Consider the following 72,089-nt stretch of genomic DNA (forward strand, 5'->3'; position numbering starts at 1 on the left):
AGTTAATTCAAAGGTATTCTTCACTTCCAGTCTCAAAGCTCTTGATCATGCTCCAGTTGAAATCAATGGGAGCAAAAGAGCTAAACAGCTACATTTCAATGTTGGATGAAGTAACCGCCTGTTCACACTTGAATGTTTGTCAGTCACTTTTGGGGAACTGCTTTTTAATCTTATAGTATAGTGGACCTTTCTCCCTTTGGAATTATAGATGATTTCGTAACATCTATGTTTGTACATCCTGTTAAAGACAAGAGTATGTGGGATAAGATGACTTGTTATTTAATAAAATAACCATTTATTTAATGTTATTTAATATTTCATATTTAATTATATTTAATAAAATAATGTTATTAAATAAAAAGGTCAACATTGTGGTTGTCCTAGTACAAAACAGAACATCCCTGCCCCAAAGAACTTAATTTAAGCAAGGTAAATACAAGTAGATGAGGCAGAGAAATCCAGACGGAGGCACACCATAGTGTTTGTTTGTAAGATATATTGTTGACTTTACCCTTTCTCCCTTTAAATCCTTGTTAGTGGCTTTGTAAAGCAGCTCAGGAATGACTGTCCATGCAAAGGGGATGCATTAGAAGAAAGAACAGAGATGGCTGTGGGATTCTCCATCTCCTGCTGTCTTCAGATCAAGATTGGATGCCTTTCTGGAAGTTATGCTTTAATCAAGACACAAGTTATTGGGCTCATTACAGGGGTAAGTAGGTGAAATGTAATGGCCTGTAATACATAGATGATCTGTGCATCTATGAAAAGCAGATGAATGGGGAATTAAGGATGGCATCATTAACAGAGTGGAAAATGGCATGATAAGAGATAAGGGAAGAAATTCCAGCCCCACTGACTTCCAATGGGAGTTTTGCCATTGACTGCTAATGGGCCAAGACGTCATCCAATATCTGTGAGTTTGGAAGGATTAGATTTTTATCAGTAAATGTCAATTTCACTGGATGTTGGATTTTTTTCCAAGACCTTTTCCACTTGTTTCCCAAGAAATTAGCTCGAATCTGAACTTGTTATTGGCATACAGCAACACTACGCTGAGGTGATTAAATTTAAACACAGTGGGGTAGGTATTGGGGTTTATCAGAACTTCAGAAAGAGATAGTCATTCAGATTTGACTAAGGCATGTGCATTACACAAATTCTGAACTGTCTACAAGCTACAAAATATGCTAATAAACAAAGCTGCAGCTGCACACTTATCACGCATTACTCTTCTTACTATTTCTTTATTTACTAAGTACATATTATTTTACAAGGCCACTTGTGAATTCATGCTTTGTCCACTGTTAATCTCTGTTTCCTTACTTCTATTTTCTTTCATTATTCATGCAAGACCTGCACCGGACACAAACTGACCAAAAAAATTCCATTGGTAATCATCGAAGTTTACAGAGAGCATTTTTCTGACTTTGCCTGCTTGAGAACTTGTTAGAGTTTGATTTAAAGATATTTACTTTGTATATTTTGACACGTGATGTTGACAATATGTGTTTAAATGGTTATAAAGCTTTAACTTTTTGAATCTCAACATCTCTGGTAATTAAATAGCTATTGTCTCACCATCACTCCCACAATTTCCCACAACTGTGAAAATGTAAATAGATAGAAACAGGGGGAAATGCTTAATAAACAATTTATATATCCATCAAAATTATAAAAAAGCAAAAAGCATATTCTGCCAAGCCTAAATATCTGTGATGACTGTATGCATGTAATCTCCCTCCAATACTCTTGTGCCATACAGTTTAGCTGTAAAGCCTGTATTCCTCTATAAGTGTAATCAATACATTTTCTGGTCACTGTCTTAGGGCTTGATCTAAAGGCTACTGAAGTCAATAAGGGGCAAAAAGGGAAGATGTCTTTCTATGGACTTTAATGCACTTTGGATTAGACCCTTGATGCTTTTAGTTTTTGACGTGAGAGTTGTATGTAATGGACTGAAATTGTAGATGAGTTGTTAAATCTACACAAATAAAAATCTCCTAATTTATGTTCTCTGCAATTGAATGCCTTCCAGAATGTCATTTTACTTAGCAGCTGCCTGGTTGTACAGTCAGAAAGGTGACTGGTTACTCATTTGTCTTCATACTTATTTAACTGCTTAATGACTATAATTTAAATTCCATTTTATGCAGATTCCATATGATTTTGAAAGTATCTTTGAAAGTATGCACATAGGGTTTTTTTAAAACACACTTGAAAAACCACAAGTACAGCACTGTCTAGAATTATCTTGTCACTTAAATAAGACAACCATTTTGAAATAAGTGTCAAAAATGCACAGTGGATGAAAGACACCTTCAAGTGACAAGCCATTATTAAAAGGGAAACTGAGAACTTTATGCAAACTGCTACTTATATGGTCATGCTTAGACAAGCACACGACCTCGCACTCAGACAATTAAACTTGCACTGAAGACAAATCATTGCCAGAAAAGCACGGAGACTGACTGTGCTGCCTTTTACATTGGTGTAATTCCATTCATTTTATAGGGTTACTTCTGCTTCACACCAGTATGAGTGAGAGCAGAAGACTTCATGATCTTTATCATGAATCGTTAATATTATATGAATCATTAATATTATAAACTTCCAAAAAGACGATCAACTCAGCACTATTCCCTGCAACACATTCCAAGGATTTTTCAAATGGTACATAGAACATGGGTAGTGAGGTATTTACGTTGTCAATTTGAAGAAGGAAAGGAAGCAATATGTTTATATTATCTGTAGATGCAAAATAGCTTTCTGATATAGCAGCTATATTGAAATCAGTGGAGTTGAGCCCACACCCACTTACACCTGAGCTGAAACAGGTACAAAGAGCATATAAAATCCTCAAACAAACAAAAACATTAAATCACACACAATAACTATACTCAGTATGCCACATGTTAAGACCAGCCTGAACAATTTGAAACCTTTCCTGATCCCTTCATCTTTCTTAGTACACAATAAGCAAGCAGAACCTGAGTAAGCTATTTGCTCTGCCTACAGGCTTACTCAATAAAAACAGGAGGACCAGCCTTACAAATCGTGGGACTTCCAGGAGAGAGAGAGAGTTTTTGAGGGGTGAGGGGAGAGAGAAGGGAGAGGAAGGCACGAGAGAAAATCTGACCACAAATTGCTTCCTCTTCCAGTCCTGTTGTGGGGATGATATAAGTAGACAGGTACTGGATTTTTTCCTCCTCTTCCAGTGGCATTACTGGAAAAGGAAATGGGGCTCAGCCATGAGCTACAGAGCTTTCATGGCCTCCAAAAGCTTCAGCCCCAACTGGTCACTAAAGTCTTGTCTATATTAGGAAAGTGGGATGTGTTTAAAAACACGCTTGGCAGGATTCACCTCAACCAGTAACATCTTTTTAGAGGTGCTAAGTCCTTTTTACACTAGTAGTTAAAGATATGTGGTTAAAATGTGTGCAGAGGGGATGCTCTGAGTCATACACCTTGCTATATTGCAGATATGGGATCTCCCGGCAATATATTGGACAAACCTTATTGAATTAAATTTAAGTATCTTAAGAGCTCATGGTATTAAAAGGCAAATGTTTCTATGTTATTGTTGGATTGTATGTAACGTCTTTAGGGGGGAGACATAACAAATGTCAATCCTGGAAAGTGCTAGGATCTTCAAAGGACTATTGCAAACAGTGTGCCAGACAAGAATGCACTCTAAAATCGAATGGATTTAACAGGAAAACTTGGGCGGGGGGGAGGAAGGGGTATGTAAATGTACCTCCATCATTTATGGAACAACTCAGCCTTTGGAAGCTTCGCCCTGAGGTGGAGATCTTTGTCTGCTGATCGCCTGGTACATGAAGCAAGATTATAGGCCCAATGAACAATTCAGAGTGTGCTGAGTCTGAGCCAAGGCAGTTATGAACTTGTAACCACACAGACAACACTTGGTGAGGTTTGAAGGACTGACTCCTAGCCAAGCCCTTGTTGGAGTTGGGGTGATCACTGATAAGCTTATTAGTATGCATGTAGGTTCTTTTATTGTTTTCTTTGTGTTCACCTTAAGAATAGGTGTGCTTGCTCAGGAAAAGCTGTGTTGTACCTCATGTGACCCGTCCGTGCCTAGGGTAGCCACCTGAAAATGCCAAGGTCAGGGCAGGCTGTAAAAGGAGAGCAGATTCTCCCAGCACTGGTGGGTGACACTGAAGTCAGACTTCCCAACCAGCCACAAACAGTGCTTTTGATTCCCCACACTGGTTATCAAGAAGCCAAAATAAAAATATACGCAGCCCCCTTACTGCATTTCAGTCTCTGGCTCCCAATCAGCCTCTAGGTCCAGTAAAGAGAAAGTTATTTAAAACTCTATGCTCTTTACCAAAAAGGTTTCTCCTGACCCCAAAGGGTCAGCCACAGTACCAGATCAATATAAGTTTGGATCTTACCCAAAATACCACACTGCCAGCCAATCCTTTAGTAACTAAAACTAAAGGTTTATTATAAAAAGAAAGAAACAAACTATAAGAGAAGTGTTAAAGGATTAAAGCAATCAGACACATACAATTGATTTGAAAGTCCATATATATCAGGTTTCTAATAGAATTGTGGAGTTTGCAGGCTTGTATAGTCCCTCTGGTGTACATCCAGTATCTGGATGGGTCTCAGTCCTTTGTTTCACAGCTTCAGTTCAGTTGTAAATGCGTTGATCCAGAGGTAGGCTGAAGACTGAAGACAAAATGAATGTGGTGCAGCTGCCTTTTATGTCCTTTGGCCTTTGCCATGCTGCTTGTGGAAATTTACAGAAATAAGATGGAGTCCTGGGTCACATAAGTAAATCCTGGTGACTCATCAGGTATATCTCTGGCTTCTCCCCCGGGCCCATTGTACCTGTGAGTTTCCTTAATGGGCCATTAAGCATGCGCTTGTGCTGCAGCCATCCTTTCTGGGGTGTTGCCCAGACACAGCACAATTTGAAATACAGATATATCAACCATATCCATAACTTCCATTACACATAACACATGAACATAAACATTATCATCTTACTTAGCACATTATAGCCTTTCTAACAGTACCTGACACAACATATCTCATATGAATTATTATGATTTTGACATACTGATGTTAAATAATATAATAAAGGCCCCTCCCCCCAATCCAGCCAACGTGACACCCCCAGCGTGAGATTGGTGTACAAGGGAGTAATCAGAGCTCCTGAATACATCTCAAGGGCCCCCCAATCCAGCCAGCATCACACCTCATAAGTGTGAGCACTTACGCTGTCTGTAGCCTCTGAAGAGAAAGCAAAGCTGGCTTCTTTAGGCAGTCAGACTTGCTGGGGAATTCACAGTGTAGGCAGGAAACAGTGCAACCTGGAAAGAGCCCTCTTAGCGCAGAAAGAGACATAGATCTGCAGCCAAGAGAGGTGATTAGGCTGCTGGCTCCTCAGCAGAGTGGACATACTTCCTGGACCATTTGCCCTGAACTATGACAGTTTACACTTACACTTGTGGGAAATCTCCCACTGGTGGGCATGCTAGATAAGCCACCGGTGTTTTTCCCAGCATGTTGTCTGAGTCACAAAATAATAACTATGGGGCTAATCATCAAATCTTTACTTCAGGCAAAATCTCCTTGTATCAATGGAAACTCCCATTAAAGACAATGGGATGGACTTCTGCCTGAGTCAATACTTTGGGACTAGGTTCTTGGCCCTTGCAACTTGGCTTTTAGCTGTGGTCTTCACTGGCTTCCCATGTGCTGTGCTAGCCACAGTGCAGGCAGCAAGTAGTTCTAACCTTTGCACAGAGAATCCCAAGCCGGTGTAGGCTTAAAGAACTCTCTTCTTCCAGCTACCTCTCCTTAGAAGGCAAAGGTTAGTTCACCTGTCCTGGAACAGTCTGTGTGAATTTCCAAAAAAACAGTCTTGTATCACAAGGATTTGTGTTAAAGCCAGCTTGATTAGGAAAAAGGGAAAATTGTATTAAAACATCATAATATGAAAGCAGATTTAGCCTTAATTCAAATATTAATCTAGATAGCTACGGACTTACTGATATGAAAATAGAAGTTAGAAATAGCATGTTGCATCAGCATTTCCTGATCTACCAAAATCTGGCCACTGCTTTCCTTGCTGATAAGCTGCAGTTCAGCATATTGGTCTCACAGCTTGTCTATCATGAAAAGCTTTGCTGCTTTAACTATGCTGGTATAGTTCAAGTGTCAAATCCATCTCTAATGTGGACACAATTATACAAATATAAAAGTGTTATACTGGTATAAGCTATTGTGGTCTGGGAAGCAAAATAAGCTATACAATATAAGGCACATAATACTGGGAGGGAGTGCCTTTGTTTGTTAGCACCCCCTTGAAGCAGGATGGGGACCTACACCATCCCCTTTATGTTATCACACCCAATTCTGCATTGGTCAAGGCCTTGTTATGACCCAGCCCTCTAGCTGGGTCATAGTAGTCTCTGCCTCCTTCAAGGCACTGGAGAATCGGAAGTTCCATGGCTCTAATGGGGGCTAGACAGCCCTAAGTCTCCTGGGTTTAGAGCCTTCTTCTCCGGATTCCTCGGCTGGAGTAGGTAGGGCACCCAGGCCCACCCTCTCTGCTGGGTTCCAGCTCAGGGCCCTTATTCGGACCTCTCAGAACTAATCCTTCTTGGTCCCTTGAGCCCTTCTAATCCTTGAGCCCTTAATCCTTCTTGGACGCTTGAGCCCTTCTAGAGAGCCAGCTACCTTCTGACAGGCACCATTATACCAGTATAAGTGACTGCATCCACACTAGGGCTTGTATCGGTATTACGGAAACAATTAAAAAGAAAACACACAAACCTTACTAACATAGCTATACCAGTATAACTTTTCTAGTGCCAACCAGGTCTGAGTCCCACTATTGTAGAAAGCACCAATAGCTTCCCTTTGGCAGAGAGACTCCCTTGATATATCAGCAAGTATTTTAAAATATTAGTTTTATTACAGTAGCACTTAGAGGCTCACATCCCTTGTGCTAGGCACTGTACAAACATAACAAAAAAGACTCACGGTCTATGTGCTTGCTTGCTTTTCTATACTGATTATGTCATTATTAGGTTGTGCATATATGATCCAAACACAATTTACTTCCCCAAGGTGAGTATATCTTGGTTTCCTTCTCCTGTACCTTCCCAGGTTATTTTCAAAAGCTACTTTGAACTCATACTGGAATTACTGAGTCACACATGCCTGGTCATTGGTTAAACCTGGCTCAGAGGAAAGGCCACCTCTAGATCTATTCTTGTCCAGCCAAAACTAAACATCTTTTCCTCTACCACCCCAGATATACCTGTTCTTCCTGGAAGAGATCCTTTAGAATGCCAATTAGGCTTTCATGGACTTGTCACAGGGTATTATTTGAAGCAATTTATCATGCACCCTCTGTCAATCCTGAATTTACAGACAGGGCACATACTTTTCAGTAACACCCTGTCTTCATAACAATCATTTCTACTCTGTGTTGTATTGAATTCTTGATAGACCAACCTTGTTCTGTCCCAGTTATATGAGATGGTCATAAACCTGAATAATCTAATTTATTTGTGAATTCTGAACTTGACTCACCTACACTAGCACAAGGGAGTACATTACAGACCTCTGTGATAAATGGGATAGCTGCACCAGCAGGGACATTTACCCCAAGGAAAAGACATGGGTGCACTTCCATCCTCCTTTGCAAGTTTTGCCAAGGAAAGAAGCTTTACATGCCAGCAGGGATCTGAATCAGTGCATCATCTGGGTGCCCTGGCCATGACCTCTCCCCATAAAAGAGCCTAACATAAAAGAACTGACATCATGCAAAGATTCCCATTAGCTTCAACGGGTTTGGGTCAAGTCCTTTGCTGGCAGAACTGCCTGGTTCCAGCCCTCTCCTTGCTTTTTACAAGTTGCAAACACGGCAGTAGAGTTCTCCAATAAAAACATTGTATATGTAAATTTGTTTAATGAAAACATTTTTATTCACATCTTATTTTTAACAAATTGAAATGTGCAGCCTAACCTACATAGGCATCTTTTTAAATGACGCCTGCTAGAAACACTTTTCAAATGAGGTCTGTTTACTGATTATAAAAAGAGGAAGAGGAGGTTTTCTGCAAATTACACAAACACAGGAAATGAACATTCATTCAGGGGCTCTTATCAGACAATAGACAGACTCTCTTTATCTTTGATACTTTATCCTCATTTTCAGCTCAACTTGAATTATATTTGGAAAAAATGCTGATTAACAGGTGAGCTGTTCTCTGCTAGATCATCACAGAAATAAAAGATGTCATCAAACTAATACTAACTGGTATTAGTTTCCTAAATGCCAAAGGGAAGTAGTGTGGTCTCATGGACAGAGAAAAGAACTCAGGATTTGTGAGTTCTAGGCCCACTTCTGCAAGTCACGCTGACTGTACCTCCATTTACTAAAATAAGTAAGCCACCCGGTATCCTTGTGAAGGGTTAATTAATGTTCATAAAGTGTCTTGAGATCCTTGGATAAGAGTTACATATGTATAGAGATTCCATACTGGACTACTTCTGCTATTATGCAAGAACCTTGTTTGGTGATCAAAGGGCAATACTGATGTAACTAAATTGGTAACCAGCAATGTGACACTCTGCCAATACCTTTCAAAGTACACAACCCACAGAGCAATAAAATATGGCAAAGCACAGAATTAAGGAACATCTAGCTGTGCTTGCTGGCTGTTGTAATAGGATAATGCTGAGAAACAATGTATAGTCACAATATGCCAAATAAATACTGTACTGCTTTGTTTACACCAAAAACATGAGGGAGCCTGGTAGAACTTGTTATAGATAATGTTGATAAACTGTTTCCATATTCATCATAACTTTCCACAACATTTACCTTTGAGACTGAAATTTTCCATGCTTGTTTTCTGCACAGAAGTGATTCCCCCCCTCATTGTTTACAAATTATGGGAGAATGGTAAAATAGATCAATACTTAAAAAGTGGCTATAATAATAAAAGCAATTGGAGTTTGAAGCTTGGCAAGAAGTAGTATTGTCTACCTGGAGTTGGTTTGTTATCTCACATAGTGCAAGTAGTCCTTGAAAGCCCAAGACACCGTCTATTTCTTCCACACAGTGCGCATAGTCCATAAACCCCCCAAAAGACATAGTCCAACAACACACCTCATACCCCAGCTTGTGTTGGCCCAATCCTGTTTTCATGAAATACATGAAAGAACAGAACTACAAACACCCCCACACCTTCCTACCAAGAGGCACTTCAGCCTGACACACTGTATCTTTAATTGAAAGCTAAAACCTCAACTGACTCTTATTGTTCTACCCTTTTAAATGTTCACTTCAGCCTTTCTAAAATATCTATTTACTTCGTAACATTCAAGTCTGTCTTTACTTTCTATTTGTTTTAAGATTGTTTGTAAAACCACTCCACTGATCATTTTATCTGTTAATTTTACCCACTTTCAATATATTTGTAAAAACCCTATTTTAAGTATAAAAAGCCACATTATAAAATATAATATACCTATCTAATTGTGAAAGACACTGGCAAAAATGAAATAATGGTTGCTTTAAAAATAATATGTGAATTCTTCAGCTAGGAGTTGGCACTGAGTGATTGGAGTGTGAATGGCTGAGCAATTAAGATGGGTGTAGACAGGTAGAGTGATAGAACAATTGGTCTGAATAAGGAATATCAAAACAGACAAAGAAAACACCAGCCTCACCTAAAACGTTTGAGGGAAGAAGAAAGGAGCAAAGATAATAACTTTTACCATTCAAATGGTCGAAGAGGAGTCCACCCTGATAACTTTGGAGCCAGTCCACTTCAAAAAAAAATCTGATCAGGTTTGCAACAATGTGGGTGATTAAGGATCACACCAAATGCAGATGCAGCATGACAGAGCAAAAACCCATATACTTACATGGGGTCTTTTCCCTATAAAATGGGACAGAAAGATGAAGGCTGGAGGTTCGGGTCTACATCATCACACCAGCCAGGAGTACCGATGCGCATCGGCAGAACCTTGCTCCTTACCCTCGTACTACAGTCACCTAGCCAGTGACTACCACAAGCACCAAGAGGCTGGTAACTATAACATCTGTGAGACCCCCTATGTATGTTCGTCTGTCTCCCTGTCTGTGTATGCCTGTCAGTGTGCATGAGTGTGAATGACAGTACCAATTAAAACATGTGTCAATGAAGTATATTTTATTAACAAGAATCTCTGTAATTGTAGTATTGATACAATGTTGATACTGTTTTCCTAGTATTTACATTATTAATACTATTTCACTAAGTAAAGAACAATATTGATGTTGTTACAGTGTTGATACATTTTTTATTGATAATGTTTACCAAATTTCTGTATTCACAATAAACATGGCTTGCTGCCTTATCCCCTGAAAAAGATTCTGTGATATTTGTTATTTGAATAACACTCGGACATCTTCTTCATGCCCAGGCTTTCCTTCAGCCCCCACCTGTCCTTTTATCTAAACAGCACCCATCAGCCAGAAACTTTCCCAGCCTTCTTCCTGGCTCTCCAACTCAGGAAGGTTCATAGGCTCACACCTCCTAACCTCAGTCATCTTCAGCCTCCTAGACCTGGCTCTCTAATTCAGCAAATTAGCCTCTTTGCAAATCTCTCAGCCCTTCCCAGGAAACTTCCTCTAGAAACCCACTCCTCAATAATACTGTTTTCCTCTCATTTATTAGCCCCAGATCCTTTTAATCAGGTCAACCTGGGACACACCTGTGCTGTCTCAGGTGCACTAGACCCACTTTACTTAAAGCAGCCAGCCACCCTGTGATAGAGCCATTCTGACTATATTGAGAGATATATAAACGAAACATACTTGGTATGTAATGTAGTCTAATTAACATAGGTGTTGCAAACTTAACTTTTGCCTTTGCTGACATTTTGTGGTTTGGCTGTGTAATCTTAAAGTTGCATTATAAAAGCATGCCAAAAAAGAAGCAAAAAAAAAAAAAATAAAAAAAAAAATTTTAGTCATATTCTGCCAATCACTTTCACTAGTCAGCATGGTCAAAATATGAGATCAAGATGATAGTTGGCTAAGTGAAATTAGATTTCTGTGATGTATGTAAAGACATACCTTAAATATCTTAATGGATCTGGGCCCTAGTCAATACACTGTTGTTAGATACTCATATTCTCATGAGCAAGTTGTATCAGGCTGTGTTAGATTTCATGGCAGTAATAGGATTAATGCAGCTAAAACAAAACAAGTACAAATAATTTTAATAAGAGTAATCTGGTACACTTTGACACTACTACATTTCAACCTTAATCAGGATTATAAATTGAATTTAAAAAATTAAATTACATAACTATATACAGCTATGTGTGTCATAGGAAACACATTGGCCCTCCTTTAGAAGCTGCACACAAATCTTCATTTTTATTACTAAGACTGAAGATTTTCTAGGACCCGTAATAAGATTTTTAGTAGATTTATAATCCAACTTCCAAGCCCCACATTGCATCCAGACAAGCCTTCTGGCTGAGAAGTGGAGGGGTCTCCCTCTGAAGCTTATCAACGTTGTTTCTATGTTGTGATTGCTGTGCTGGATGTCTCTAAGAAACGGTTTTAACTTTGTTTTCACTGTACTGCACCTTTAAATCTCCAAGGAATATCCATCTCCAGGAGCAGCTGCTGTTCTGTGAGGCACAGCAGGTTACAGAGGAGATAAACTATGGTTTCCTACAGGTTCCATACTACTTTTTTTGTTGCATCCCTTTATCCAGAATAAGTCACTCAGACTAAAAGTGCAATAGTTGCTCTTTGAAAACAACTAATAGTTGTTACTGAACTTTGTTATTGTATGAGTGCACTGTCAGCTCCAGTCATCCTGGGGAGCTAACCAAGATTGTGAGTTTTCCCCCCTTACAATTTCAAACCTGAAGGTGGGTCATTTATACTGAGGAGCAGTTGCTCTTGCAATCTTGCTCAGCCATTTGCAGGGTTTTAGCCAATTAGGGAGGAGCAAAGATGATACAGTGTGTGAGCCTCTTCTCCCTCAGGGATGAGGAGTCTTTTTCATGCAATGCCGCATAGGAGAAGCACAAGTGATCCATGCTCTTCTAACAGGTTTTCTTCTTCAAATTATTTAGTTAGTTACATACATATGAATGGTATTTTTTGGAGTTTTTAACTAAGTTTAAATCATTGGGTGAAATAGCAAAAGCAATTTCTGTGTTCAAGTGGAAAGTCAAACCCGTATTTTTTAAAATGAAATGTTTGTGTTTAATCATTCTTTAAAAAGATTAAACTGATTTCTGCAATTACTTAGGTTTACAACTGGAAGAAGTTAATATGCATGGTCTGTTATGTTGTTTCATTCAGGGGCCTGAAAGAGTGTTTACATCTGTATTGTATGTTGACATTGCAAGATGCACTTTACCAAAGACAGAGCATGATGCCTTTAAGAATTTGAATAGAAATTGGAATCAAGAGCCTTACTCTGCAAACGTTTACTAGTGTAGGCAAGGTTTGGTACTGTAAGTGGTCCATATGAAGTCAATGTAACTAACAATAAGCACTGCCCTTAGAAGAGGCTGATCATTAGAAGTGGGATCGCTTTAGATTTTTAGAGGTTGAAATTGGGTTTAATCCTTAAAATACTGGCCCTAGTTACAATATAGTCAGTTGTCATTCCACATATCCCACCTTGCAGGACTGCTGTGAGGATAAACCCATGAGTGCTCAATTACCACAGTAAAATGAGGACTATAAAGTACCTAGACAAACACATTTGCAGAGCAATATGGGGAAGTTTGCAGTGCAGCTTTCTTGTGGAGCAGAGGGCTTTGTTTTCTCAGCCTGGCAAACTTCATAAACGCGACCATAGGTGTAATAATTGGTTAAGATCATTTTCTTTCTGTTTGCTAATATTTTCTCATTGTCATCCCTCTGCCACCTCGTCCCTGAAGTGTAATACAAGAACGTTATAAGCTGAAATGTTGGGCCAGGCCTGTAAATACCATGATATGGAAAGGTGCATAAATGCAACCGCAAGTGATGCCAACTCTCATGATATTAGGTTTGTCTTAAAGCCCCAGCTCCTAAATTTATGTGACTACGAGAATTTCCACTTTCATTAAAAAAAAATAAGTTTCCAGCCCTTGCAGTTGCACAGAAAATCTTGAAAACACAAACCCTAAGGCTCCAACACTCAAATACAAATAAGTTATTTTTAAACCAGTCTCATCATGATTTTTTTAACACTGGGGTTGGTGTTACTGAACCATGTCCAAAACACAGGTGGATGAGGCATACGTGCCCTGCAGCCACATTGAGAAGGCGAGATGTTTCGGTGGAGAGCAGGTTAGGTTCCCCAAGCATTGTGGGTTAATGGTGCTGCCCTGTAACATTATTTGGGGGGAAATGTGGGTGCTGTATCTGACTTTACCTTAACAGGTGTGCATGTAGGAGTGGGTGACAGTGACTCCTGTGACACTCAGGCCTTGTCTACACTACAAATGTTTTACCACTATAGCTATTCCATCAGATCCTCCCAGTGCAGAGGAAGTTTATGCCAACATAAGTTTTTCCTGTTCGTACAGTAACACCATCTCCCCCAACCAGGTTAGCTATGTGACGAGGGCACCCTCCTGCTGGCATAGCAGTGCCCACAATGGGGGCGTTGTTGGCATAGCTCTGCATACACCATGGGGCAGTGGTGGCAGGCCATGGCTGCACCGGGGCCGGGGGAGAGGGGGATGGCACTGGGGCATGTGTGGCAGCAGAGCTGTGCTGTGTAGGGTAGCCTGGTCTCTGTGGTTTGGGGCATGGCTGTGGTGCAAGGCTGGGAGCTGCCCTCTGGCCACTGATGGCTCCATGTCCCTCAGCTGCACCAGTAGGAACCTGCCCAATTGGGCCCGATCCTGCCAAGGAGGGAGCGGGGGTCACTCCGCACCTGTCAGGGTCAGGCCCCAGCAGTTCAGTGGAAGCAGGCCCCTGGACAGGATCAGGCCCATTGAAGCCAATGGCACGACAGCCAGTGCCCCCGCGGGAAGCAGAATCGGGCCCCGCAGTGACAGGGGACCGATGCCAGCGGGCACATCATTTCCTCCCCCCCAGGAGCCGAATTTAGTTTTCTCCAAAGCGCAGCGCATCCCCGGCCCCCAGCCGCGCGCAGCCGTAGCTAAGGCCTGGAGTTGGAGGTGTGTCCGGGTATGTCCCGGGTAGCCAATCATAGAGAGATGTCGTCACCGACGACCAATCCCAGAGTAGGAACAACAACAGCAACAGCAGCAGCGGCATCGGGAAGGGAGGGCAGGCTCTGTCCAATCAGCGATCAGTATTTATGGACCAATCAGCGCGCAGAACAGTTTGGGCGGACTTTTCAAAACAGAAAAAATCTCGGTTCCCTTTAAAGGAGTGATTTTCCCTAGTTTCCGTCTCCTTCCGCGTCCCCACCTTGGTAAATACGCGGAGAAAGCTCCCTGCCAGGGTGGGGGTGGCTTGCACCCGGGCGCTGGCTAGGGACAGCTGGTAACCTAAACCAGCACAGTGGCTGCCCTTCTCGGCGTCTTTGTCTACGACTCCCCAGCGGGACTCTTTAACCACCCCCTCCCTTCTCCGACATCTCGCCAGCCGGAACTGCCTTAGATCCCTCCGCCCGGGGCCGTCTGCTGCTCCGGAGAAACAAAAACAAAGGGGTGGGACCACGGCGGGTCACGTGACGGGGCTGAGCGGTGGGGTGAGAGAGGGAGGGGGGGAGTCGCTGGCGACAGCCGAGCCTCCTCCATTTTGCTGTGGGCTTAGCTGCCCCTCGCTCGGCGCCCGGGGGGGGAAGGCGGCGGCGGGGATGGTGCTGCTGCTGCTGCTGCCCGTGCAGTGAGGGAGGGAGGGAGGGAGGGTGGGGGGGCCGGGGGTGCGCAGGCCGCTCGCTGGTGACGGTGCCGCCTGGATGCGGGGCTGGGATCGGGGCCGCTGCGCGACTCCGCGGTGACAAGAGGCTGGAATCGCCCCCGCCCCGATCTCCGCTTCAGCCCGGCCCCGGCCCCGCTTCTCCGGCAGGAGGGGACCGCGCTGCTGAGCGGTAGGGACCCGCCTCGGACAGCGGACTCAGGAGGGTGGGGGGGCAGCGGGGTGGGCGGGGAGTGACGGCGGGGAGCCGCTGGCCCCGGAGGGGAGGGGGGAGCCGCTGGCCCCGGTGGGGGGAGGTGTTGGTCTTTGGGGGAGGGCTGGGAGCGGGGGACTTGCTGTGTTCGGGAAGCGGGGGGCAGTTCTCTTCTCCTCTCTCTCAGCTGGGTCCCGGCTCTTTGTGCTGCGCCCCCTCCCCGTCCCTGGTTATATTGCGTGTGAGAGAGCGGGGGGCATCCTTGTGTGATCCCCGCCAGGCTGGGCCCCCTTTGTGCGGGGCACTGTGCGGCCGGCCGGGGTCTGTGTATCTGCCCCACAGCTGCCGAGCGGCGCCCCTTTGTTCTGTTTGTCTCTCCCTGCCCCGCTCTCCTTGGGCTAAGTTTCAGCCTTACTGAACAAAGAACCTCCTGCGCACCAGCGATGATGGCGGGTGGCTGGTGATTGAAATGTATAAAGAACCCCATCTCTTCTATCCCTAGTGGAGGATTCCTTTCTCCCCCCCCCCCCCCCCAAAAAAAAAAAAAAAAAAATCCAGTGACTTTTAAAACATACCTAAATTAGAAGGGGGAAGAGTCTGGCAAAAATTCAACTTTGAGATGTTTTGGGTAAAGAGTGGCCAGAAGCTACTATGTGTCTCCTCCAACCACATCAAAACCCAGCGTGATTCATTTCTGTAAGGCATGAACGTTTGCTGCTGAACCTCCCTGTTACTGTTTTCTTCAGTAACAATCAGACCAGAGCTTTCCCTTGGTCTGTGTAGGAGACAACACCCCATACCCAGCAACAAGCGCCAAACCCACCCACAGTCACAGGAGAGGACTCCTTTCTCTTTCTCTTTCTCTTTTCTAATCTTCTGGGTGTGAAGCATATATCACCATCCTCTCCTAGTTCATCCCAGTTTCCTTTCCCCTTAGAAGGGTAGGACTAAGTACACTGACCCATGCTTTTTCTCAGGGATAAAGATGATGTTTCATTGGCAAGACAAGGGAAATAAGTGTTTCTAAAGTTGCTCTAGATATGTTTCATACTGATATTGGAGTCTGTAGAGCCTGTCTCCCATTTTCATTCAATGGCAAACTACCAAATATTGAGATTTGTTTTTTCTATTAAGATGAAGGATTTGGGAGCTGAAGAACAAATGAGCAATGAAATTTTCAGACTCTTCAAACAGTTAAAACTGCAATTGGAGCAAGAATGGAAGTTTCAGCCTCGGGAGAAGGGGCTCAGCCTGATTGAGTGTACTGCAGAGGTGAGAAGCAGGAGGAGAACTTTGGTCCTAGAGTGGAAGAGTTAATTATTCATGAGTGTGATCCATGGCAATCAGAACTAACTGTATAAATATCAAAAGCTCTATTGTAGTTTTACTGTAGGGAATTGCAGTACATGAAACTATATAGTAAAGGCAACAGTTAGTTCAAATTTAATACACAATTTATGTTTTATAGAAACTTGTAGGAAACTGAATACCAGTAGAAACACTTGTCTTAAAAATCCCATTATCACTCTCTTCTATATAAACATCTTTTGTTTTTGTGGAGCTATTTTAATTAAAATGCATATATTGTGTGCCATGAACTGTCTTTAAATTCCAACATTTAAATCGACTAGATATTTTCATTAATAGAAGAACTAATTAAAAAAATAAGGAGTTAATAATGCATTTGAAATATTCATTGTACATTAAATATAGCATTTTTATTTCACATTGAAAGAGTCTCTATTGGTTCCACTTTTACTATTTCCCTGCAGCTGCATTAATGCATGAAAACCGGAATGTAAAACTGACTACAAATGAAAGTGAAACATAATAGCGTATTTTCTTTGTCAAAACAAAGGAAATATATGAAGATAAGCAGTGAAAAACAAACTCGACTTCACAAATTTTCATCTTTAATAATCTCAGGCTATGTTTACACTGCTGGCGGCACCGCAGGATTGATTTTGCGGGTTCGATTGAGGGGCAGTGAAGACTCACTCAATCGAACCTGGAAGTCGACTGCAAATCCACCCCGGCAAGAAGCGTAGCTCTGCGTTGACGGGAGGGCATTTCCCGTCGGCGCAGCGCAGTGGAGACGCTGCGGTAAGTAAACGTTAGGAAGTTGATGGGAGCTATGTAAGTTAATCTACGTAGCTTGCGTATCTCCCGTCAACTGCCGCCAAAATCCGCGGCCAGTGTAGACCAGGCCCCAATTTAGGGAAGCACTTCAGATTTAAGCAGATGCTTAAGTGCTGCCCTGAGTAAGGATACTTTCCTGAGTTGGAACCTTATGCCCTAATCAAACAGCTGTGTCTGGGCAAGCTCCCGTTGAAGTCAGTCAGGCTCTGTCTGAACTCCGCTTAGCTGGTTCAAAGCCTCTCTGACTTCAATATGAAGTTAATAGCTTAAGTAAAGAAACTTATTTTAATGTATTAATGTTTCTATTTTGATTGTGTGCCTTCATGTATAGAAAATATGGTTGGATTTTTAGATTTTAATAAAATATGCTTGTCATGTTTGTCTTAAAAACATTGTACAAACAACAAACATTTCTTGGGGTTGTAAACTATTTGAGGGCCTAATCTACACGAGAATCACTACAGTGGTGCAGCAGCACTGCTAGTGCAGATGCTGTATGCCAACAGGAGAGATCTCTCCCATCAGCATAATAAATCCACCTCTGCAAGTGGCGGTAGCTATGTCAGTGGGAGAAGCTCTCCATCCAACAGAGCGCTGCACACACAGGTGCTTAGGTCCAGGGGGGAGGCGATGGCTTTTTTCACTCCCCTGAGTGACATAAATTATACCTACATAAGTGTGTACAAGCCCGAGGTATTTGACAAACTGGGCAATGGAGAGGGGTAATTAAGGGAAGTGGGCTTCTGTACATTTAACCAAAGAAGTGTGCATTGTCATCTCATTTAATTTAGTATTGTAATTATCTCTGTAGAACTGACCCAATGAGCTTTTCTGAACTAGAGCTGAATATGGAATGTTTTAACTGGACACTGTAAAGAGGAATTTTGATAGGTAAACTGTGTAATCCCACAAGTCGCTCCAGTCTTCTGGAGCAGTTGCTCCTATCTACATGCCTACAAATCGTAGCTGCAGCAGTCCCTCAATACTAGCAGAGCTCGTAATGGGTTTATGTTTGAATTCTGGTGGAGAGTAGAAGGGACTCATTTAATATAGGACATTTCCCATTGCCCACACCCCAAGATCAGGACTTGTTCTGTTTATAGATATTTTGGTGTCAATTGTCTCTTAAAAACAAATGTATATTATAAATGTGGATATTGCACTAAATTGATTGAGATGGTGTGGCCTTAGTCCAAACATCTTGGATTTGTTGTCAGGCTCTCTAGGGTAACTCACCCTTGGTTTGGTAAATTAAATAATCCACTGTTTTCACCTCGTAGATCTTTTTAAAGATTTTTTTTTGCCATCTACTGGCCTACTTCTAAGATCCGATGATCTTGCATGATGTAGCATTGGTAAATGCTGATTTCACTCATTTCATTGCAGAACGAAAACACTATATGTCCAAGACTAAGGAATGCCAAGGTTGAAGATCTCTGGAGTCTGACCAATTTTTTTGGATTTACAACTGAAACATTTGTCTTGGCTGTCAACATTCTGGACAGATTCTTGGCTCTTATGAAGGTATCTTGAGTGGCGAAGATCCTTGTGTTGAATATGCACAATTCCTGTTTAGTTTTACATTCAGGAAGTTTGCTTTGAACTAAGGTGAAAAACAATCAAGATTCTTTAATAGTAAACAATTGTAGTACATGTCTCCTGTAGTACATGTTAACAATATCCTGTGATAGTTCCTACTTTCTAGTTCAGAACTGGGCAAGTCATATCATGACAGATAAGACTGTGAGTGACGATCATATATAGTATAACTTTGCATGGCACTCTACATAGGTAAACAAAAATATGGTTCAAGTTCTTGCTCTTAAAGCCTATAGTGATCATCAAATATAAAAAATGGAGACAAAGACGAGTCACAATATTTTGCAAACTAATAGAGTATTGAGGACTGTGTATAACTAAGGCCAGTCTATGTGGAGCACTGTTCATGTATAATCCAGTGGAACTGCTTCACGAGTGCATTGCCAGAGTATGCTTAGTAGAGGTTGCTCAGCTACAGAATTGGTTTTCCCCCCTCTGGAAGTTGTGCACTGCAGAATTTGCACTAATGGGCATTTTTTTTCTCCTAGCACTGTATATTTTTTGTTATACTCACAGCACTTTGCTGGTACCTTTCTAGTGAAATTTCCATGACAAAGTGCATTTTATATATAAGATGTGGCTTAGAAAGGTATCATGTACCAGTAAATGAAATCTAAATCTTTTACTTAATGTTTATACTGTAGTAGTGCCTAGACGTCTCAACCAGGCTGAATCCTTGTTGTGCTGGGTGTTGTACAAAGATAAGTGACAAAAGAAAAGTTTGCAGCCTAAAACGTGAAACTACATGCTAATAAAGGTTGTGTGGCTTTTAAACATGGTACCTCCATAATAATGTGTGTGACTAGGTTGTCACTAGTGTAACAATTGATACATTATCTTTTTCTTTCAGGTGAAACCTAAGCATTTATCTTGCATTGGAGTCTGTTGTTTTCAACTGGCTGCTCAAGTCACTGAAAAGGAATGCAATATTCCGTCCATTCATGATGTCATCCGGATTAGCCAATGTAAATGCACTGTTTCCGACTTGAAACGGATGGAAAAAATAATTTCGGAAAAACTGCACTTTGAATTTAAAGCTACTACTGCCTTAACCTTTTTGCACTTGTACCATACTATTGTACTCTGTCATACCTCAGAAAAGTAAGTGTAGTTATATCATATACCATATCTGCAATGCTCTGTCATGTTTGTAAGACCCTTTTCCTCTCTTTAGCAGTCTCATTAAATCTAATTCTGACACTAGCTTAAAAATAGCCATCTTTGTACCTTAGTTTTAGTGAGTACAAATTTGTTTTTCTTTTATTTGCAGGAAAGAAGTACTGAACCTTGACAAATTGGAAGCACAGTTGAAAGCTTGCAACTGCCGATTAGTCTTTTCTAAAGCAAAAGTATGTAATTTTTTTTGCCTAGTAATTCATAATTTGATTTTGATTTGTGTATGTTGAGGGTTTGTTTGTTTTTTTGTACTTCCAGCCATCCATATTGGCCTTGTGTCTTCTCACTCTGGAAGTTCAGACTTTGAAATCCATTGAGCTGTTTGAAATTGTTCTGCATGTTCAAAAGCATTCAAAGGTAAACTATTTAAATGGCTTATTTAACTGTTGGCTTTTCCCAACCAGGGCTATCCTGAACACAGTCTAAGAAACACAGTAAGACTTTAAGATGTTGGGTGATACCACCACCCTTCCCTTGGGCATCTTGAGGTATTGAAGCATCTGGCTGAAGGTCAGGTGCCTTCACAACCTAAATAATGTGGATGGTTGCTATGCAACTTTGACTCCCAGAAGATCTCGTGCATAAGCAAATCCCAGTACCATGTCTCAAGGAAGCTTGTATGTGTAAAACATACCAGACCACTAAGACAAAATTATATGGGTACACTTTTCGCTCTCTTCTTTACCAAGAAGCAGCCCGATAGCAGGCTCATACTGGATGCTTACATGGTTAAGAACCTGTTAAATTCATCTTATCCAGTCTACTTGGATATGTGGATCCTAGGAAACTCCCATCATACTGCTTCATATATGCAAAGGGGCTTACACATGACTCTTAAAACATGGTCTGTGTAAATGTATCTCTTGACTTTTCTTGTTATACAAAAGTTGTTTAATATAAATATAAGTAAAAGCTCTTGACTTAAAAGCATTAATGAAACTAGTAAGGCTCAGTGTCTTTGTCCTAACTTTAAGTGTACAATAAAACCAAGACTTTACAACAAGTGAACCTATCCGGATTTATTTAACCTGAAATGATGTTGTGTTCCCAGCCCTGGAGGAATTATTTCATGTTTCCTAGATCTGAATAGTTTTGTCTGATATTCTTCATAAAATCCTTGATACTGTTCATCACTTTTAATGTTCTTAATACACATTAAATAGTATAACAGATAATTCTACTGCTTGTTACTTTGCAAAAATCTTGAATTATACTGGCATGCATTGCGTGTGTTATGAGGCAGAGACTAATTGGCTCATTTGCTTAAACCTGTCTTTAAATTAAAGGCAACATGAACTTTATTTGAACTGTCATCTTCACACTATATTACACAAGATTGTCTTAGCCCATGCTAATAGAGATGAACTAGAAAATTTTAAAATTGTCCACGTTAGTACCCCTTATTTCACGTGAAGTGATATGATTGGGTAATAAGGTCAGTCTGTGTTTTCTTGAAGAATCTGATTGTTCTAGTGAAGAATCAGACTGTATTTGGAATAAAGCAGTTTGGAATTGCCAGTTTGCCCTCCTGAAATCATGACTTATCCAAAAATGTAGGAGATTGATATATTTTAAAGATGTTTTGTGTTCTGTTTGAAATACTACAGCCTTCCAGTTTATATAAAAAAAAAAAAAAAAAGCTCCTAGTACTTTGAAACTTGCCTTTGTGTAGCTCAGCAGGCGTCAGCTGAAATGTGCAAAATGAGCTTGACTTTCAGTAGTTATCTACTAGAAGCTTTTTTCAACACTGTTTCATCAGTAGGAGCATTTCAGAGGGGCAAACGCAAATTACCTTTTATTTACCTTTTAAACCCCCGTTTCTACAGAAATGGGGTCAGACAATCTTACAACCAGCAGCAGGCGGCAGCAGTCATGAGTCAGTTCTCACTTGCAAACTATGGCTGCTATCTATCTGTTAGTGTAGATAGTGACCAAGACTTTTGGCTTTAAAGATTTTAAAGCTGAAGAGAGGTTTTGGTTCTTTAGCATTTTATAAACTGATTGTGTAGTTGCTTTTGTTAAAGTAATCTTCACACTGTTTGGTTATTTCCGTAACAGTATGGCTAGTAGTCATTTCAGTTGTCTGTTTGACCCACCCCGTTATACACATTAACATAAGATATAAGTCTGAGACTGCTGTCAAGTGATACTTTGAAGCCACCACACTAACATTTTTGCAGTCACATCAATTAGATCTATGATATAAATAATTCCTTTAAATAAGGGGGAAGCACCTATTGTAGGTACTCATAAAGCTGCACTTACCTTTCTGAGGTATGACATTCTAAAAGTTCTACTGTGATCCCTCGTTTTATAAGAGAGGGAATTGCTAGGCACCATAGAACATTTTAAAGGGGTCCTTTCTAATTGTGCCCACTTTGCTGGTGTAATTGGATAAGGGTTACAGCATAAACATACACACACTACTTGAAAAGCTCTACGTGAGTGGTGAGTATTTGACAGTTTGCATTTACACTTCCAGCATAATGGAGTGCCAAGCCTTCAAAAATGAAAAAGACAGTGTTACTTTCTGGTCAATTACTTCACTGGCATATCACTTGACTTACATGCCAACATGTTTGTAAGGATATGGAGGCCTTATTCTAGACTGTCTGTAATATAACTAATTAGATATTTTTCTCACTTTTTTTCTTTTTAAGATAAGTGATAGTGACTTACTCTACTGGAGAGAGTTGGTTTCAAAATGCCTAGCAGATTATTCTTCTCCTGAATGTTGCAAACCAGATCATAAGAAGTTAGTTTGGATTGTTTCAAGACGTACAGCCCAGAATCTACAAAACAGTTACTACAGTGTTCCTGAGTTGCCAACTATACCGGAGGTTGGATGTTTCAATGAAAGTGAGAGGTAAGTAACATTCCTAGGATGGTGGGTTTCACTGATTTGATATTTTCTGGAAGCTTTGTGGTGATACTTCAGTCATAGAAATAGATTTGATTCAGTAGTTCTTATTTGCATGAACAGTTTAAGGAACTGTGGTCTTTCTGGTTGCAGTCCAAACTGACTTAAATCTCAAACTATATATTGCTTGGGTAACTAGAAAATCACCTCAGTTTCCCAAGCAGTTGAGGTCATGTGGCATGCTCTGACCTAGCAGCTCCCAGAAATGTAATTTAAGGACTACTAGCTAAATGTGCCATAAAAAAGTAGTTTTATTGTTGGCTTTTTTTGGTCACTTTAGTCCATGTTAATTTTTTGTTTCAACAGTCTCAAATGTTAAGTTAATGAGTTTGTGAAACAAATGTCAGATTTAAGAGAAGGTGAAGGAAAGCAGATTTAGGAGATGGCAGGTTGGTATCCCCAAACAAAATCTGAAGAAAATAGCTGAGGTGAGGAGATACAGCATTATCACAAGGAAGCTTAAACATGTTTACAAGTAGCTTGTCTGTCAAAACTACCTTTGATATAGCTTTTCCTTTATCAAAACATTGAAAAATAATTTTCCTATTACATATTTATAAACAATGTGTAATCTTCCTTCATGAGAAGACAATTTCTATTTCATTTTAATCATGTTTGTAAGAAGCACCATTGTGCAACACAGTAGCACACAGTCCCTGCTCTGAAGAACTTACAATCTAAATTGACAAGACAGCTACAGCATGTGGGGAAAGATATAACACAGGGAACAATAATGTTGAGCTGTTACACAGCAACTTTGTTCCAAACCTGTTCCACAATTTTTGGGGTGTGTTTAGTTAAAAGGGGATAAGCAAAATGGAAAGAAAAGAGGACATGGAGGGGAGCAGGCCAAGGAATAAGAGGGGTAGATGTGGAGTAAAACTGAGGTGAAGAGACTGAGGGAGAGGAAGGGACAGCGTTGGAGCATACAGCCAATCAGCACACGGTAGAGGAATCACAGAATCATAGAATATTAGAGTTGGAGGGGACCTCAGGAGGTCATCTAGTCCAACCCCCTGCTCAAAGCAGGACTAACCTCAGCTATATCATCCCAACCAGGGCTTTGTCAAGCCTCAGCTTAAAAACCTCTAAGGATGGAGATTCCACCACCTCCCTAGGTAACCCTTTCCAGTGCTTCACCACCCTCCTAGTAAAAAACTTTTTCCTAATGTCCAACCTAGACCTCCCGTCCTGCAACTTGAGACCGTTGAGGAAGTCTAGTCCAAACTGTAGAAAGGTCTCTGAATGTGTGATGGTCCCTGGTTTGGCTGCTTCTGCAGATGCTCCTACAGGTTGGAGTCTCTGGAGCAGTTTTGCATCCTAGTGCCTCCAGAATTTGGGTGGGGGGTTCCCCTGCACACTTCTGAGTCCATGTGGTTGCTTGCGTGAGGGATGGCCTCACCTGGGCCCCATTCTACCAGCTCCTCAGAGCAATGTCACTAACTGGGTGAATTCTTTGCAGAGCTCTCGGATCCTACACCTGTTGACTTAAATGGCAGTAGTATTAAACCTTTAGTAACCTGGATGGTTGTCCATACCAAAACTTAGGCTAGCAGCGCTGCCCTTTCACAACAGTACAAATGTAGTGATAAGCTGTACGGTGCCTGTTTGTCTTAGTTAATAGTAAGTGATAGCATAGTCATGCTGGTGGATTAAAAAATAGGTCCAACCCTTGGTAATACACTGTGATTTAAGTATTGGGAGCACAGTAACTAGTAATACAACCTTTTTCTAATATTTTTGAAGTCTCTTTGCAGTGGAATGAAGTATTAGAAATTTTGTAGAACTAGAAACACGAAGAGCTTTTGAATTTCATTGACACCTGATAATCCACAGGAACTCAATACTTTTATAGGAACAAAATAGTTCATAAAAAAAAATGTAGGATCAGAAAACTTGAGTAAATTACAAATAACTCTTCCCTTCTGTTTTAGTGAAGACTCCTGTGAAGACATGAGCTGTGGAGAAGAAAGTCTTAGCAGTTCTCCTAGTGATCTAGAAGGCAACTTCTTCTTTGATCTCAAACCTAAATCTAAGTGGCAAGCTCTCAACTGTCAGTCTTAGCAATTTGATTGCACTAACGTACAGTTTTTAAATGTACCATAGGCTTTCTTGGCAATAATAAATGAGTAGGTAGTATCCAGGCAAGAGTTGCCATGGAATACCTAAGTGCTTATAATGCCTGCCTTTTTTTATAATTGTGATTTAAACAGCCATTTAGGTCCCAATTCAGCAAAATACTTAAACACAGCCATAGTCCTGTTGAAGTGGACTGCTCTTGTGAGTAAAATGATGCATGTGGTCAAGTTCCTTGCTGAATCAGGTCTAACAGCATAATGGGCTACTATTTCAAATGGTAAAACTGCTTTACAGTACGCACACAATCTTCCAAGAAAAGAGGTTGTATGTGCTCTATTGTACTCGTTTCTTTTGGGGCAGGAACGATTTTAACCAAAATTATATATTTTAAAGATGTACTCTAAGGATTTTAAAAGCTTTGCTTTTTAAACTTCAGGAATCCTTGTTTAATCAGGAGAGTATGCATGATCTATTTTGGGAGGAATATAGACCTTTAAACCCATTCATATGAATGATAGTCAAGTATGTATGTGTCAGGGTTTATTTTAGCATTTTCATTTTAAACCAATACAGATAAGCTTATGCTGAAGTTCATATGAACTTCAATGTTTAAAATTCTAGTGTGAACATGTCAATTCATACTATTAGACTAGAAGTATTAATGTTAAATTTGATAAGTCTGCATTCCTTTAAATATTTAACCCTTGTAGCTGATTTCAGTATTCTTTCACTGTCAAATGACTAAATCATAATCAGACTGGTTTGCATGCTTATGTGAAAGCTGTTAGTACAAGAAGAGTTGGTATTTATTCAGAAATGTCAGGTAAATGTGAAGTCAATAAAGCGGTTGATAGAATGGCAGAAACTTGGTAATTTTTTTGCATTTTTGTTAAAGCACACAGATTAGTATGATTGCATTTCACTCCAGAGTATGGACAGCTAGCAAATGAGGAAATTCATTCTGTAGAATAACTGTATTTGTGTGATAGTGCCAAGGTAGAAATGAAGGGGCAAAAAAATAACAAGTTAACATTGATTGTTTGTAGAAGTAAACATCTTTCTAGTACGATGTGCAGATGTGAATGGTGTGTTGTAAGTTCCTAAATATTATATGCTTTCAGTTATATAAACTTATACACAAGTTTACAAAATGTATAAAAAAAATGTAAATTTTAAAAATGTACAGAAAAATTTTAAAACTTTAAATGAGCAGAAAAGTACTGTATTTTTTTACATTGTGTATGTAGCTTTCTGTAGGTAGCTTGCATGTGGATATTAATTTATTGTGTATTCTGAATAATACAAATGCTTTCTATTGAAGACGTGCTTTTTCTACAGCAAGCCTCAACATCCAACAAGATATTTTCTGAACCTGATCTCTATTAATGGTGATTAAACTTACTGTTTTGCTTCAATTCAGAATAAAAATAAAGCAGTTGTATTTCTGTGTGTGTGAATCAACTTTACTGAGAAGTCTTAGATTACAGTAATCAGTTGTTCTACATACTGAAACATTAGCTTGGTCTGAAACACTTCTACATGGACTTCAGGGCTTTTCTAAACAATTTAAAACGACTTACTGTCCTTTTTACACTAGATTTTTATAGTTTGGGTCTCCAGGAAGAAGAACCTAGCTAACTAGACTTATACGTGTTTTAATTCATGAATTGTAACATAATAGAGAATTGTTTAAAAGATTTCTAAAATGGCTCTGTAGTGGTTTTTGTATAACTAAATTCTGATTTTAATCACAGGGAAAAACCGTAACTCCCTAAGCAAAATTTTCTGTTGACCCTAAGAAAATTCCTGTCATCGGTTGGCATCTCCTTTGCCAAAGAAAATAAGACCAGCTAATTACTCTGTGCTCAGTCTTCTCTTAATGTTTTTAGACTTTATACACTCAGTTACATAAGAATGGCCCTCTAGGGTCAGACCAATGGTCCATCTAGCCCAGTATTCTGTCTGATAGTGGCTGATGCCATATGCTTCAGAGGGAATGAATGGAAAGGGAGCAATTATCGAGGAATCCATCCCCTATTGTCCAGGTTCTAGCAGCCAGAGGCTTAGAGATACCCAGGGCATGGGGTTGTGTCCTTTGCCATCTCAGCTAATAGCCAGTGATGGACCTATCCTCCATGAACATACCTAATTCTAGTTGCCATCAGTTTTCCATTAACACCACTGAATTTTAAAGTCCTGGAACTGACACTACTACATGTTCTAGATGGAGTTGGGCATTTTTTCCCAGCACTGTAACAATATCCACTCTAGTGTAGTTTGCCAGTTAACAGTATTGACTTCCACAATAAGCTTCCTTTTCCCCATCAGTCTGTTGTATATTTGCGGTATGTGACAGTCATCTGAACAGTATTTTTAGATGGCTCTAGCATGAATTGCTGGAGATGTCTATTTGACTAAACCAAATGATTCAGAATATGGTAGCATTATTGCATATGACTGGCTCTCCCTTTTGATACCTACAAAAATTAAAATCTTTGTTTCCAGTACCTATCATCTCTTATCTTAAACAGATATCCTAATTTCTAAACTCTACTTCGGAAAAGCAGTGAGTGAGCAGGGCTGTCTTACTTGCTAAACTTCAGGCTGGAGTTTATCCTCTCTGAGCAGTCACTTTTCCAGAACTGGGCTCAGAATTGCACTTGCAAAGCTGTGCCTTATCACAGTAGTATTAAGGAAGTACTGACTGTTTTCATTGCTGTACTCCAGTAGAACATTGCTTAGTCAGCTTGTTATATGAACGCCTGGTGCATTTCACAGGCCATTGCTCTCCTAGCCCTACACTTCCCTCTGTCATGGGGATGACACTTCCCTCTAACTGCCAGGGAGAGGACAAGCCCCACATCTCTCTTCCTGCAACTATCACTGCTTGGTGGTGGGGATCTCTTGCTCTTCAGCCATCACTGGAGAGGTGAACACCTCTTCCTCGCCATCTAATCCTTAAAATGTTTCTCAAGCAGGAACTCAGCCTGTAGTTTCCTTCTTCCTTTCTCCTCACTGTGCTCTCAGCAGTTTAGCTGAAAAGCTGTTTTAGGCTCAGACCATCATTTGTGTGTATGTACAGTGCCTAGTACAATGGGTACTGATCTCAGCTAAGGCTTCTAGCTTTTGTTATATAACTAATGCTAATAATTTACTTGTATGGTGGAAATAGCTAGTGGCCCCAGTCAGGGATCAGAGCCCTGTTGTGCTAGGCACTGTGTAGAAAATGCTGGCCAGGCCCAAAGATCTTATTCTTTAATTACAAGCCACAGTACAAAAAATAGGCCAAGTCCCACAAGGTGACAATGTGATTATACTGAACTGTGTGCTCAGTGGTGATTGCAGCACCCCTCCCCCCGCCTAGCTATTGTTTTTTATAGGCAGCACAGCTTTTGGGTGGCTGTTAGGCAGGGATTTGAAAAAGGACAGTGATGGCTGTACAGTTGTTTATCCACCACTTCTAAATTTAATACCCCATTGCGCATATATTCTTCCAATCTTCTTTTCACACGCCCAAATCATCTAAGACTGGATTCCTTCTGCTGTTTTGTAATAGATACCACCTTCACACTTCTCTTAATTCATTCATTCTGAACATGGTGCATCGTTGTAACTCCAAGCATCCATCTTACATTTTCATTTCCACTGTATTCAAGCACTGTTTCTATCTCTTCCTCAGTGCCTAGCATTCAGAGCTATACAAAAGTGCAGGTCTAGTTAGCTGAGGAAACTTGCAAAAGAAATTCAAAAGCTGATCTCTGCCATAACTATTACCCACCAGTAAAATTACATTAATCCATGTGCTATAATAATTAGCCACCGTCTGTTCATCTTTCAACCTTTAAATCAATCATCACCTTTGAAAGCATAACGGCTCCTTAGGAACTCTACTGTAAATCATGGTCACTTTACAGCAACAGTGGTGATAATCAGACCAGTTTTGAGAGTGGATAGTTTTGTGGCTCTATCCCTTCAGCTACTGGACTAACTGCTAGGTTTTATGTTGACCAGTCACTACAGGGGCTGAGCACACACTGAAGTACATAAATTTTGCACGTTCAGTTTGAAAGGCAGCGTGAATAAGACTTTGGTTGTGTAATCTCTGTCTGCAGTGATCTTCAGCAATCTTTGTTAAGTTATTTGTAAGAAGGGAACACGCATACTTGACCACCTTCTAAGGCAGATGTATATGATCTTCGTCAGTAATCAGGGCTATGAAGTGCACTGAAATATAAAACAGCAATCCTTAGAGGTGAGACCCGAATTCATGGTCTCCTGGTTCCCAGGTCAGTGGACATTCCCCAGAATATTTGGATGGGCACTTGCCCATGATGGTTACTGGAACGTCTTGCCTCTTGCCTTTAGCAAGCAGCATTCCCCTTTTGGACTGTTATCATTGTTAATAGTTGAATAGTTAGTGTTAAGTATTTGTTAAGTGTAGTATAGTTAGATTTAGAATAGAAAGTGCCCTTAGGGGCTTAGAGTTGGGCCATGCCCAGCTCTCCTGGGTTTAAATCCTGTGCCGCTTGCAGCAAACCCCTGCCTGTAAGCGACCCCCACGATCGCTGCCTTAAATGCCTGAGGGAGCAGCATCGTCGGGACAAATGTAAGATCTGCAAAGCCTTCAAGCCATGAACTCAGAAGGAGAGAGATATCTGGCTGAAGACTATTTTGATGGAGGCGGCGCTACGCCCGGACTCTGAATCGGCGCGTGCCCCCACGGCACCGAGTGTCTCCTCAGTGTGGAGCACTCCCCCGGCACCGAAGTTGACCCGCCGCCGCCAGTCTCCGGTGCCCAAGAAAAGGAAACGCCAGGGCACTGAGCACCAGGGCTCCCCCACACTACCTGTGTGGCCGGGGTCAAGCCAGGAGATGCACCAGCCACGGCCCATTGAGCTAGCTCTGGTGCCTGCATCTCCATGAAGGGAGCCTCCCCCGACTCCTGTGGGTGGGGGAGTACCCTTGCAAGGACAGTTGACGCCAGAGACGCTCCACACGGCACACGCCTTGCCTTGATAGCCTTGCCTACGCCTCCATTCCCCCCCTCAGCCAAGGGCGCAGGGACCAGTGTCCCGAGGTAAACCCGCGCTGGGTACCTCCAGTGGATGGTCGAGACCCCCATCGGGGCGAAGTCTCCCTCCAGACGGCCAGAGAGGGTGGCGCGTGCCGGCTCCCCTCATAGCTCCGACTACGAGTCGTCGAGCTCCTCCTCGCCATGGCACTGGGGACGGTCCACGGCAGCGGCGGCATCGCGATCGAGGTAGCATCGATCCAGGTCTGCCTCGCAGTGTGCGCAGCTCCCGCATCCCGGTACTGAGCCCTTCGCATGCATGGCATCCACAGAGTCTGGCGGGGATCCCGGTGCCGAAGGATCCAGCACCGACGGTACAGACCACCTCGACACGTTGACAGTCGCATTCCTCAGAGTCGGGCTCGGCATCAAGGCAGCATGGGCGGCACCACTCCCGGTCCCCGAAGGGAAAGCGGCGCCGGAAGTCCTCGGCACCGAGACGGAGGTTGTCTTCCTCCAGCTCATCGAGCTGCACGTGCCCATCGGCACCATTCGTGACGGCACCGACACTCCTCAATCTCATCGGGGTCGTCGCGAGGCAGGCCCCTGGCGAAGATAAGCAGGAGCCGCAGGCACCGTCGGCACTGTTCCAGCAGCTCCGGGTCCTGCAAGGGCAAGTCACACCACAACGCACTGCACCTGGCACCGATGCTGGCACCGGGGTGGCCGCAAGGGCCCTGGCAGTGGCCATACTGGGGCCCATGAGGGGCGCAGATGGGATGGCACCGTATCTGTCCCGTCTTCAGTGGCACAACCAGTGCCCCCCCACCTAGCCAATCGGCTAAGGGCCATTCCTCGGAGGAGTAATCGGACCCTGGGGAGGGACCCTCCGTGAGGCTTCTTCCATAATCCTCCTGCTCTTCCCCTGATGAGGCGGCCACCAGGGATCACAGAGCGCCCCTCCCTGGCTTCAGGGCCCACCAAGAGCTCCTTAAGAGGGTGGCCAACAACTTAAACATCGACCTTAAGGAGCTCTCCGAGGAGGAGGTCCCCTCTTTGGGGTGGCTGGGTCATCAGGACCGTCGAGAGTGGCCCTACCAGTGCATGAGAGAGTCCTCAAACTGGCCAACGCTCTCTGGCAAACCCCTGCCTCAGTTGCCCCCACCTCCAAGGGCACTGAGAAAAAGTAATATGTACCAGCCGAGGGGTTTGAATTCTTGTACACCCACCCAGCCCCAGTGACCCTGGTGGTCGATGCGGCCAACCAAAGAGATAGGCAAGGTGACTCGGGCACCACGCCAGAGAACAAGGACACTAAAAAACTTGACTTGTTCGGCCGCAAAGTATATTCCACTGGGGCTCTACAGCTGAGGATAGCGAACCATCAAGCCCTCCTAGGTCGTTACAACCTGAACCTATGGAACTCGATGAGGAGGTTCGCAGAGGGGTTGTCCCAGGATCAGGCGGTGGACTTTGCCATGATCCTGGAAGAGGGCGTCATGGTGGCAGGGGCAGCGTTGCAAACCACCAGTGACACTGCAGACACCGCCAGCAGAGCTATGGCCTCTGATTGCCATGCGGCGGTGTTCGTGGCTGCAATCATCCGGGCTGTCCCAGGAGGTGCAGCAATCCATCCAGGACCTGCCCTTTGATGGGGCAGGCCTATTCTCGGACAAGACAGACAAGAAGCTGCACGCTCTGAAAGACTCAAGAGCCATCCTCCGGTCTTTGGGACTTTACACCCCCCAGGCCTCGAGGCGCCAGTCTCGGCCGCAGCCCCAACGCCAGGCGCAACCACCTCGTAGGCCATCGCCCAGACCCTCTCAGCCCCGTAGAGGCTGAGACAGGAATAGGAGGTTTGGATGCCACGACTGCTCTGGTTCATCCGCGGCTTCCCTGCAAGGGCCCTCCAAGGGGCCCAACGCAAAGAGACAATTTTGATGGTGCGCCTGAGGGTGGCACCAATAGCTCTCTCTTGGATCCACATTTCCCGTTTGTGGAAAGGCTCAGACCCTACTACGCCGAATGGCAGAATATTACATCAGACTGCTGGGTCCTCGGCATAGTTCTCAGGTGATACGCCCTTCAGTTTACGGCTTTCCCCCCGGACTCCACCCCCACCCCGTCCCTCTTCAGGGACCCCTCTCACAAGCAATTCCTTTTGCAGGAGGTGAATTTCCTCCTCCTCCTCGGGGCTGTGGAAGCAGTCCCTCCTCAGGAAATAGGGAGGGGATTCTACTCCAGGTATTTCCTCATCCCCAAAGCAAAAGGGGGCCTGAGACCCATATTAGATCTCTGCCGACTAAACAAGTTTATCAGGTGTCTCAGGTTTCGCATGGTCTCCCTAGCCTCCATTATCCCTGCTCTGGATCCAGGAGATTGGTATGCCGCCCTCGACCTAAAGGATTTGTATTTCCACATTTCCATCCTTCCCAGCCACAGGTGCTTCCTCAGGTTTATGGTAGCTGGCTGCCATTACCAATTCTCAGCCCCAACATTTGGCCTCTCGTCCGCCCCAAGGGTCTTTATGAAGTGCATGGCGGTGGTGGCGGCCCACTTGCGCTGCAGAGGGGTGCAGATCTTCCCCTACCTGGACGACTGGCTGATCCGGAGCAAATCCAGGGCCCATGTTCGGAACAGCCTATCCCTCACCTGCGCGACATGCACCAGACTGGGGCTGCTCATAAACGATCAGAAGTCCACGCTCACCCTGGTGCTGAGCATAGATTTCATCGGGGCCACCCTGGAATGCTACCCAGGCCAGAGCCTTCCTCCCACAGCCTCGGTTCGAGGCGATGGCCGCGATAATCGCCCAACTACACAGTTGCCCCATAATGACAGCCAGGCACTGCCTGCAGCTGTTGGGGCACATGGCAACCTGCACGTATGTGGTGAGGCTGGTTTGCCTCAAACTCAGGCCGCTCCAGGCGTGGTTAGCCTCAGTGTATGCACCAACCAGGCACTCCTTGAACAGGGTGGTCACGGTTCCCCCACAGGTCCTCACCTCCCTGAACTGGTGGAGGACTCCCGAGGAAGTACCGAGAGGGGTTCCTTTCCAGGATCTGGCCCCATCAGTCACCCTAATCACAGACGCTTTGAATGTGGGGTGGGGGGCCCACATCAGCACCGACCTGAGCACCCAGGGGCTCTGGTTGGAGGAGGAAAAGAGTCTCCACATCAACGTCCGGGAGCTCAGGGCAGTCCAGTTGGCCTGCAGGGTGTTCCTCAGATTCCTGAGGGGCAGGATGGTCCATGTCCTCACAGACAATACAGCGGCCATGTTCTATATGAACAGGCAGGGGAAAGTGCGCTCCTCGGCCCTTTGCCAGGAGGCCATTCGACTTTGGGACTTTGCGGTGAGGCACGACTTCCATATATCTGCCTCTCACCTCCCTGGGATCAGGAAAGATGAGATGGACCGCCTCAGCAGGTCATTTCTACCCTGCTACGACTGGTCACTACACCCGGAGGTGATAGCGTTGGTGGAAGGCCGAGATGGAGCGTTCCCCAACTGGACCTGTTTGCGTCGTCCTGGAACAGGACGTGCTTGAGGTTCTGCTCACTCCGGGGTCGAGAGCCGGGCTCCATCTCCGACGCATTCCTCATAGACTGGACGGGGACCCTCATGTATGTGTTTCTCCCCATTCTGCTACTGCCCAAAGCCCTCTTGAAAATCAAGAGGGACAAAGCGGATGTGATACCGATCGCCCCAGCCTGGCCGAGACAGCATTGGTTCAGCATGCTTCTGGCCTTGTCGATTGCCCTGCCCGTGATGCTCCCGAGGCATTACAACCTGCTCTCCCAGGACCAGGGTCACCTGCTGCACCTGGACCTGGACTCCCTCCAGCTGACAGCCTGGAGACTCTGTGGTTGACAGAGGGAGAGAGCGCCTGCTCGGCACAGGTCTAACAGATTCTGCTGGGCAGCAGAAAACGTTCCACTCAGGTTGTGTACCGGACCAAGTGGAAATGGTTTACCTGTTGGGCGGAGTCCTGGGGCATCCCACCGAGCTGCTCACCTATTCAGGCAATCCTGGAATATCTGCTCCACCTGCAGCTCCAGGGTTTAGCACTGGCCTCCCTGAAAGTGCACCTGGCAGCCATCTCGGCCTTCCACCAGCCGACGGAAACACACTCGTAAGACTACCATAACTAACTTCATTCTCAAAAATGGTTGACCAAAAAATCTCCCATTCAGTCTTAAGAGAAAGTAACAAAGGACCCAAACCCTGACTTAACCCAGAGGCAAAGTATAGAAATCAATTTGATCAGTTAAAGTTTGTGAGCAAATGAAAACACAGCCTTGTAATTCTAACCTTAATGTATGTGTTCCCAATTAGAAGTTTAAAGATAAAGCAATAGAACCTAACTGAACTCTTTAAGAGTGGAGCCTCCAAGAGAGTTAGAGACAATTTAATTTAGTGTAGGCCGGCGAATGACATGAGTGAGAGAATTAAAGAGTTTATTTAAAATTAAATAATTAAAGCCTACATACATCATAACATAACCATACCCTGCAGGGATACACACATTCTAAGATGAAATAGTGCATGCAGAGTTGTCCCCGGGTGAGAAAGCAGGGTATATTATCCTCTCTCTAACAGTACCTTGATGGTAGAGGAGTGCACTACTCTAAAATTAGCATATTACTCTTTTTATAATTGATTACAAAAAGAGTAATATGCTAACACACCCCTTAATTAGTTAGCATTAAGCCTACCTTTTACCATATCTATATTTCTATTACCACTAGTTTCTTATTGGCTATTTAATATTAATGTCATCTTAATTAACATCTGCGTACATGTCATTCTGGTAACTATCAATACAGATAACGTTCTTCCAAAACATTCACATTTTGTCTAAACCACTTGTTATATCCAAAAACATGTTTACAACATGACCTGGGGTTCTGTCCAACTTATCTCTAACTTGCCTCTGAATTGTCTCACTTCACTGGTATCTTACTAGGCCCTAGTCCCAAAACCTCTTTTCTACTTACATTTTAGCACATTTCTATTTAACATAAGCAAGCACCCTCTCTGCAGGCTACATAATGGAAAATATTAAGCGGACTTAACCTCATGCATTGCTACTACTTCACCTAACACACACACACACACACACACACACACACACACACCTCCTGTTACATATTGTAAGCCTGGTATGTCACATTGTCTCATTTTGTGAGCCCATAAGATCCTATTACAATGCATGTACTGAAAGGAGCAGGTTACCATAGTAACTGAATGAAATCAATTAAAATAAGCAATTACAATTCTTATTCCACAGCAACTGAATTAAATCAATTAAAGTTATAAGCAATTAAAATTTTATCCTTAGTGTTGCATAAGTGCAGCATTTTGCTTATAAGTGATTTGTAAACTTCGCCCCAGACACGTGTTCTCTTCATGATTTGGGATCGCTAACAGTTTTTAAACTAATTACATTTTAAGGAGCATGCCAATTCTCCTTTAAAGAGAGGTGTTGTGTTGTTTTGCTGCTACTAGCACGTCTCCATTAGAGAATCATGTTAAAAGCATTACTAAAGAGGCTACATGGAGAAAATACAAGATGGGATTTTCAAGAGCACTCAGCATTGACCTCAATGTTCAGTGACTGGGGGGCTAGCCTGGGACCTAGAAGAGCAGGTTCAATTCCATGCTCTGTCACAGGCTTCTTTGGTAACCTTTGTCATGTTGCTTATTCTCACTCTGCCTCAGTTCCACAGCAGTAAAATGAGGATCACAATCATACTTCCCTGCCTCACAGTGCCAGCAAGGACAAAGAAGTTGAAAATTGTGAGGTGCTCTGATACTGTGGGAGCGGAGGACCTATGTACCCGAGGTGCATAAACACCCAGTTTTGGCTCCACTAGGATCCACAAAGCTCCCACCAAACCCTGAAAGTGCTTAAACTCGGGCAGTGTCTACATTTCAGGGCAAAAATTCCCTCCGTGCCCGTTTCTGCCTTTGGACTTGGGCCCTGCTCTCTCTCCAGGCGTTCAGATGCCTATCTCCTGCCTGGGGGAAGACAGGTGTTCTGCCACTTAAGTCACCTGCAGGGCCTGATCTAGCAGGCATGCTCAGAGGCTGCCTACTGGATTGGGTCCCATTCCCTATACATAAATACTTATCTTGTCACTGGGCTCAGAGCAGGGGCAAATGACTCCACAGCCCAGTGGTTAGCTGAGGTGAGACCCCCAGGGTCCCAGCTCCAATCACTCTCACTGTCTATCCACAATGGAACAGCTTCAACAGAAGAGATGGATGGGGCCCCACATCAGAATACCCCATAGCTCTGTGGTTAGAGCACTCAGGTGGGAGACACCTGGTCAAATCCTCTCTCACCCACTAGCAGAAAGGGGGGGTGGGGGCATGGAACCTAGGTCTCCCACATCCCAGGCAAGTGCTCTACTCACTAGGCTAAAAGTTGTAAGTTTGGCAGCAGCATTACCACCACCACCACCTCCAGCTGTCTTTGTATGGTGCAAGTAGGCACCTAACTCATTCCCACAAGAGGTGCCTAAGCTGTCTGACTCCATGGGGCTGTTTGTGGATCACTAAGCAGAGCTAGGACTTAAGCCCCTCCCCCCTGAGAAAAGGGCACCTGTGACACACCCCTCATCAGCATCTCACATTGGCTAATTTAGGCGGCTCTGCGCCTAGCAACCTGTCTTTTGTGGATCACAATCTAAGGCACCCCTTGCCCCATTCATCATACGGGGAGCCTAGGCAGGAAACTTGGCTTCATGGATTGCATTATCGTTACCGTGATTTTCTGGGCACATAAAAGCTAAGCCTTGTGACCATCCATATGGCAATGCCTAAAAGAAGATAATTTTACCACCAACTTCAGTGGGAGCAAAGTTAGGGCAACGCTCAGTATTTCTGCACGCCAGTGGTGCAGTGAAGCACTCAAATGTCAGGAAATTCCTGCTTAGGAATGCATGTGTAACTTAAATGCTGCCCCTTTGTGTGTCTGCATTACATACCATATCCCATAAGGAGGTTTCTCTGGTGCCCAGTGATTTCACTGAGATCCAAAAGTGCTCAGTGGTCCTCAGGAGGAGGTTGGCACAGAGCAGGAACAGGCCCTAGATTACAATTTTTGAGGGCACAACTACATGCAGTTCCTCACCCAGACACAATATAATGTTATACATTTTTTCCTGCAGCCTTTTATGCACATACAGAATCTTCTACTCCTGTGCGGTACATTTTGTAGGCCAGTCAAAGACAATGAAAGTCATTTCTAGAAATGAGAGGTGAATCTAATGGAGCCCTGTAGCCTCATTCACTGTTCATCTTGCAACACTGCAGAGGCAAAAAGTACTTCTCAAATATGAAAACATACATTATCATGCAGAAAGGACTATCATAATCTGTATTCACAAGAGGGCAGAGTTAGAATTGTAGGAGCACTTTTAACATTGACATTTCCCACTTGAGTGCTTAACTGCGCAGTCTTAGAGTAGATTTGTTAATAACATTTCCTAGGTTTCTTTAAATGAAGAAAGACGCCATAATCTAGACAATTTGCTTAGTCACCACCCTCACCTCATCTCCTACATAAGGTCTGCACTCAATGAATGGATACATTGTGTTACTGAAAACTTCAGAGGCTGGACATATAAAGTTATCCTGGAACACTCTGTGCTAAGTGCACAGAGTTTTCAATTGGACAAGGCAATGTAAGTGAGTGAATGAGGGAGGGATGTATTAAGGCTTCAAGCCAGCAAAGGTGGAAGCATATGATCAACTTTAAATCTTTTAGTAGTTCCACTGCCTTCAAGCTAAAGGGTAACATTTTTCAGAAGTGGACAAGTCACTTAGGATTTTAAGTCCCCTGGTTGCTTTTGAAAAATGGTGGATTGGGGCCTCTGTGTGCACTTTAATATGTTGTGACTGAGCCCACAACTTGAGGAAGCACTGCCTCATCCAGGACCAAATTGCCATGCACGTTACTCAGTTGCCTAAGGAAGCAGGAGAAAGTAAGGTCAACTCCCCCCCACATACACCCTACCCAGATTATGACTGGCTGTAGTAGGAAAAGCAAAAGCCACTCATCCAATACTCCCTGCTGTGGGCTAGTGAGTCAACGAAGGTGGAGGGGTGCAAGCTCACCCCGCCACTCATTGGGCAGGGTGTCTGGCATGCTGCATGTCGAAGTGAGCTACACTGAGACAAGAGGAGAGCAGGGAAGGAAGTGAGACTCTCTGGGTCTTTTCTCATTCTCCACATTTCTCCTGAGGGCATGGAGCTACCTGCTGTCCCTTTGACAACATAGAGTGTAAAATTACAGCCTCATAGGCTGTGCACCTTAGACAGATGGATCAGGAGCCCCACAGCTGAAGTGATGCCCTCCATCAAAAATCCCCCTTTAACATTCAGCTGTCACTTTTCTGATGAAGTGCCAGCCTGTGCTATCCAGACGAAAGTGTATGCGGTGTGTTGGTGCTTGCTGCATGAAAACAACTAGGGAGAGCGTTTGTTTTCTCAAGAAAGGCTTGAAGAGGTAGAGATGGATATGTTGCAGTAAGGAAATAGAGATATTAAACACTCATCCTCACTGTTTCAAGTCCACCCACTTAAGAAGGAAGGCCAGTGAAAATGAAGAGCAATGTTGTTCTGCTGCAGCTCCAAACCCCATGTTCGCGGGATTGGTTTATTCTAGCAAAGACAGAGCACTCTAGCTGTAGCACATTTCCCTTCCAAGGACAATATCCTCTAGTCACAATACACTTAAAAACCACAATCTGATTTCCCTATGCTTTTGGTACACCATGAAATGTAATCCTGCTGTCTAGGTCCTATCTATGTTCTGCTTGAGCAGCATCCTCAAGTCTTGATAGCTGCCTAATGCTGTAACAGTGTTCAGGAAATCAAATATGGCTGGCTATGTTAGTGGGAGTTGCTATTTGTTCTATTCGCCACATATTTATGTTGGCTTATGACTGCCGTTACCCTCCTGTACACATCTGCATCCTGTTGTTGTGATTTAAAGAGTCGATTACTACTATACTTTAACTTGCTTTTGACAATGCCCACAAGATGATTTTAGTTCACTAAAAATTGCTTTTATACTAATGAGTTAGAAAAATGATTTTTTACCCTGACCTGCAGCCACTAACCATTACAATCAGAAGAGTCCATGATGCAAAGTATTGGAGACTGACATCACTGGCAGACAAAATAGGTTTATACACCAGTGACACACGTGAACTGCCTGTGGTGGAGTGTTGGCAGAACTTCCGCAACTGATTGGGTGGGCCTGCTTTCAAAGTGGGTGGGCCTTAGCCACGCCACTGGTTTAGGAGCTTCTATAATAGAGAAGGAGGATAGCTTTGTGATTAAGGCAACACATTGGTATTCGAGTCATGGGACGTCAAGGCTCTACTCTGCCACAGACTTCCTGTTTAACCTCAGGCAAGTGCCTTGTCTTGGATAAATCCAATTAATCTTAAATAAGGGTAATACTTCTTCTCTCCCTTTGTCTTGTTTATTTAGATTGTGATTCAGTGGTGGAAAGGACTGGTCTTACTACATCTATGTATAGCAGCTGGCACAATAGGACCATCCCTGATTTCAGCTAGTACCTTTAGGTACTGCTGTAATATAAAAATACCTGTGTTTAATAAAAACAGATTTTTGCTAGTAGCTCAGTTACCTTCTCTCCTCTTCCCCACAGTTCCATCAGATGTCTCGGGAGAATGCCTGCCTGTCCTGGTGATTTAGAGAGAGAAGGGGGGTGAGCTAATATCTTTTATTGGCCAACTTCTGTTGGTGAGAGGTTTTCAAGCTAAACAGAGTTTTTCAGGCTATTTATAGCAGTTTCATTTCCTCTTTTGATATCTATGCCTCCCATACCGCCTCACCTATACTGCCTGTAAAGAGTAACCTGGCAGTCACTGTTTACTCACCATCCTCTCCGCCTAATGCAAAGAAATCACTTAGGTTTACGCAACCATTTTCTTGGTAGAGATAATCATGTAGCATCAGTCAGGTGATCAAGACCTGGCCACATTTCAAGTGTTTAGCACACTTCTCCAAAAAGGTGATTAGCAATCTCCAACAACATTTCCCCTCCGATTTCAACAAATACAGTCCCATTCACTTCCTGTACACTACAGTGTATTATTGGTGGCTGAGTTTCAACAGGAATGTGTTTATATCTATAGCAAGATTACACAGTGGCCCAGATCCTCCAATTTAGCCCAGCTGCACTGGGTACAAGGCAGAGCTGCTCTATTTTACATCTAGCTTCTTTTGTACCCAAGGGGTCACAGTCCATGCCCCCAGGACACTGAAACCCAAAGGAAAGGATGGTATAAGAGCAAATTTCCTGACACAGCTAGAATCCTCCACTGACCAGTTCAACTAACTTTAACTTTAAATGATAATCAGATTCTACCAACCCTATTAATAGAGCATGATACGTTTTCTATTGTATTTTTAATCATGCCATAGAATGTCACAGATTCTAGCAAGCAACTTCTGCTGGCCACCTAGTAGGACTGCTGAGAGTCAAATCCAAGTCTTGGCCACTCTAGATCCCTTGTGTTTCAAGTTTCTGGAGCCTGTGGTTGCAGCCCTAACTTCTTCCCTCACATCTCTGGTACATTTTCTGAGCACTGATTCTCAGCCTGCTTCCACTTTACATAAAAGCACTATGCCCTCTAGGACCACTACTGACCTCCAAGATACTAGGGTTAAACAAACATACACCTTTGGGGTGGCGTTCCGGGAAAGAGGGTGAAGCTTCTGGTTTACAGTTTAAGTCTCACTGGCAGCGTTTAATTTGTGCCAGGGCTTGCCAGTGTTGAGCCCTGGCACCTCTTTGCCACGTCAGTTATGGAAGTAAAAAATTGCTTGAGCCCCAGCACCTCTTTCATTACAAATTAAGCACTGCTCAGGGGCATGCAACAGTCACACACACACACTCACTCAGTAGAGCCTAATAGCTTTATGCTACTGTATAAATAATCATGTGAAATACAGATCATACAAAGCAAACATTACATACACACATCCCTTTCTAGCTCATCTTTCCCTTGAAAATCCTTAGGGACCATCAGTATCCAGGAAGGCAGGTAGACCATCCCCTGCCCAATGCAGGCTGTTACACACGAGGAGAGCTCTCCCTCCTAGAGCCCATTACCCAGCTTCTGTGACCTTACTTTCTCCTGTGTTGCTTTTTTGGTTGGCTATTTTAACCTGCTGGCTTCCTTCATTCTGTCTTTTGGGTTACTTTCCATTGCTCCCTTCAGGGAGTTAAGTTAAAGCTGGTTTTCTAAGGAAGCAGCTAAGTTCAGGTATTCCCCCCTGAATAGGGTCATTGAATCCTAAGCATCACGCACGCCATTGTATCTGTCTGCTGCGGTAATGCTATAGGACCTGTCGGCAATGGAGCCACATACACATATACATACAGGCATTTATGATGCAGCAGTTATTCATAATACATCTTCATAACATCAACCAGAATTCACAAGTTGTATAGACAAAGCCCCAGTTCATCACAGAAACCAATCTATAGGGATAGAATTCTGTATTACATCAGGTGCTTTAAAGAATTCTATAGCTAGAGGCTCAGGGCCTGGTTCTCAGTTCTCTTTACACCATATTGGTAATATAAAGGGACTATTACTATTTTCTTTTTAACTGACAGAGTGGTGTCGAGGGGCCTTAATGTTAATACCCTCTAGCCCTCATTCTCTATTAAAGAACAGATTTTTTTTTAAACAATAATTTCTATAAAATTCTATTTGTTTTCTCAAAACCTCACTGAATTCATCCATTACAAGTCCAACTGAATGTCTCTGGACGCTGAGCCCTCTGTATAGCATTCACTCCTCTGTGTCTGAGTCACTTGGCTCCAGTCAGAAGTCAATTGTGATTCAGCACTGACTTTGTTGGTTTCTTTAGCACTCATCATTCCCTTTTAAACCATGTGACTCCAGGCTGTATGGAATTTTTATCCCTGATTAACAGTGGCTTCATGTTGTTGAGGTCCTATGATCAGTCTATGCCCTGGGCAATGTTTCTTCAGCTGTCAACAAGAAAATAATTCCTTTCTGAATAAATAGTAATAATGATAATTGTGTATCTGGCATCTATCCATCAACTAATGCCCCAGGTGCCTAACATAATAGAATAGGCAAATACAGCTCTGTAAAATATAGCACGTCAAAGGTGTTAGATTGTCAGGGCTAGAGATCAAAGCCTCTCTTTTAATCACAGAGCAGCTATGGCGTGCATTTCTCCACACTTCCTCTGCAGCAGGTCTCAAGCCTGGTGCAACTGCAGTTCCAAAGGCTTGTCTACACTGTGGAAATGTACCATGCTAAATAAAGTTTGTTCCCCCTCAAACAATTGTAAAGCACCTCACATCTGTACAGAGAAGTGCTCCAAACAGTTTGCAGGTGGAACAGTAGTATTTAAAGAAGACTGCACTTCAGCAGTGCTAAGTACCACATGGACATTGTTTCACTATAATTCTTAATGAGAATTTAGGAACAGTTCAATTAGCTGTTCCCCAGTTAACCAGTAGCCTTTCAAAGGGTCTTAGAACACACTGCTCCTAGGAGCTGAGCAATGGATGACCAGCATGCATGGCAGCGGAAATGGTTTAGAACAGTGCTAGTATGGACAAATTACAAGGGATCTTAACTCCATTCAGCAGGGCTAGCATAGAGAATTCAATTTTAATCACTGGTTCAGCTAGTGAAGCCGTTTAGGCTGACAGATGGGAACAGCATCCCCTCTCCACTAACATGGGTTGGGTTCAAACTGGTGATGTAGCTGTTAAAGGATGTTTCACCATTACTGCAATCCTTTAAGCCATCCTCCGATAATATTTTTGTAAACAGCAGGTTTGATTAGCTAATACTGTAGGAGCACTCCTATATTCTAATGGAGACAGTGTTTTGGGGTATAAGCCTTTACTTTTAACCATAGCAGGCAGTGCTTAATTTGTGCCAGGGCTTAGCCCAGCACCTCTAGGCGTGGCAGTTCATAGCCCTGGCACCTCAGTGCTTGCTGTGTCAATTATGGAAATAAAAAGATTGCTTGAGCCCCAGCACCTTTTCCATTACAAATTAAGCACTGATAGCAGGTACATTGCCTCTCAGAGTCCTACTGATTGTTGTGGTGCATATAGAGGTGCTATTCTCATTGCTTCCATGAGGTAATCAACCCTACATCATCTTTGGACTCAGTACAACTTCATTATCTTAGCTTCATTGCTGCTGGTAAGAGGCTTGAGCTGTTTGGACTGCAGTTTTAGTTCTGAAGCCATAGCTTCCACGTGCTCTACCATTCCTCCTATTGTTAGTAGCAACACGAGTCAGTTTTTGGTTCTAATCTAGGCAGTAATATATAGGAGCTAGGGAGAGCAGGGACTTACCCCACCTGCCATTAAGTCCATCTGCTTCTTCAATTTGTCTTTAGCTCACAAGGTAATAACCATCTCATGTTTTCACAATACTGCTCTTCTAGGTGTGGTTTGTTACCATAAAACACACAAAGCTTCCCAGGCCCTCTTCCCTCAGCTCAATTAGTCCTTTACAAATGATAATGGTTTTCAGACTCCACACAGCCCTCCCTCCTAGCTCAAAACTCTTTCAGTCCTTTATCATGGCTTCTCCTCCCTTATAGCCTTCTCACTAGGCTCACATTCTTTTATAGTCCTACTAGTTAGGCTGACTCACCCCATAGGCTCTTGCGCCTTTTCCCCCAGATCGTCTACCTGAGTGCCCTAGAGAGTCTCCACCCACTCTCCTCCCAGGAGTCCCCCTGCCTGAATGCAACCTGCCCTTATAGCCCCAGCAGGCTTGGTTCTGAGTCACATGCTCCCATCACATGACCCCTGTACTCACTCCCTTCATCTGGGGATTGGGACTAAACCTGGCACTGCTGAGCTTGAATTCCCTTAAAGACCCAGCTCACCGTGTGACACTATCCAGATCCTGATTTAGCACAGCTTTGTGACAGCATTCTTTCTCTCTTGCAGAGGAAATGCAAACACCACGCTTCAGCAAAGGATACCAACAGAAGCCACTAGGGAGCTAGATGCTGACAGCATTTCAGGCTATGTACTGTGAGCCTGATCTTCAATGTTGTTGGTCCCCTGCAGCTCCCATTACCTTCAATGGGAGTTGCAGATGCTTACCAACTCTGAATACCAGGCCTTGTGTGTGTTGGAGATAGGCTACAATGAAAGTCCTGGATATGAAGCACCTAATCTAGATCTGAACTTTGCAAATAGTCCCTATCTCTATAACAACCCCTATTTTTATAATGGACGAAACCAAAACCTAGGATTGAATACCCCTGGACTTTAGGGAAGTTTGAAATTCAGATCTGGACTTTGAGACTGGAGCCATCCTTTAGTTTCCACCTCAAGACAGGCAAAACACTACAGTGTATATTGAGCCAGGAGTGACAGTTTGTTTCCAGAGTATTTTAACAAGCAAGATGTTATGAATGGACAGATTCAGTGAACAAACTAGAAAAATAGCTATAAATACCAGGCACAACATGTGTATTCTAAATTTTATTTATAGTGGCCTACATTTTCAAAAGTGACTAGTGCCTCCATTTTTGGGTGCCTAACGTGAGACCTCATAAAGGGGCCTGAGGTTCAGAGGGTGAATGCTCAGCAGAAGGCCACTTGGGTCCCACAGGAGGAGTTTCTAACATAGGACACTCAAATTATATTTTGGAGAGCAGTACTACATGGTATCTGGAAGGTTATTGGTATGTGAGGTCCATAAATATCTCTGAAATAATATGCCCTTGTTTGTAACCTTCCCTTGATGAGAACTGATCTATCATTCTTTATGTCTAAGCTAAGTTATTGCTAAAGCCCGCGAGCTGGATTGAAAAATGTTGCCAGATTTCAACTCATCCAAAATTCAACAGCATGGAACCTGCCATGTAATCAGGCTTATCCTCCAGTACTCATTTGGATAGGTGGAAGGAAGCATTTTAGGCCAGATCGTCAGTTGGTGTAAATCAGCCTAACTCCATTGACTTCTCTGGAGGTATGTTAATACACACCAGCTGAGCATAGATGTCAACTGTGCTGAAGGTGCATGCTCAGTTTGTGTGGTGTTAACCATGTTACAATCTTGTTTTGAAAGCAAATTACATGCACAGTTCAATGCTGCTTTATACTGACTGAAGATCTTGCCCACGGTTCCTTACTTTGCAAAACTACTGTGGCTTTTTTGAGGGGGCCACTCATTCTTTACCTCTGCAAACTCTGTAATGTGCTGATGTTAATAGTCTTTGCTTTCATTTCCCTTCTCTTCCGCCTTGACTGTTAGCGTTTCCTGCTTGGATCCCATAGTTACTGCTGAAAATGATAGAAATATTTCTTCCCCGTCTCATTTTAAATCTCTCCTATAATCTATTGCTTTTATTGGTCCTCATAATCTAAGTTCTTATTTATCAGCAGCCTTCCATTATGGATTTACTGAAATCCTCTTTTAGAGAGCCATATATAATGAGCACAAAGGCAATATACATGCAAATCCTGGTTGTAAAATACCATAAATGTGTTCATATGTTTTTTTTTATCAGTATCCCCATCTAAGATAAATGATGTTGGAAACCTTTACAGCCATTATGGAATTTGTAAATATCTGGAAAAAACCAACCAACCAAAAAAAAAACAAAAAACCCAAACCGGATTCCTATGGCTTTGATGTCATTTTGGACTTGGTGTCATTTTTACAACTTTATGGAAATAAACTCACATTACATCTTGTTTTAGTGCCAGAAGTTTACAACCTCTTGCCTTTTACAGGATTGGAGACAACAACATTAGCAAGATTTTCCATATGTTCCTTATTGCACTTACAGTCAAGCATGTGTTAATGAGCTTGCTTTAATGGGTTAGAGCGCCTGCTTTGTCCCACATCAAAGGAGAACGAATAAAGATGCAATAGTATTTTGAATGAAATCTAATGTATTTTTAAACTGGTTTTATTTTAAACTCACATAAGCCAGTCATCCTAAACCTGGCATCTAACAGTATAATACCACTGGTAATTTGCTACCCTTGAATCTGATTCTGATCTCACCAAAACCAGTGTAAATCAGGAGTAATGCCACTGAAGACCACCTAGTTACACTGATGGAAAACAGTGATGTCCAAATCTGGGTTGGTTATTTTAAAAAAAGAAGCTTTCTGTCTTTCTTTTATCATTTAAGAAGAGAGCTAATTAATTATAATTAAACCTATTTTTAAGGGCCCAATAGAATCTTACTAGAGAAGTAGTCCTATTGAAATCAGTGGGACTGTGTGCATAGTGAGGTATTATTTAATGGGAGTAAGTGGTTTTCTGAGTTCTCTTCTATTCTGTTCAGGCTTTTATATTGCCCTCTTCAATGTGGCACCTGAGTGCCTTCCAGACCTGCATTAAGCGATGTGACTAACAACTGTTGTATGCATGGCCCCCATATGGGGGGGAAACAGGTATACTTTACCAGGGCCTGGAGGCCCTGGGGGGCCTGGCCCAGGCTGCAACCCCCATTACCATGAGGAAAAAGATTTTCATGGCTCATGAGGTTGTATGTATGGGATGAGGGACTGTGGTATGAGTGTGGGAGGGGGCCCGTGTTACGAGTTTGTACTGGGCCCGAAAAAATTCTGCTTGGGCCCTGCTTGTAAGTGGTTTGAGTGAATGCAGTGGTGCTGAATGCCGTGAAGAGAGATGATGACATTAGAGAATGAAGTCCTCCACAGAAAAGGGACAGCATGGGCACTGGTGGTGGAGGCTTCCCCGTGCTTCTCTGTCAATATGCTACGCCCTGAGCTGAATGCCCTCTAGGAGTGAGAGATTAGTTCAGTCTGCATAGTCTATTCCATCAGAACTGCCAACAAGGATGCCAATTAAGGTGATGTGAGGCGGTTCTGGCAGCATTTCTGATAGATAGTTATTCGCTATGAATTAGTCTGGGGGGAACAACTCATTTAAAGCATTGAGACTGAAATATTTCTGATGACTACCAACCTGGGATAGATCTGAACCAGACATCTAGTGGGAAATGATTCTCTATAATGAGGCCTGAGCTGCTCAGTGACCATGGATGTATGGTTCATTTTATGTCCACGAAATTAATAAAGAACAGCAATCTCCCCCACTTTTACAGCACCTAAACTATTTTGTCCTTTTCTGTTGCAGAACTAGTTGCCAGTTAAGGAACACAACCAATTCCCAGAGCAGTGCTGCTGACATCATTTGTGATGCTAGTAGACTAACAAGAATTATAAATACAGCCTGTCTGTGTGAGCTTGTGCACTATAAAAAATTCAGGAAGTGAAAGCAACTCTTGGCAAGTGAAACAAGACAAAAACAGTAAGGAAACTGGAAAGAAATATAATTTTTCCACTTTCCAAGAGAGTTTTGAAAATCAGGGAGAATGAATGCCTGCTCCATTGATAACAAACCATCAGAAAGCTCCCCATTAAAAGATTTTCCCTATTTCTGTTGGCTTTTCTTATGTAATGTCCATTGTATACCAGTGTTTCTCAACCTTTATGATGCCAGGGTCCGGCTTACTGCCTCCCTAAATTGTGTCAAATTGTGTCAGGGAGTGTCTTAGGGACCAGCACCGGTCCATGGACTGGTTGTTGAGAAACACTGTTCTATACAACATTGGCTGGCAAAATAGTAAGGATTATGATTCTGCAGGAGAATGTATTAGGACCAGCAGAAAGGAACTATGGCATGGATTTTCAGATTTGTTCCATTGGAAAGATTTCATACCACTTAATGTAAAAAATGCAAAAGAACATAATGTGGAGTGTAAAATTAATTAACAAAATAACTAAGCACAGACTCACTTGCTAGTGACTGTATGTAGCCGGCAGACTTTAGGGGGCATATGCAATTACACAGGACATTGCTATTCTGCTGCCATGAGGATTTTGCAGTAAGTTGTTATTCAATCAAGGCATAGTCCTACGCCATGGAAATCAATGGGATATTTGCCATCGACTGCCGTGGGAGCAGGACTGTGCTGGAAGTAGCAAGGGATATCTTTGGAAAAATGACCAAGCATCTTGATCAGGAAAAGTTGAGACCATTTGGGCATGAGTGTGATTGGCAGGCATGGCGTGGTGTAGAGGGGAGGATCAGAAGTGCCAAATTGTGGTGGGATCCCGCAGGAATCATTTTGGATGACTCAGCTAGAATTCCTCTGGGAAGCAAATGCTGCAGCAGAAACTCTGCCACCTTAGTGCAGTGTGTGTGCCTCTACGTGCCAGGCCCTCTCTAGTGGCTGGTGGGGACAGCAAACCATGGGTCCACCTTTCCCCCCACTTTCAGAGACACCAATGGAACTAGCCATATATGGGCATTATCCTCCCCAGCTGGAGTGTGGATGTCCTCATTCCTTCTCCCCAGTCTTGAACCTACTGCAGTCTAGCTTCGTACTTTTCAGAATTATTTTACTGTGTTATATATTGTGGCCCACATTGTAAGTAGCGCCTTTGGTAATGGAAGCTCTACACAAACCTTTCCATCGCCCAGCAGTCACCTCCCCTATCCAATGGTCCTCATAACCTCCCTTATCCAGTGACAATTTGGGCAAGAAATTTATTTTTTACCCCAAGAATAGAGTCTTGCCTGGGCAAAAGGAATATGTAAGAAAAACTGGCTTTCATACACTGGCAAAGACAGTTTGCAAAGAGGAACCTTCCGGCATCAGATCTTGAATTTCTGAAACCAAGACAATGTACATGTTTCTAATAAGATTTTCTACCCCCAAAATATCACCAGTGCTCAATTCTTCAGGCCATTCATATTGTTTATGAAATGGGGATTTTGAGTAAACCTCAAAATAATTCCATACTAAAAACGGACACTGACAACATTATGAAGATGGCAATGTTACACACTCAAAATTTAGGAAATGCCAATATGAAGGCTGCCCAGGCAATCTTAATTCAGCCTCTTGTGCATATGCATAATTGATACAGACTTTAACTACATGATCACAAACTATTTTTTCTTGTCAAACTTGTCTTACTGAGTGCACAGAAAGGCATGCACATGTATGCATCTACTGTAATTGTACACTACTGAAACCAAAGTAATTGCACTCACAAACAATTATTTAGATGTCTAAAGGCCCTTTTGCCTGCCATAGTTACACCCACAATCACCATAAATGTGTGAGCAAATTATGTGTTCATATTTTCCTGTGTACAATTGCAGATGCACATGTTTGTGTTGATTAGATTTGCTCTGAGCAGGTGTAATTGATATGGTGCTAAACATGGCTGTTAGAGGGGGAGAGCAGTTTCCCATGGCTCCGAATGTTGGAGATGAACCAATGTAGAAATGGCAATATATATATGGAGACAAAAATTGCTCATTAAGTAGAGAAATCCCAGTGCAACACCAATGGTAATGCCAGCAGTCAGCATCAAGAGGAAAGTCACGCTGTTGGACTGAAGTGTGATTTTAAACAACAGCTGAAGAACCCGTTTGAGTTTAAGGTCAAGAGCAACATAAGGTCAAAAAAATATATATAATCCAATATAAGGTAGTATGTAGAGTGTATGTCCCACACGCGCACCAATCAATTTAAGATGCATGTAATTACAAGAGATGGATTCTGGCAATATCATACTAGCAAAGGCATCTTTACTCATAAGCTGTAGGAATGCTCCAGGGTCAGTCCATTTTGGACAGAAGTTATCATAAAGAATTAACCCAGCCTTGCAGCACAATTTCCAATATCACCTTGAGGCAATCATACTTGGAGAGACCAGCCCCTTGAATTTAAATAAAATAATAACAATGAAAGATTATCGTTCCTTAGCATCAGGATGTAAAGCGCTGGCTGCACAGAAGCTCCTTCTGTCCACTTGGCAAAGGGCAGCAAGACCTTTATCCCTTTCTTGCCCTCCAAGCCCTTTATATCATGCTGGGGCAATACATTTTTAGAAATTGTCATGTTCCAAGTGCGTGCGATGTGTAAGGCTGACAGACTTCATGTCTGTGATGTGGCAGCCCTTTACTGAGCTACATAAAGACTAAACACAGAGGAGTTTTCTGAATTCCTGAAGGAGGAGCAGCTCTCCTTGCTTGTGCTGTAAATTTTCCAGCTGAGGCTATCAGGCCAGATCGTCATCTCAGTTACATCAGTATAAATCCCAAATAACTCATGTGACATCTGGATTGCTAACACCTACCCTATCTGATTTCTATTGCTTGCATCTGATGAAGTGGGTGGCAGCCCACGAAAGCTTATGCCTGCAGAAATTAAATTTGTTAGTTTGTAAAGTACTACAGGACTCTCGTTGTTTTTGGATTAACATGGCGTAACTGAGATCAGAATCTGGATCATTATTTAGGGGTTCTATGACAGAGAATTAGATGTAGGGGAGGAATTTGCCTTGGCCCTGCATTGGGGAGGAAGGACTGTTGTGGTCTCCGCTGGCATCTGCTGTGAGCGATGCTTGTAGCACAGCATCCTGATCTGTGACCCAGCCAGCCTGCCCTGTGGTTGTGGCACATTAATGGGGCAATGTGTGGGAAGCATGCACTGTTCTGTAGATAAACAGCTGGCTCCAGCGCTCTCAACCCCACACCTTGTGCTAGAACCAAAATCACACAAAAAGCACATTTTAAAAGTGTTTCACCCCAGTTTGTCTCAGACATCTGGTCACCACATTGACAGTGCTCCTTTAACTTTTAACTGGGAAGGGTGTACTAAAAGGAGAACAGTGTACCTTTAAGAAGCAAAAGCACTGGAGTGCAGCTTTCAGAGGACCACCATTCTGTTATGTACTGAGTGACAGTCATCAAAAACCAATAGGGGAGCTGATGAGACGCTAAGCATTCTCATTTGTTTAGATTAAAAAGGAGGTGGGTCTTCATACACAAAAAGGGACATGCAGGTGCCACCCTCCTCTCTTAAATCATTTATGCTCTTTAGGGGAAAGCTAAGAAGGATTTGTGTAGGCTGGGAAGGAAGAAAGCTGTTGCTTCTCTTTAGCTCTATACTGTTGATAGGCAATTGCGGGGAAACATTTTAATGTGAGGAAACCTATCAGAAAAGAGACTGTAGGGGAATAACAGCAGAATCTCAGAGCAGTTTTTAAGTGATTTCACACAGGCTGTAGGGGGAAAGGATCTAATGGAAATCTGTTTTACTATATGGATTAACTTAACTGATTCTAGCAGAACTAGAGCTTTCACAAATACTCATAGGCTGAGCAGAACATGCCAATAAATAGAGATATCAAGAGCTTTATGAATCCTTTTTATCAAGGATAAACATGGTTCCTACTACCCAAAAAACTGAAGCTCTCAAATCATGATCCTGGGCAAGGGAGAAAATCACTTTTTCCTTGAAATCACCCTTTCAATTAAAAGTTACAGTATTTGGTTTCTCAGAAACCTAACAAACTTACTAGGTTACTGGTATCCTAAAGTCACTTAGATTCCTAAATGTAACTTGCATTAGCCAGCTAGCTTGTCTTTTTTTATTCCTCCTTATTTCTCTATTTTAGAGCATGGAGTAACTGATTGAGTAGCATACCGCAGAACAGCTGAGGCAGTATGATTATTCTCTTGCATGTGGAGAACCTACCCAGAGTCTTATTACAACATAGCAGAAAGCAGCCTAAAGATGGTAATCTAACTGGTCTATGTAAAAACAAATATTTTCTGTCTGCTTGCACAGTCCCCTCTCGTTTACAGATTTGAAAAGGGGGCTGATTGTAAATATAGGGGTAGCTGGTCACAACTTGTCTTGCATCTAAAGTCTTCTTCAGCAAACAAGACAGTAAAGGAGATCAGAATTTTTTAGTTTCTAGAGCACAAGTTTAACATGAAATGCCTTTATCTGCTGGGGGAAGGGCCAGCTAACTTTTAAATGGTTCTACAAAGGGGCAATGTGATGGCGCTTGCTAGGCTAACTGCAGGAATAGCACAACATGGAGAAACTGTCCTAAGTAACCCATTCCAAAAGCACTAATGACTTCTGCAAAGAGGTTTGGGGGGTGGTTGTTTTGCCCGTATATGCTCATTAAGAAAACACTCCCAAGGTCATCCCCTTTAGAAAGTGAGTTGGAAGAGGTTTCAGTTCCTACATAAGTAAAACGGATCCATTTTGTGTTGGAGGAAAACCATTTAATTTTCCTGTATCATTGAGAGAGGGTTTAGGATTACAAACTGGATGTTGATCTTCCCCTTCAAATTTAAGGGGAACGTATTAAAAGGCCAAAAGGCTCTTTATGGACAGACATCCCAATCCGGAATCATGGATCTGTGTAAAGGATTTTAAAGCAAAACCCACAGATGTCTCATGCAGATTGCTAGGCTTCTGCACTACAGAGGGGCTATAACATTTGGACTTAAAAGCTAATACAGAGAAGGGTTTAGCAGGACCCTGAGGGGAAGTGGGGAAAAAGATGCAACTTCTTGAGCTGACTTCTCCTCCTTCCCTGAATTAAATTAGCATTCCTCTAGCTGCTGCCCATCACCTAGATGGCTGAGACATGCACCAAAACAAGCACAGAGATAATTGGTCCTATTTGCCACAGCTGAGTTAAGGCTCTTTACTCTTGTCAGCTCACCAGCTCCTGAACTGCAGGCCCCTTCCTCATGATGAAGCTCTGTGCTAATCAAGCAAAACTGGGAGCTAAAATTTTAACTGAGGAGTCTAAAGGGAGAGCTGAAAAACCCGTGTGGTGCCTAGGATGGGGAAATGGATGCCTCTCCTCACCAATATCCTGTTGGCAAAAACAAGGCTGTCCATAGAGGTGGCCTTATAGATGGAAAGTATGAACCCTCTTTCATTAAGGGTTAGTGTCTGATTTGAATAGGGATTTAGCTTAGTTGTTGACTATAGCTCTACCTCTATCTGGGTTTGTATGTGGGAAATATCCGCCTACCTATGATGCAGTCCGTCAACTTGCCATTAGAACTTCCTCGTGTTCAATGTCATGTGTTAGGATAAGGCAGGCTGCACTCCACTCTAATAGATGTATCAGACCAGTGGTGGTCAGGGAGGCCTATGACCAATGATCAGCAAGGCTCAATTTAATTTAACTGTACACAGAATTAGATAACTCACCAGGGAAGGCGTCCAGGAAGGGGGAGGGTAGTCCACAGAAGCAGCATCCACAGGAAGTTACAAGGGGCTTGTTTTTAAGAGTTAGGTCTCTAGCCCAACAAGAGAGATGTTCCTGAGGCCCTTGTTCATTGTCACAACACTAGAAGGTGAAATGTGGTCTGGGGTTTCATGTCCAGTTATAGCTGATTTACAAGGAGTATAACAACCCCTGTTAATATGTCTTACCAAAGATACAGAAACAAGAAACCAGATAAAACATTTGAAACATGGAAGTATTCAAGCTTTCATTTTAACTTACTCCCTTTCTTCTAGCTGGTCTGGTCTCTGAAAGGGGAACTCAATATCAAACATTTTTAGATGATAGAACTGCCCATTTTGGAGGGGAAGAGAGAGGCTCATTTACATGGTCTGGAGCTCTTCCTTTTAAGACAAATCCAGCTACGTGCATACAAGGAAAGAAAGAGAATACAGCAACTTCACTGCTGAAGAAACATGGGCCCAGCACACTGTCTAATTAGCCACTCTGAGATGTGCCATGATTGAGGTGTTGCTTTGAACTGCTTCTCTGGTCACAGGCTCGCAGCAAGGTTGGAAAGGGTGTCTCGGCAGCTAAGCCAGATGCTCTTAAAGGCAAAAGCAGAGACAGACACAGGAAACAGGAGAAATAAGGTGGAAGAAGAATGACCCATGAGGGAGGGGTAGCAATTGGGGCCTAAGGTTCACATTCCAGGGGATATTCAGGATTTAGCTAAAGCCTGTGGAGGTGACAATGCCATCAGGTTCCCCCTCTAGCTATTTGGCCTGTATAGTCCTGATCCTGAAAGACATCCTGACAACACAAAGTCATGGTGGTAAAACTCACTCCATTCAGTCCCACATTTCAATGGTGCATTTATATGGGAGCAATGCAAAGAAGGGGACAACCTTTTCCATTAAAATCAATCAAAATACTTCTGTGACTTCAACTAGAAACACTTCCTCCCATTTCTAGTATCTTTCATCTAGTCATGCCAACCAATGACTTCACAAGGAGCCTTGAGGACCCCTTATCAGAGTTCTTTTAACTGAAACATTCCAGTTTGTACTAGTCTCTCCAGCTCTTGCTGACTTGTAATAACTTTATGGAACAAGTTGAGTTGAAATTACCTTGGATAACTTGAAGTACAGGCTTTTGCATCATAGGATGCAATACACTTTCTTAAACAGTTATTATACCTATCACTTAATGCAGACTGTCCCTGTAAAGAGAGAACCAGACTATGGAAATCTTTATAGATAAATCCAAATAGAGGTTGAAAGTTCTAGCTAGGTGACACTGCAGATACAAGTTTCACCCTTTGACAGCTATAGGTTTCCAAATACTGGCTATTTGTATGTGTTCCTTCTCTGCCAAATGTCTGAGCTGGCCACATGTCACTGCGTAAAGGAGGAAGTTAGGAAAGCTACTGAGTTGCATGAGCACTGCCAGAACTTCATTATTAAAAGTGAATGGCACAGGGTAGCTAAATTTCTGTGACTCGCTTGATAGACTTTTTCTTACAAAGGGCTTAGAAACCTGAGGGTGGATCTCTGCAATTAGCATAGCTAAGTATTCGGTGTTCCCCTTCCAAACTTAAAGGGGTAAAGTCCTTGCTGGAGTAACTTCCAGTAACATTGCACTAGCCAAACGCAGCATGATTCCTGCTCTGAGGCACAAATGTCATTTTCAGGAACTTCTAAACAAAACTTGCTCTCAGTGGCTATGTCTTCACTGCAAATAAACTCGCCACTGGCCTGGGCCAACTGACATGGACTCATGATGTGAGGCAGTTTCATTGCAGGGTAGATTTCTGAGTTCAGGCTGGAGCCTATGGGATGGGAGGGTCCCAGAACTTGGGCTGCATTCTGAGCCCAGAAATCTACACAGCAACAAGACAGCCCCACAGTCTGAGTCCGAATCAGCTGGCACTGGCCAGCTGGGGTTTTTTAATTGCAGTGTAGACATCCCAGAGACACACAGTACAGTGACATGGCTTTCTCATGCCATCTAGCCACTGGTTACAGGCATCACAACAAATTCTGAATGCATCATACAAGCTCTTGCTCACAGTTAATACAATCTGGATGCTATTGAACTAGATTTCACCTACTGCTAGTAATGGTGCCCAACTGCATTTAAAGACTATATAATAGATGTCGGGTGGAGACCAGTTAGGTGATCTGTTCTCTGCCAGCACAAGATTGTCATGGAGTGGAGAAAACATCAATAGTATATATCTACTTGAAATGCACTAAGTGATAACATGGTCAATTTGGAATTTTCCCTGAACTCTTATCCCTAACTAATACTTCACAATTCTAATACACCTACCTTTTGTAAAGAAATTAAACCAAAGGGTGACCTTGCAGTGTGTTCTGCAGCTATTCAAACACTTTGGGCCCTACAAGGAAAGAAAACATAGGGGACCCAGAGTCCCATACCATGAAACCTTGTTCCCCAGCTTAAAAACATGCACATCTAGGTACATGCAGCAAGAGTGCCCCAGATGATCTAAATTGTGTGCCTGGATTACAAGGAAGACATGTTATACAGGCTCTGTAGAGCAAAAGTAATCCTTTGCAGCTGCCCTCACACTTCCAAATTTAAGCTGGTATGAAACCTTGCAGACTGACTGTGTGTTAGTCTGTGTGTTTGTCTTCCAGATTCTATAAAAGCTGTTTTCATAGCATTCCTGTATAGGATTCCTGGCTTCTCAGCTCTTCCTCTTGCTAAAAATGAATCAGTTCTGGCTGTAGGTCAAATGTGTTTTGATTAGTTTGGAAGCAGTCTAAAAACTTGGCTGTCTCCCAGAGAACCATGTAACCAGCCTCATAGAATACTATGGCATAGGTCTGGTACTGGGCAATTCTCGCTGATGCTGATTGAGATGAGGAACATGGAGGAATGTTAAGAAAAATGGCTTGTGGCTGAATTTCAGGAGTAAGAAGTTTTAGTCCTATTTAAGTAGATTTTGGGGTCTTTATCATAACATTTGAGAGCTTCACTCTGACATACTATGTCCTGCATCTTCCTCCAGCAGTTACCTAATGAAGTCAGAACTTTTTGGAACTGTGCTATGAAGTTATGCCCATGAAATCAAGCTTCTCCATAAAGGTCTTAACAAACTTGGAACAGCAATACAATTCAAGTTCAAAAGGAGATATTGCCTAACTAATCATTGCAAGATATGACTTGGCACATAGACATCTCTCATGTACACGCTTTCATGGGGGGGTGGCAGTAGTGAATGCCCACAGCACAAACACCACACTATGTAAAATGTAGCTTTTTTTTTTTTTTTTTTTTGAGGCTTTATATTCACAGTGAAGATTCACAGCACAAGATTTCAGACCTGCCATCAGCTTTGACTTTGTGATACCAAATCCTTGTGTCCAAGTTCCTACAAAACATTCCCTACAATGGATGAGTGCCTGCAGCGCTTTATGCATTCAGGTTCAGACACAGCAGCATAGAAACCTGCCTGAATCCAAATGCTTCACATGTTGTATGCAGTGGTGTTGTAGCTGTGTCAGTCCCAGAATATCAGCGACTTGGTGGGTGAGGTAACTTGTGAAAAGTGTTCACCCACAGGTGACGTGGTGTTAGCTGTAACACTGAGTAAGTTTCCCAGACCTGAAGAAGAGCCTGTGTAAACTTGAAAGCTGGTCTCGCACCAACAGAATTTGGACCAATAAAAAATATTACCTCACCCACCTTGTCTCTCTAATGCTTCAAACAGGCATTCTTAGTTTCACTGTCCTTTTTTTTTTTTTTTTTTTTTGCAAGCAGGCCAAAGCCAATCCACTACCATTTTCTTTTCTTTACTGATATCAAAACAGTCCCAAACTCTTTGTACATCCGCTACAAATGAGATTAGGAAATCTTTTCAAATCTACTTATATAAAGACTACCAATAACTGTAGCGCCACACGATCCATTTTCCTTCCTAACTCAATGAGTCATGGTACAGGCACTGTTCTTGCAACTGGTCCAACCAACTGTACAGCCCCATCCAAGATGACCAATGAAATAGGCTAGAGAAAACATTGGATCCTTTCAACACCATTTTTTTTATTTCCAACACTGGCGTTGTCCTACCTGATAGACACACAGGAAAACCTTTTAAGAGGGTAAAAGATACAATAGAATGGTAAATTACTTAATACTGGCATTACGCTGGCTTGTTCTGTTCTCCCACATTAAGATATTTGGAAAGGAACTTTGAAATTTAATCTTGTTCTTTCAACTATATTCAGTCCAATTTGGGCTGGGCATAAATACTGCTTTTCAAGTAAAAATAACTCAACTGCACAGCCTCTGAGATGACTCCTTTTTTTCTCTGACTGAGGTAACTTCAGTCAGAACAGTCTGTCAGGCTTTGGGGAAATGCCAGATGGGACTAGATTTGCCATCTGGTACCCAATCTTTGTGATTGGACTCTATTCCATTGTGTGCCAAATAGCTGAGGCTCTTGACTATTTGTGTGTGCAATATACCTGCTGCTTGGTTTTCATACAAGGCATAGTGAAAGAATGTTAAAAGAACTGGTGAGCATGGGTATCTCTTAAAGAACGCTAGGAATCTAAAGAGATTCTGGAAGTGTTAAAAAATAGCCGACCCGTAGATATTTATGGAAGCTAACAGCCTTGTTTGTAAAATGAGACCATTTTGAACTGTACAGACTAGGATGACCAGATAGCAAGTATGAAAATTGGGACGGGTGGAGGGTAATAGTTGGGTATATAAGAAAAAGCTCTGAATATTGGGACTGACCCTATAAAATGGGGACATCTGTTCAACCTAATACAGACTGATGCCAGCATTTAATGAATAGGAAAGAGTTTAGATACTTTTGACAAATGCTTATTCTTGCCTATCTTTATAAAGGCTTTCTGACACTGATTTGTCATCTTGTACAAAATGGAGGGGAAGAGGTGTCAAAACCTTTTTTGTTCTTGTTTTTTAAAACAACTTCCTAAAAATAATGCCTGTCTTCTGTAGGTCAGACTTGACTCTGATTGACATGGTACTAATCCAGAAACTCTCTTTACCCAGGCATCATGTAAGTGCTGTAGTTTGAAGAGCTGGTGGTCTTGCATCTCCTGCAGCAGTCAGCCCTGTCCTTTCTTTTGCTGCAGAGATTGTGGACCCTGTGGCTCACTGGCGGCCATTCAATGGATCAGTGTCTTTCCTCCATTGGGATAGGTTGCCCTAAAAAGAAATGAAATGGAACATTTTTCCTTTCTCCTCTTCCCATCTTCTGCAAGATCTCCAGGGTGCGCAAGAGGGGAATAACAGGTGCTATTATAGCCTCACTTTATTACATGATTCAGGAGTGTGGTTCCCTGTGCCCAAATACCAGATGTATTAGGTTCTAAGACTTTTTTTTGAGCTCTTAAACCTCGTAGGGGGACCCTCTTGTTTAATGGTATGAACACCCTTTCAGATCTAAGGGATAACCTGTTAGCCCTTCTTGGCCCTCAAACTGCAAATTCCTGGCCTTCATGCCTAGTCTTGTTTGTGAATTTACAGCTAATATGCTTGGAGTCTAACCTGACACACTAGTCTAAATGTGATAATATATCTTTCAGAACTAGACAAAGTCCTTCTCTTTACTTGAAGAGCTAGCTCCTGTGGTGAACTCTCCCCTTGCTCCATACACAATGTCTGGCAGTGTGGGGCACATAGCTTTAAAATCTAGAAAATAAGCTAAACTATCAAATGTCCCCTCAGATGACACTTCTATAGAGTGAGCTCTTTCAGTCCTTGGTCTTCAATTCACAGTTCCTCAAGCAACTGGGTCTGCCAATCCTCTTGTCATTCTTGGCTTTCTCAGGGCTTATTGGATGTTGACAGCTGAGGAGCTGGAGCTGTGGGCTTTTAAGTGGCTTTTGCTTTATTCTTATGCTTCGTATATTGGGTAGTTGTTTCTGTGCCTCTTGTGGTGGTGTTGGAGACCCCTGCAGGGTGTTCACCAATCACTGGTGCCTTGTCCCTGATGTGCTGCCTATCCTTGAAAGAGCTGCTCTGGTTCTAGAAATAGCCATTTTAAATACTAAGCATTGCCAGTTCTCAAAACTTTTGTTATTCCAAAGAATTGCAACTTAACTGGATCCAGGTGGTGACAATAGCTTTTTCTGGGCTTCGGTGGGAAAAACCTACATTGCAATCCTCCCTCAGGCTTGGTGAGGGCCATTAGGCCCTCCTACATAGTACCTAAGTTCCTACAACACACGGGCTTGTTACATTTCCTCAATCTTGCTGATCTCAAGCAATCCAAATCAATCTCTAGCAATGGTTCATCCACTTTTTTTATTTTTGGGGAAATAAGCCATTAACTGTTGGGTTCCCCTTTCCTATAGTTGATTTTAAAAGGAAACTTACACACTTACTTTCTTTTTTATATAAAAGCCTGGCTTAAAAAAATACATAAAGCTGTAACAAGGGGCTTCTTTTTAGACCTGTACCACAGCTTTTGGTTGCAGTCAAGCAGGACCAGAAGGTCTGCCACGGGTGGGGGGGAATTCCTTTTATATAAAGGATGCCAACAACTATAGCACCAGCCAACATCACACTACTAAACAGTCCATGGAGCGCTAGCATTTCCTAACAAGTGCCTACATTTCTCAACTTCTAACTTTGCCACCAGCCTCAACACCTCATTTGTTATACATCTATTATTTTTTATTTTGTCTTCAATTTCTGCTCTGCTTTCTAATCACCATGACTCTGGAGGTGTGTGACCCAGGAATTATGAGAAGAACCTGGCCCGCTTGTTCATAATACCGGGTGAGCACTGCAAAGCGTCATGGTCATAGAAAAGGTCTCCTCCTGTTTCTGTAGGTGGCGGATTGTTGGCTTGGGGGTGAGTTCCACCCACTGATCTGAGTACAGATGGGGAAATCTTAGTGCCCTCAGAAATGTCATTCCTCTGACAGTCTGTTAGTGAAGAAGTTGATATAGTCTAAGGTGGACCACAGGAGGGCCCTCAGCGGAGAGTGGTTGCACAGACCCAGAGAGGTCGATGTACTGAAAGGGTTCTGTAACAAGTATTCAAAATGCTGTGGTCACCTTGGCAAGCAGAGTATGTGACTCCTGTGTCATGCTGAGCTGTGGTCAATAAGCAGGTTCTGTATGGAAACCTGGTTGAGCCTGTTGAGACTCTTTGGATGTTGACCTGCTCAGAGGTGCCAAGGAAACTCAGATGCAGGGGCTAAGCAGGGGAGGTGCTGTTACAGAGCATGAGCATGCTCTGCTCTCCTTTTGTGAGGGTTAGGCTCCTCGCCTCTTTTTGGGTTAAGAGCCTCCCACTCTCCAAATATGCAGTTGAGCACCCAACTTTTAACTCTATCATAGCCAGGATGGCTTTTAATAAAAGCAGTATTCCCACTTAAAAACTTGACATAAGGACCTTTTATTAGATGCTAAACCACTTGTTTGTTCACTCAGATGTCTACATCCAGCTCACAATTGCTAGCTTTAGGAGACTGGCCCCTTCTAAAGAACCAATGTATACTACTGGCTGGGACTGTTTGCACAAAGCAGATGTGAACAAGTCCTAACACACAACTTTTAGTTCAATGATCTTTCTATCAGTGTGAGATGTAATATTGACTGGGTTGGAGAAGACTGGGCATTACGACAAACACTGATATACAGATTCATGTCATGGAATCACAGAAGGGTGGACTGGAAGGGATCTCAACAGGTCATCTAGTCCAGTCCCCTGCACGCAAGGCAGGACTAAGGAATTAACTAGACCACTGCTGACAGTTTGTCTAACCTGTTTAAAAAAAAAAATCTCCAGATGGAGACTCCACACCCTAGGCAATTTGTTCCGGTGCTTAACTACCCTGACAGGAAGATTTTCCTAATGTCTAACCTAAACCTCCCTTGTTGTAATTTTAAGCCCGTTGCTGCTGCTTTAATCTTTAAAGATTAAACAGAACAATTTTTCACCCTTCTTGTAACAATCTTTTATGTATTTGAAAACTGTTATGTCCCCACTCAGTCTTCTCTTCTCCAGCCTAAACAAACCCAATTTTTTCCCCAATCTTTTGTCATGGGGCATGTTTTCTAAACCTTTTAATAGTCCTGTGAAAAGCAACAAAAACTTTCTCCATTTTGTCCCATCTTTCTTGAAATGTGGCACCCAGAACTGGACACAATATTCCAGTTTTTGGGGTCCTACCAGCACAGAGGAGTGGAAGAATTACTTCGTGTGTCTTGCTTACAACATGCCTGCTGTTGCAAAAAAGCACACAGCATTCTGGGATGTAAGTGTTACACTGTTGATTCTCATTTAGCTTGCGATCTACTATAACTCTCAAATCCCTTTCCACAGTACTACTTCCTAGGGAATTTACTCATTCTATATGTGTGCAATTGATTGTTCCTAAGTAGAGTACTATGCATTTGTCCTTATTGAATTTCATTTTATTTACTACAAAATGACCTAGACAAACTGGAGAAATGGTTTGAATTTTAATCCTATCCTCCAAAACACTTGCAACTCTTCCCAGCATGGAATCATTCACAAACTTCATAAGTGTGCTCTCTTTGCCATTATAAAAAACATTTTATGAAGATATGGAACAGAACCAGACCTAGGACCGATCTTGTAGGATCCCACTCGTTATACCCTTCCAGCTTGACTGTGAACCACTGATAAGTACTCTTTGGGAATGGTTTTCCACCCAGTTGTGCACCTACCTTATAGTAGCTCCATCTTAGGCTACATTTCCCTAGCTTCTTTTAGCAGGTCATGCAGGACAGTATCAAAAGCCATGCTAAAGTCAAAATATACCACATCTACTGCTTCTCCTCTGTCAACAAAGCTTGTTACCTTGTCAAAGAAAGCTATTAAGTTGGTTTGACATGATTTTGTTCTTGACAAATCCATGATGACTGTTATCACCTTATCTTTTAGGCATTTGCAAATTGATTGCTTGATTATTTGCTCCATTATCTTTTCGGGTACTGAAACTAAGATGAGTGGTCTATAATTCCCTGGGTTGTCCTTATCCCCCTTTTTATAGATTGGGACTATATTTGCCCTCTTCCAGTCCTCTGAAATCTCTCCCCACTTCCATGAGTTTTTGAAGATGATTGCTAATAGATCTATCTCTTTAGTCAGCACCTTGAGCATTCTAGGATGTATATCAACAAGCACTGCCAACTTGAAGATGTCTAACTTGTCTAAGTAATTTTTGGCTTATTCTTTCCCTATTTTAGCCTCAGATCCTACCTCATTTTCACTGGTGTTCCCTATGTTAGGTTAGTAGCAATTGGACATCTATTTGGTGAAAACAAACAAAGGCATTTAGCCTGCCATTTCCACACTTTCGGTTATTGTCTTCCCCTCTCATTGAGTAATAGGCCTACCTTTTCCTTGATCTTACTTTTGCTTCTAATATATTTGTAGAATGTTTTCTTGTTACCTTTTATGTCTCTAGCTAGTTTAATCTCATGTTGTGCCTTGGCCTTTCTGATTTTATCCCTACATGCCTTTGTTGTTGTTGGATTTTACATCCATCCTCTAATTGGATCTAGTTTCTCCTTTTTGTAGGACTTTTTTTTAGTTTCAGATCATTGAAGGGTCTCCTGGTTAATACAGGGTGGTCTCTTACCACATTTCCTATCTTTCTTATACAGTGGGATAGTTTGCTCTTGTGCCCTTAATAACATCTCTTTGAAAAACTGCCAACTCTCAAATTTTTTCCTTTAGCCTTGCTTGCCATGGGATCTTCTTAGCAACTGCTTGAATTTGCTAAAGTCTGCCTTCTTGAAATTGATTGTCTTTATTATGCTGTTTCCCCTCCTACCATTCCTTAGAATCATGATTGCTATCATCTCATGATCACTTTCAGCCAAGCTGTCTTCCTCTTTCAGATTCTCAATTAGTTCTCCCCTATTTGTCAAAATGAAATCAAGAACAGCTGTTTTCTCCACCTTCCGAAATAAAATATTGTCTCCAATGCATTCCAAGAACTTGTTGGATAATCTGTGGCCTGCTGTATTTTCCCAACAGATGTCTGGGCAGTTGAAGTCCCCCATCACCACCAAGTCCTGTGCTTTGGATGATTTTTTTTTTTTTTTTTTTTTTAGTTTTAAAAAAAACTTCATCTGCCTCTTCTTCCTGGGTAGGTGGTCTGTATTAGACCCCTACCATATCACGCTTATTTTTTACCCCTTTTAGCCTTACCCAGAGACTTTCAACAAGTCTGTCTCCTATTTCCAACTCAACCTCAGTCCAAGTGTATACATTTCTGATATACAAGGCAACATGTCCTTTCTCCCTGCCTGTCCTTCTATACCAATATTCCAATCATGTATTATCCCACCAAGTTTCAGTGATGCCAACTTTGTCATAGTTATGATTGTTCACTAATATTTCTAGTTCTTCTTGTTTATTCCTCATACTTGTTGCATTAGCATGCAGATATCTAAGATACTGATTTGATTTCTGTGTTCCCTCTCGTGTTTCCACCGTCCCTGCTATAATTGTTGGATCCTCTGATCCTTTGCCCAGGTCTCCATGTTTCTATCTTACCTATGGACTTTTGTCTTCTACCCCTATCCAATCTATTTTAAAGCCTGCCTCACTAGGTTAGCCGGTCTGTATCCAACTATACTAGTCTCCTTCCTTGAAAGCGGACCCCATCTCCACTCAGCAGTCCTTCTTGGAACAGCATCCCATGGTCAAGGAAGCGGAAACCCTGCTGGTGACACCATCCTTGCAGCCAGGCATTCACCTCCAGGATGCATTTGTCTCTGCTTGGGCCTCTACCCTTGATGGAAGGATCTAAGAGAACACACACATGCACCCCCAGCTCCTTCCCCCTCACTCTGAGCCCTGTTGTCACCTCTGATCTATTCAGGGTCATACCTCACAGTATCATTAGTACCCCCATGGATGAGCAGCAGGAGGTAGTTGTCAGAGGGCTGAATGATCCTCGACAGTCCCCCTGCAACATCTTTGATACTGGCAGGCAGCTCACCTCCTGGGATGCCATGTCAGGCTGACAGATGGGTGCCTCAGTCTTCCTCAGAAGAGAGTCACCAACTACCACTACTCTACGTTTCCTGCTGGGAGTGGTGACCATGATCCTCCCAGCCTTGAGGTACAGAGCTTCTCCCTCCACTTTTTGGGGATGAATCCTCAATTGCTTGTTGCCAGGGCAGCATAATAGTTCTTCATCACTATGGTCAGTGGGTTGGGAACAGGGGTGGAGCACTGCCTGCCACCAGTCGTAATCAGCAGCTAATGATCTCCTTGTGACAGCCATATCATCCTCCCCCGGAGGAGTGACAGCATCCTCTCTAGCTGGGTAGCTTCCTTAGCCTTGGAGATATCCAGATGAATATTCTCGATTAATTCCTTGTGTGCATGGATGCTCCTCAGCTTAGCCAGCTCCTCCTGTAGCTCTTCCACCTGCTTCCTGAGAGATTCCGCCTGGAGACACCTTTCACACCAGATGCTCCCCCCCAAGCCTGGCTTTCTGGGAGTGGAAAATGCAGGCCACAGCCTCTGCAAAGCCACACCAGGGTCTGGGTAGAGGCATCCACGGCCAGGTTCTCTGGCTACAGGTGCAGTGGACAAGACAGGAGCAGCATTGGCACTGGTGACACGGCCTTTCTTATCCATAGCGATTATATTATGTCTCCCTTCCACAAACTCCCTCTCAAATGCCCCTGTTTGCGGTCCCGTTTGCTAGCTCCTCTGGGTCACTTAGACTCTGGCTTTTAAATCCTTCCCTCATAGGTCAGTCCTGCCCCTTCGTTACTCAAACGGGGACAGATGATCACAAGGCTGATCACGAGAACAAAGGCTCAAACAGTCCCCAAACACACAACCCCAATTGACCCTGTGGCTCTAAGTAACAGGAGAGAGAAAAACAGCCCAAAAAAACCAAACAGCCAAACAAGTTCACTTACCCCAAGATTAGTATTCACACCTTGTTCAGCAGAGGGATCTCCTCTCCTCTTCCTCTCAGACCATCCCTGTTTGTTGTCCCCTGTTCACTGTCAAATCCACTTGGCTCCAACTACTCACTCATTTGGGTGCCAAGACCCTACACCTGCCCTGCCTCAACCTGGAGGGAGAACAGCACAAAGTCCAAGCTTGTGGACAGTTCCGACCTCCCTACTTCTTGGTGTCTGGATGTTCCTGCCTCCGTGGCCAGATCTGGGTAAATATCCTGTTTGTTTTTCTGAATCCCTGTCTTCCATTGAGCTCAGACAGAATCCACCTGGACCACAGTTCCCCAAAGTCTCTAGCCTTTTCTATGGAGGGGGTGGGCATTGGTATTTATCTGGTTCCTAAGCAGAACTGGCTTGTAAGTGTGCATGACACTGCAGAGGAGAGCTTCTCTGAAACTTGGCTTTGTTTCTTTGCCCTTCCCCTCCTGTACTATTGTCACTTGTCCTAGGAGATAATGAAGTCCTCTTCCCATTTGGAATAGGCACGACCTTGGCTGTTGAGCTATACAAGTCTTTAAGAATGTCTAAATCTGATTTAGCTCTGACAGTGTAAAGGAACCTTTGTGTAAATGAGAATGAATCCCCAAGTTTCAAGCTAAAACCCTTTTATTTTGATTGATAGATTACATCTACCCAGTCTTTCCCCTGGAAGATTCTACTTCCTTCTACTGAGAAGGAGATGATCCAAATTATACAGCCCCCTCACCGTAAAATGTGGAGCAACATTCCACAAAACCCAAGCCCTCTACACACTACACCACTTAACTAACTAGCAGCTAGAATCTCCTGCCTTCTGTCTACCTTCCTTTGCAAGACAGGAAGGGTCTCCAAGATCATTTGGATGCTCACCTTCTGTCCATCAGCACCCTTCTGAATTCTTTGAAGTTGTCTAATCTGCGAGGTATCATGTGAAACAATGCATAGTACCAATATGCACCATCACCTGTGGAGCCTTGCCCACTGACTTCAGAATGTCTACACTAGCCAATGTTGCAATCACTTCAGCTGCCTTGTCTCAGGAAGACCGCACATTGTCCTGCTGTCTGCCCACTGCTTGTAGAATGCTCATTCCATTCTTAGTGTAGTATACTTGACAAGGACAGTCTTATCTATGGATGGCTGAAGATCTCCTCACAGGCATGCTTGAGTTTTGTGTGTTAGGCTGAGCAGCCATCTGAAAGTGTCCCCCATATAGCTCTCCATTCTTTTCTGCCATCTAGATATTTAAGCACTTCCTACAATTTCCATGCTGAGAACTATTGGATACTTCTAACTGTGTGATATTGCTTCTGGTCTTTTCTCAAATAGTCACAGTCTGACCGTCCTCTTCCTTCAGCTGTGCAGAAGTCAGCCTGATCCTCTTACATAGGAACTGCCAAGCTGCCTCTGGTTCCTTTGTCACCAGTTTTCTTCTTGAATCTAGTGTGGTGATGCTTCCTGAATCTGGCTGTACTGGAACTCATCACCTCTCTGATGCTCTGTGGTGTCCATACTTGAACTTCCAATTCACAAGCATCTTTTCATCTAGCACAGCCACCAACTTGCACTTCATGCAGAGGAAATCCCTTCTGGCTTCAGGCAGGAAAGAAAACATGGCACATCCATTGCACGTCACAACCACTGTTACAGTGCTAAGAATTCCTGTATTGAACATAGAATTGTATCCTTTTTTATAGTGGCATGAGACCTACCCTTTCCTGGTTACCCATAGCGACCAGTCCATTCTCATATCGGTAAAAAGAGTCCAGATAGCAGAGAATCTGTTTCAGAAAGTTTCTCTAATAAAACAAGAATTAAAACCAAAAAAACATGGGTGAGAAATAGCAAGTGATTACTGATGTACTAAACCAATGCAGATAAGTAAAAATAATTTGGAAATTAAAAAAATGGCAAATTAAAATGGATGAGTAAAACTAAGGTGGTAATGGAGCCCACAGAATAATGTCCTTTTTGCACCACTGCCGAGGAGAACAGAGCCATCTTGCACAAATCTTCTGTAAAATGTGCTGCTACCTTATTTCTCCTTTCAGGAGTTAATTCATTTTCTATTCCACTCACTTCATTTGCCATATACCCAATAACAAAGCCATAAAAGGAGGGAGCGTTAAACTGGAGACCTTCCTTATCAACACCAGCTCTGACAGGTGGGCCTCATACTCTGGGCATTGTTACCATATTATGGGAGAATATCAAATGCATCCTGTATGAACCCAGGATCTGATCTGCAGAGTTAACCAGACTTGTTGGTTAAATGTGGCTCAAATAACCATCCATCTAAATTTTTACTTATGAAAGGCCTCTAATATCCTATTATGCTTGTGTATGCTAGTATTCCTTTTGTAATATTGACCAGATACATGGAGAATCACTTTGTCTGCACATTGGAAGAGTCAGGATGGCCTCTTGAGTCTTGTTGGGTACACATTTGATCTCAATTGTAGGGGTAAAATAAATGACTGACTATCTAATAGTGCTTTTTAGCCAACAATTGCTGACAGTATCGTTCTTGCAATAAGTAATTTTTACCCCTTGACTTTGGAGTCAACACCATCTATGTTCTTCTTTATGCCAATGTTTTGAAAAAGCACTTTTTCCCAAAAACTTTCTGCACCAAATCCGCACAAGTATAAATATAGGAGAGAGTAACCCAACTACCTAGTGAAATAATGTCTTCATATTCTAACCAACATATTGGATACTTGAAGGGCAAACTTAAGAAGAGCAAGACCCACATCCTGAATTCTAGAAACACATTGCTTTGTTGGTGGTACAGTGTGGTAAATGAAAGACTTCACAGCTTTCCTCATGTTTAAATCAATATTAAGTGTACTTGAATACTAGGTAAGCAGGTCTTAAATTAAGTCGGAGCTGTCCAGTGCAGAGCACTGGTAAATATTTTCAAACCCCTTGGAGTTTTTATAGCATGTTGGGTGGGGGGCTCTGGGAAATCCTCTGAGAATGAGCATACCAGAAAGAACCTTGCACTCCCTTCAGACTCCCGTTTTGCATTCATATTAGTGCTCATGATTCTTTTGCTTGGCAACTGACTTGTACACTAAGCCTCTCTCTGTTTAATGATCTCATGGAAGGCCCACTTGGCCTGTCCCTGCAGCAGTTGCCTTTTCTCTTTCTCTTTCTTTAGTGCACTCAAGTCCTCTCCCACAGACTGTGGGGAGTCCCACAGGGTTTAACCTGTCCCTTAATTCTTCTCATTGCCTGTCCCACTGATGTTGCTGCTGTTCCAGTACCGACTAAGGTCAGGGCATGCATCAACATGTAAATATTTATTGCCTCCACCTCTCTCTGAAAACCCAGCCCTTCAAAGTGCGTGCTGCTGCTGCTCGATGGCTGACCTGCCACTCTGCCTCAGATGTTTCCATTGTGCTGGGGGCGTATCAGGCAAGACAGGTTTATACATGCATTTGTTTGGAATTTTGCACTATATGTTAATGACATCAGCTCACCAGCATTGCCAGCCAATCCCTGCCTTAATAGGCTTATCTTGGCTTTCTAAAAAATCCATAGATATGTATTTACAAGTTCCTGATGAGGTGAGTTAGGGTGACCAGATAGCAAGTGTGAAAAATCAGGATGGGGGGTGTAAATAGGTACCTATATAAGAAAAAGCCCTGAATATTTGGACTGTCCCTATAAAATTGGGACATCTAGTGATCCTAAGGTGAATGGGGAGATCAGTATTTGCACCACCTCCTAGTTCTGAAAATTCTGCTAGGTGGGGGGGGATGCTTAGGGAATTCAATCATGCAATGCTGAGTGGGACAGCAGGTAAGTAAGTATCTTTTAAAAATCTGGTCCTAGGTCATTTCTCAAACTCTCTAGTATTAATTCATAGTAAATGTATATATCAAATAAGATCTCAAAATGCAGAATGCAATATATAATTATCAGCAATAGTAATGTTGCTTGAAAAGATCCATACTGTAGATTTAAACTACTTCTGAAGGCTTGTTCCTGTGTGAAAGGGGTGGCAAGTGAGACAAGGGTCACAATGACTAATGGCTTAGCTATTTTTGTCACTCACTCTAGCAAATGGCTCTCATCCTTTTTTTAGCCCTGGAAATGCAAATTAATTCCATGGAGTTAGTTACCTTTAGAATACAACAGGTGGCCAGATATTCAGAAGAATGTAATGAAGTAGCTTTAACTAGCTAGCATAGTGATCCTGAGGCTATAATAAGGAACACATCTGAATCCTAACTACATTCATGCAGGCCCAAATGCCACTTTTTCTTTTACATGCTTCAACACACCTTTACAGGTGTCGCCAACTTCCAGCCACCGTTTCCTGTTCCCTTTGCTATTTACCAGGCCAGTTTTGGTCCACATCCTGCCTAGTCAGTGGCCAATACATGATGCTTCAGAGGAAGGTGGAAACCCCCATGATGCACTTGTGCAAGGCTGTGTGTGGGAGAGATTTCTCAATACCGGCAGTAGCAGGTTTGGAATCCAAAATGTGACTTGGAAACATGCTTCTTACCAGAAGCATAAATGGTAAAGTAAAGACAAATTATAATAATTCTCAAGGCGCACAGCTTGAATACTTGAGACTTACACATTGCTGGTTTATCAGCTCCTTTGTCCAGTGGTAGGTTCTAAACCGGAGTGCAGAAGTGCCAGAGGCTCTCTTCCAAGATAGCAGATGCACCTTAAGAAGTAAAAGATCTAGTTATTCAGAAGAAACTCTTCAGCATATCAACTGTGTAGTCTGAGGGGGAAAGTGCCACAATCGTTACAGCTCTACAGTAAATAGCTCAGCTTGAATTCCTGGAAAAAAGCTTCCAGAATCACAACAGGTGTCAAGAACATTTGGTTGCTGGCAAGGGCACTGGAACTTTTGTAGAAGTGGGGGGCCAAAGCCAAGATGGCAAAGGAATTAAAATATGACTTAAATATCTCAGCGTACAATTGTAACAAAAAACCAGAATACAAAATGTAGCCACATTATAATATTAAGGTATACAAATATTCTCTTTTTGGCAATGAATTAATTTCATGAAGTTCGTGCAGCAAGTTCAAAGCACTTTGAATTATGGCACACTTACTACCAACTTTCTGCAGAATAAGATTCAAACTGTGGTTCATACAGTGAACTGAAACAGCTTTTGGATTAATGGCTTTGATTAGATTAGCTACACCCAACATCTGGCTCTGGATGTTGCACCACTGTAAGTTTGTCCTCTCCTGCAATCCATATCCAATCCTCAACGTAGTAATATATCCTTTGTTGTCAAGAAGATTGATTCTGCATCTGTTTTTGGACAGTCGTGCATTCCAATAAAGTTTTCATGCACAACATTATCCTGAGACACCCACTGTACTGAAAAAGATAACTGCTTATGTGCAGCTACATTTCTAGTTTTGTCAACTGTAATTGAGTAGATTTCTGCAGCCTTAATCTGTGAGACAAGGTTGCTGAGACACACTCGATACTTTTATTTGATTAGTTGTTAAGTATGCATACTTCCTATTCTTCATAAAGGTTTGTAACTTGGGGTTGTTTTGTGACACTAGCTCGACTAAATTTCGGAAGTTACTTTCTTCATCAGTGTGATCTCTAAAAGCGATATTCTGCCCTACAAGAAATTGCAGAAAATACAGTTATTCTAAAAGATATTGCTGGTTCTTTTCCTGATCAGCAGTTTTTCTAATGAATAAGCTGTGCATACATAGGTACTTGTTTCAAGTAAGCACTGTGTTTTAGCAAACACTCCTTGTGGAAATATTATTTTTTTTCATGCACATTCAAATTGGCAGGACAATTTTTCCAGTTATTTATGCCGACTTTCACAAATTCATCTCCACACTTGGAGAAGGTAATGAACCATTTTGCTACTGCAAAATGACAAACTGTACAAGAAACTCTCATTCGAGTTTTGCAGAAAACAAGCCACTCGGTTCTTGTACCACTCAACATTAAAATGTCTGTCTTGAACCTTTTCTCCTTTCCCATATACTCTAACAGTATCTTTCTTAAGGACTATCAACTGAATTCCCTCACTGGAGTTGGCAATGACCCAGCACATTTCATTACATTCTAGCCTGCTGTCCATGTTTGGTGCACCTTGAAAATCTCATGGAGATGTCTGCCTTGTTGTGGTGAACTGGTCGGTTGTATTGTCTCCTGCTGAATATGTGGCTAATGTTGAATAGCCTGGGTTGGAGCTTGCATTGCTTGACAACTGTGATCGTAATGTACCAAAATTCAGTTTTGACCATCAGCTGTTTAATAGGTGGTCCAAAAGCTTCTTTTCCCTTCTGACTCATTTTTTTAAGCCATGCTCGAAAACAAGTGTATATGTTGAATGGACACTTTCAACAGAAAAACACTCATGTAGCATGCAGTGCGGTTGCTTTACTTTTCCTGTCATGGAATATAATCACATGAGCTATGATCACATGGGTGGGATGTGATTACACAATTATCTAGGATTGTGGTGGATATCTAGGATTTCATCTGCTCCGATCTCATAGTGCATCTTTGGCCATTAGCAGTACAATCATGTTTTTCCCATATAGCATATATGTTTCTTTTGTCAAAAAGTGGGTGGGCCATGGTCCCCTGGATTCTGGCATCGTTGATTGCTGGGTCTGAGTAGCCATCTCTCTGAGTGGCTCCCCCACAGATGTCTGCACTGTAGCAGAACCCTTGGTACCGACAGCTTGGCTGATCTGCACCTGGGGGATCATAGCAAGGACTCCTTTTAGCCCATAGTACATCGTAACTTGGGCAGGCCGATTCATTGGCTGTATTGAGGTGTCTCAGGGCATTACTGATCCAAGTAGCATGCACCCTGCTAAGCTATTATGTCATATAGCTGGCTTTTTCTGGAGTCAGACTCTTGTCTGAGGGCTGAGGCCTCCCAGGTCTGCATTTCTTATGTGCCTCATCTACTTTAGCATGGCCTACAACCCTGCAGAAGTGGAGCCAATCAGGAAGGAGACAC

The 72,089-nt window shown here is 42.7% G+C and overlaps 1 protein-coding gene and 1 long non-coding RNA gene across 2 annotated transcripts; one reads left to right on the forward strand and one right to left on the reverse strand.

Moving 5' to 3' along the window:
• Positions 1-12,897: 12,897 nt before the first annotated feature.
• LOC137159183 (uncharacterized) lies at positions 12,898-14,101 on the reverse strand. The gene is made up of 2 exons (XR_010921571.1): positions 13,944-14,101; positions 12,898-12,951 (listed from the first exon to the last, which is right to left on the reverse strand). It is a non-coding gene; the product is annotated as an uncharacterized lncRNA (long non-coding RNA).
• Positions 14,102-14,897: 796 nt separating this feature from the next.
• On the forward strand, positions 14,898-26,450 carry CCNG2 (cyclin G2). Its single transcript, XM_067557070.1, has 8 exons — positions 14,898-15,071; positions 16,227-16,364; positions 18,618-18,755; positions 19,681-19,931; positions 20,101-20,179; positions 20,265-20,363; positions 22,667-22,872; positions 24,861-26,450. Exons 2-8 carry the CDS (start codon positions 16,227-16,229, stop codon positions 24,988-24,990), a joined length of 1,041 nt encoding a protein of 346 aa, XP_067413171.1. The 5' UTR covers positions 14,898-15,071; the 3' UTR covers positions 24,991-26,450.
• The last annotated feature ends 45,639 nt before the right edge of the window (positions 26,451-72,089 follow it).

The sequence above is a fragment of the Emydura macquarii genome, unplaced genomic scaffold (assembly GCF_026122565.2).
Source record: "Emydura macquarii macquarii isolate MOO-44397 ecotype Brisbane River unplaced genomic scaffold, CSIRO-AGI_Emac_v2 contig_1790, whole genome shotgun sequence".
Lineage (NCBI taxonomy): Eukaryota > Metazoa > Chordata > Testudines > Chelidae > Emydura > Emydura macquarii.

What these genes read in the sequence shown, in the direction of transcription:
- CCNG2 (XM_067557070.1), top strand. Translation starts at nt 16,227, where the DNA reads ATGAAGGATTTGGGAGCTGAAGAACAAATGAGCAATGAAATTTTCAGA. An exon ending in GATTCTTGGCTCTTATGAAG is followed by an intron (nt 18,756 to 19,680) that starts GTATCTTGAGTG and finishes TTTTTCTTTCAG; the next exon opens with GTGAAACCTAAGCATTTATC. An exon ending in ATGTTCAAAAGCATTCAAAG is followed by an intron (nt 20,364 to 22,666) that starts GTAAACTATTTA and finishes TTTCTTTTTAAG; the next exon opens with ATAAGTGATAGTGACTTACT.